The sequence below is a fragment of the Megalopta genalis genome, unplaced genomic scaffold, assembly GCF_051020955.1.
Source record: "Megalopta genalis isolate 19385.01 unplaced genomic scaffold, iyMegGena1_principal scaffold0893, whole genome shotgun sequence".
In the NCBI taxonomy this organism is placed as follows: domain Eukaryota; kingdom Metazoa; phylum Arthropoda; class Insecta; order Hymenoptera; family Halictidae; genus Megalopta; species Megalopta genalis.
The window spans coordinates 15,381-87,469 of record NW_027476962.1 but is presented as its reverse complement, the minus strand read 5'-3'; the positions used below and the strand labels follow the sequence as shown (position 1 = coordinate 87,469).

Below are 72,089 nucleotides of genomic sequence, written 5' to 3'. Positions count from 1 at the left end.
GGCATTAATTTGAAGCAAAATCATGTGTTTCGCATGCATTTTTAGCTAAACCTTCCACTCCGCATTGATTTGAAGCTAAATCATGTGTTTCGCAGGCATTCGAAGGTAAACCTTCCACTCCGCATTGATTTGAAGCAACATCATTTGTTACGCATGCATTTGAAGCTAAACCTTCTATTCGGCATTGATTTGAAGCAAAATCATGTGTTTCGCATGCATTTGAAGCTAAACCTTCTGTTCCGCATTGATTTGAAGCTAAATCAAGTGTTTCGCATGCATTTGAAGCTAAACCTTCTACTCCGCATTGATTTGAAGCTAAATCATGTGTTTCGCATGCATTTGAAGCTAATCCTTCCACTCCGCATTGATTTGAAGCTAAATCATGTGTTTCGCATGCATTTGAAGCTAAACCTTCTACTCCGCGTTGATTTGAAGCTAAATCATGTGTTTCGCATGCATTTGAAGCTAATCCTTCCACTCCGCATTGATTTGAAGCTAAATCAAGTGTTTCGCATGGATTTGATGCGATCTCGTTTGTTTCGCATGCAGTTGGATCTAAATCATTTATATCTCATGTATTTGACGCTAACTCATGTGTTTCGCATGCATTTGAAGTTAAACCTTCTACTCCGCGTTGATTTGAAGCTAAATCATGTGTTTCGCATGCATTTGAAGCTAATCCTTCCACTCCGCATTGATTTGAAGCTAAATCATGTGTTTCGCATGCATTTGAAGCTAAACCTTCTATTCCGCATTGATTTGAAGCTAAATCATGTGTTTTGCATGCATTTGAAGCTAAACCTTCTACTCCGCATTGATTTGAAGCTAAATCAAGTGTTTCGCATGGATTTGATGCGATCTCGTTTGTTTCGCATGCAGTTGAAGCTATATCATTTATATCTCAAGTATTTGAAGATATCTCATGTGTTTCGCATGCATTCGAAGCTAAACCTTACACTCCGCATTGATATGAAGCTAAGTCATGTCTTTCGCATGGATTTGATACGATCTCGTTTGTTTCGCATGCAGTTGAAGCTAAATCATTTATATCTCAAGTATTTGAAGATAACTCAAGTGTTTCGCATGCATTTGAAGGTGAACCTTCTACTCCGCATTGATTTGAAGCTATATCATGTGTTTCGCATGCATTCGAAGCTAAACCATACACTCCGCATTGATTTGAAGCAAAATCATTTGTTACGCACGCATTTGAAGCTAAACCTTCTATTCGGCATTGATTTGAAGCAAAATCATGTGTTTCGCATGCATTTGTAGCTAACCCTTCCACTCCGCATTGATTTCAAGCTAAGTCATGTGTTTCGCATGCATTCGAAGCTAAACCTTCTGTTCCGCATTGATTTGAAGCTAAATCATGTGTTTCGCATGGATTTGAAGCAAAACCTTCTACTTCGCATTGATATGAAGCAAAATCATTTGTTACGCATGCATTTGAAGCTAAACCTTCCATTCGGCATTGAATTGAAGCTAAATCATGTGTCTCGCATTCATTTGAAGCTAAACCTTCTACTCCACATTGATTTCAAGCTAAGTCATGTGTTTCGCATGGATTTGAAGCAAAACCTTCTACTTCGCATTGATTGGAAGCTAACTCATGTGTTTCGCATGCATTTGAAGCTAACCCTTCTGTTTCGCATTGATTTGAAACTAAATCAAGTGTTTCGCATGCATTTGAAGCTAAACCTTCTACTCCGCATTGATTTGAAGCTAAATCATGTGTTTCGCATGCATTTGAAGCTAAACCTTCTACTCCACATTGGTTTCAAGCTACGTCATGTGTTTCGCATGGATTTGAATCAAAATCTTCTACTTCGCATTGATTTGAAACAAAAGTATTTGTTACGCATGCATTTGAAGCTAAACCTTCTATTCGGCATTGATTTGAAGCCAACTCATGTGTTTCGCATGCAATTGGAGCTAAACCTTCTACTCCTCATTGATACGAAGTTAAATCATGTGTTTCGCATGCATTTGAAGCTAAACCTTCTGTTCCGCATTGATTTGAAGCTAAATCAAGTGTTTCGCATGCATTCGAAGCTAAACCTTACACTCCGCATTGATTTGATCAAAATCATTTGTTACGCATGCATTTGAGGCTAAACCTTCCACCCCGCATTGATTTGAAGCTAAATCAAGTGTTTCGCATGCATTTGAAGATAAACATTCTGTTCCGCATTGATTTGAAGCTAAATCATGTGTTTCGCATGGATTTGAAGCAAAACCTTCTATTCGGCATTGATTTGAAGCAAAATCATGTGTTTCGCATGCATTTGTAGCTATCCCTTCCACTCCGCATTGATTTCAAGCTAAGTCATGTGTTTCGCATGCATTCGAAGCTAAACCTTACACTCCGCATTGATTTGAAGCAAAATCATTTGTTACGCATGCATTTGAGGCTAAACCTTCCACCCCGCATTGATTTGAAGCTAAATCAAGTGTTTCGCATGCATTTGAAGATAAACATTCTACTCCGCATTGATTTGAAGCCAAGTCAAGTGTTTCGCATGGATTTGATGCGATCTCGTTTGTTTCGCATGCAGTTGAAGCTAAATCATTTATATCTCAAGTATTTGACGCTAACTCATGTGTTTCGCATGGATTTGAAGTTAAAACTTCTACTCCGTATTGATTTGAAGCTAAATCATGTGTTTCGCATGCATTTGAAGCTAAACCTCCTGTTCCGCATTGATTTGAAGCTAAATCAAGTGTTTCGCATGCATTTGAATCTAAACCTTCTACTCCGCATTGATTTGAAGCTAAATCATGTGTTTCGCATGCATTTGAAGCTAAACCTTCTACTCCGCATCGATATGAAGCTAGGTCATGTGTTTCGCATGGATTTGATGCGATCTCGTTTGTTTCGCATGCAGTTGAAGCTAAATCATTTATATCTTAAGTATTTGAAGATAACTCATGTGTTTCGCATGCATTTGAAGCTAAACCTGCTACTCCGTATTGATTTGAAGCTAAATCATGAGTTTCGCATGCATTTGAAGCTAAGCCTTCTACTCCGCATTGATTTGAAGCTAAATCATGTGTTTCGCATGCATTCGAAGCTAAACATTCTATTCGGCATTGATTTGAAGCTAAATCATGTGTTTCGCATGCATTTGAAGCTAAACCTTCTACTCCACATTGATTTCAAACTAAGTCATGTGTTTCGCATGGATTTGAAGCAAAACCTTCTACTTCGCATTGATTTGAAGCAAAATCATTTGTTACGCATGCATTTGAAGCTAAACCTTCTATTCGGCACTGATTTGAAGCTAAATCATGTGTTTCGCATGCATTTGAAGCTAAACCTTATATTCCGCATTGATTTGAAGCTAACTCATGTGTTTCGCATTCATTTGAAGCTAAACCTTCTACTCCGCATTGATTTGAAGCTAAATCATATGTTTCGCATGCTTTTTGAAGCTAACCCTTCTGTTCCGCATTGATTTGAAGCTAAATCAAGTGTTTCGCATGCATTTGAATCTAAACCTTCCACTCCGCATTGATTTGAAGCTAAATCATGTGTTTCGCATGCATTTGAAGCTAAACCTTCTACTCCACATTGATTTCAAGCTACGCCATGTGTTTCGCATGGATTTGAAGCAAAACCTTCTACTTCGCATTGATTTGAAGCAAAATCATTTGTTACGCATGCATTTGAAGCTAAACTTTTTATTCGGCATTGATTTGAAGCTAAATCATGTGTTTCGCATGCATTCGAAGCTAAGCCTTACACTCCGCATTGATTTGAAGCAACATCATTTGTTACGCATTCATTTGAAGCTAAACCTTCTATTCGGCATTGATTTGAAGCAAAATCATGTGTTTCGCATGCATTTGTAGCTAAACCTTCCACTCCGCATTGATTTCAAGCTAAGTCATGTGTTTCGCATGGATTTGAAGCAAAACCTTCTACTTCGCATTGATATGAAGCAAAATCATTTGTTACGCATGCATTTGAAGCTAAACCTTCCATTCGGCATTGAATTGAAGCTAAATCATGTGTTTCGCATTCATTTGAAGCTAAACCTTCTACTCCACATTGATTTCAAGCTAAGTCATGTGTTTCGCATGGATTTGAAGCAAAACCTTCTACTTCGCATTGATTTGAAGCTAAATCATGTGTTTCGCATGCATTTGAAGCTAAACCTTCTACTCCACATTGATTTCAAGCTAAGTCATGTGTTTCGCATGGATTTGAAGCAAAACCTTCTACTGCGCATTGATTTGAAGCAAAATCATTTGTTACGCATGCATTTGAAGATAAACCTTCTATTCGGCATTGATTTGAAGCTAAATCATGTGTTTCGCATTCATTTGAAGCTAAACCTTCTACTCCACATTGATTTCAAGATAAGTCATGTGTTTCGCATGGATTTGAAGCAAAACCTTCTACTTCGCATTGATTGGAAGCTAACTCATGTGTTTCGCATTCATTTGAAGCTAAACCTTCTACTCCGCATTGATTTGAAGCTAAAACATATGTTTCGCATGCTTTTTGAAGCTGAACCTTCTATTCCGCATTGATTTGAAGCTAACTCATGTGTCTCGCATGCATTTGAAGCTAAACCTTCTACTCGGCATTGATTTGAAGCTAAATCATGTGTTTTGCATGCATTTGAAGCTAAACCTTCTATTCCGCACTGATTTGAAGCTAATTCATGTGTTTCGCATGCATTTGAAGTTAAACCTTCTACTCCGCATTGATTTGAAGCTAAATCATGTGTTTCGCATGCATTTGAAGCTAATCCTTCCACTCCGCATTGATTTGAAGCTAAATCATGTGTTTCGCATGCATTCGAAGCTAAACCTTACACTCCGCATTGATTTGAAGCAAAATCATTTGTTACGCATGCATTTGAGGCTAAACCTTCCACCACGTATTGACTTTAAGCTAAATCAAGTGTTTCGCATGCAATTGAAGCTAAACCTTAAACTCCGCATTGATTTGAAGCTAAAACATGTGTTTCGCATGCATTTGAAGCTAAACATTCTACTCCGCATTGATTTGAAGCCAAGTCAAGTGTTTCACATGAATTTGATGCGATCTCGTTTGTTTCGCATGCAGTTGAAGCTATATCATTTATATCTCAAGTATTTGAATATAACTCATGTGTTTCGCATGCATTTGAAAGTGAACCTTCTACTCCGCATTGATTTGAAGCTAAATCATGTGTTTCGCATGCATTTGAAGCTAAACCTTCAATTCCGCATTGATTTGAAGCTAAATCATGTGTTTCGCATGCATTTGAAGCTAAACCTTCTACTCGGCATTGATTTGAACCTAAATCATGTGTTTCGCATGCATTTGAAGCTAAACCTTCTATTCCGCACTGATTTGAAGGTAACTCATGTGTTTCGCATGCATTTGAAGTTAAACCTTCTACTCCGCATTGATTTGAAGCTAAATCATGTGTTTCGCATGCATTTGAAGCTAATCCTTCCACTCCGCATTGATTTTAAGCTAAATCGTGTGTTTCGCATGCATTCGAACCTAAACCTTACACTCCGCATTGATTTGAAGCAAAATCATTTGTTACGTATGCATTTGAGGCTAAAACTTCCACCCCGCATTGATTTGAAGCTAAATCAAGTGTTTCGCATGCATTTGAAGCTAAACCTTAAACTCCGCATTGATTTGAAGCTAAATCATGTGTTTCGCATGCATTTGAAGCTAAATATTCTACGCCGCATTGATTTGAAGCCAAGTCAAGTGTTTCGCATGGATTTGAGGCGATCTCGTTTGTTTCGCATGCAGTTGAAGCTAAATCATTTATATCTCAAGTATTTGACGCTAACTCATGTGTTTCGCATGCATTTGAAGTTAAACCTTCTACTCCGCGTTGATTTGAAGCTAAATCATGTGTTTCGCATGTATTTGAAGCTAAACCTTCCACTCCGCATTGATTTGAAGCTAAATCATGTGTTTCGCATGCATTCGAAGCTAAACCTTACACTCCGCATTGATTTGAAGCAAAATCATTTGTTACGCATGCATTTGAAGCTAAACCTTCCACTCCGCATTGATTTGAAGCTAAATCATGTGTTCCGCATGCATTCGAAGCTAAACCTTACACTCCGCATTGATTTGAAGCAAAATCATTTGTTACGCATGCATTTGAAGCTAAACCTTCTATTCGGCATTGATTTGAAACAAAATCATGTGTTTCGCATGCATTTGTAGCTAACCCTTCTACTCCGCATTGATTTGAAGCTAAATCATGTGTTTCGCATGCATTTGAAGCTAAACCTTCCACTCCGCATTGATTTGAAGCTAAATCATGTGTTTCGCATGTATTTGAAGCTAAACCTTACACTCCGCATTGATTTGAAGCTAAATCATGTGTTTCGCATGCATTCGAAGCTAAACCTTACACTCCTTATTGATTTGAAGCAAAATCATTTGTTACGCATGCATTTGAAGCTAAACCTTCCACTCCGCATTGATTTGAAGCTAAATCATGTGTTTCGCATGCATTCGATGCTAAACCTTACACTCCGCATTGATTTGAAGCAACATCATTTGTTACGCATGCATTTGAAGCTAAACCTTCTATTCGGCATTGATTTGAAGCAAAATCATGTGTTTCGGATGCATTTGTAGCTAAACCTTCCACTCCGCATTGATTTCAAGCTAAGTCATGTGTTTCGCATGGATTTGAAGCAAAACCTTCTACTTCGCATTGATATGAAGCAAAATCATTTGTTACGCATGCATTTGAAGCTAAACCTTCCATTCGGCATTGAATTGAAGCTAAATCATGTGTTTCGCAATCATTTGAAGCTAAACCTTCTACTCCACATTGATTTCAAGCTAAGTCATGTGTTTCGCATGGATTTGAAGCAAAACCTTGTACTTCGCATTGATTGGAAGCTAACTCATGTGTTTCGCATGCATTTGAAGCTAACCCTTCTGTTCCGCATTGATTTGAAGCTAAATCAAGTGTTTCGCATGCATTTGAATCTAAACCTTCCACACCGCATTGATTTGAAGCTAAATCATGTGTTTCGCATGCATTTGAAGCTAAACCTTCTGTTCCGCATTGATTTGAAGCTAAATCAAGTGTTTCGCATGCATTTGAAGCTAAACCTTCTACTCCGCATTGATTTGAAGCAAAAGCATTTGTTACGCATGCATTTGAAGCTAAACCTTCTATTCGGCATTGATTTGAAGCTAAATCGTGTGTTTCGCATGCATTTGAAACTAAACCTTCTACTCCACATTGATATCAAACTAAGTCATGTGTTTCGCATGGATTTGAAGCAAAACCTTCTACTTCGCATTGATTTGAAGCCAGCTCATGTGTTTCGCATGGATTTGAAGCTAAACCTTCTGCTCCTCATTGATACGAAGTTAAATCATGTGTTTCGAATGCATTTGAAGCTAAACCTTCTACTGCGCGTTGATTTGAAGCAAAACCTTCCACTCCGCATTGATTTGAAGCTAAATCATGTGTTTCGCATGCATTCGAAGCTAAACCTTACACTCCGCATTGATTTGAAGCAAAATCATTTGTTACGCATGCATTTGAAGCTAAACCTTCCACTCCGCATTGATTTGAAGCTAAATCATGTGTTTCGCATGCATTCGAAGCTAAACCTTACACTCCGCATTGATTTGAAGCAACATCATTTGTTACGCACGCATTTGAAGCTAAACCTTCTATTCGGCATTGATTTGAAGCAAAATCATTTGTTACGCATGCATTTGAAGCTAAACCTTCCACTCCGCATTGATTGGAAGCTAACTCATGTGTTTCGAATGCATTTGAAGCTAAACCTTCTACTCCTCATCGATATGTAGCAAAATCATGTGTTTCGCATGCATTTGAAGCTAAACCTTCTGTTCCGCATTGATTTGATGCTAAATCAAGTGTTTCGCATGCATTTGAAGCTAAACCTTCTACTCCGCATTGATTTGAAGCTAAATTAATTGTTTCGCATGCATTTGAATCTAAACCTTCTACTCCGCATTGATTTGAAGCTAAATTAATTGTTTCGCATGCATTTGAAGCTAAACCTTCTACTCCGCATTGATCTGAAGCTAACTCATGTGTTTCGCGTGCATTTAAAGTTAAACCTTCTACTCCGCGTTGATTTGAAGCTAAATCATGTGTTTCGCATGCATTTGAAGCTAAACCTTCTGTTCCGCATTGATTTGAAGCTAAATCAAGTGTTTCGCATGCATTTGAAGCTAAACCTTCTACTCCGCATTGATTTGAAGCTAAATCATGTGTTTCGCATGCATTTGAAGCTAAACCTTCTACTCCGCATTGATATGAAGCTAAGTCATGTGTTTTGCATGGATTTGATGCGATCTCGTTTGTTTCGCATGCAGTTGAAGATAAATCATTTATATCTCAAGTATTTGAAGATAACTCATGGGTTTCGCATGCATTTGAAGCAAAACCTTCTACTTCGCATTGATTTGAAGCCAACTCATGTGTTTCGCATGCATTTGAAGCTAAACCTTCTACTCCTCATTGATACGAAGTTAAATCATGTGTTTCGCATGCATTTGAAGCTAAACCTTCTGTTCCGCATTGATTTGAAGCTAAATCAAGTGTTTCGCATGCATTTGAAGCTAAACCTTCTACTCCGCAATGATTTGAAGCTAAATCATGTGTTTCGCATGCATTTGAAGCAAAACATTCTACTCCGCATTGATTTGAAGCCAAGTCAAGTGTTTCGCACGGATATGATGCGATTTCGTTTGTTTCGCATGCAGTTGAAGCTAAATCATTTACATCTCAAGTATTTAACGCTAACTCATGTGTTTCGCATGCATTTGAAGTTAAACCTTCTACTCCGCGTTGATTTGAAGCTAAATCATGTGTTTCGCATGTATTTGAAGCTAAACCTTACACTCCGCATTGATTTGAAGCAAGATCATTTTTTACGCATGCATTTGAAGCTAAACCTTCTACTCCGCATTGATCTGAAGCTAAATCATGTGTTTCGCATGCATTTGAAGCTAAACCTTCTATGCCGCATTGATTTGAAGCTAAATCATGTGTTTCGCATGCATTTGAAGCTAAACCTTCTACTCCGCATTGATTTGAAGCTAAATCAAGTGTTTCGCATGCATTTGAAGCTAAACCTTCTACTCCGCATTGATCTGAAGCTAACTCATGTGTTTCGCATGCATTTGAAGCTAAACCTTCTACTCCGCATTGATTTGAAGCTAAATCATGTGTTTCGCATGCATTTGAAGCTAAACCTTCTACTCCGCATTGATATGAAGCTAAGTCATGTGTTTCGCATGGATTTGATGCGATCTCATTTGTTTCGCATGCAGTTGAAGATAACTCATTTATATCTCAAGTATTTGAAGAAAACTCATGTGTTTCGCATGCATATGAAGCTAAACCTTCTACTCCACATTGATTTCAAGCTACGTCATGTGTTTCGCATGGATTTGAAGCAAAACCTTCTACTTCGCATTGATTTGAACCAAAAGTATTTGTTACGCATGCATTTGAAGCTAAACCTTCTATTCGGCATTGATTTGAAGCTAAATCGTGTGTTTCGCATGCATTTGAAGCTAAACCTTCTACTCCACATTGATATCAAACTAAGTCATGTGTTTCGCATGGATTTGAAGCAAAACCTTCTACTTCGCATTGATTTGAAGCCAACTCATGTGTTTCGCATGCATTTGAAGCTAAACCTTCTACTCCCCATTGATACGAAGTTAAATCATGTGTTTCGCATGCATTTGAAGCTAAACCTTCTGTTCCGCATTGATTTGAAGCTAAATCAAGTGTTTCGCATGCATTTGAAGCTAAACCTTCTACTCCGCATTGATTTGAAGCTAAATCATGTGTTTCGCATGCATTTGAAGCAAAACATTCTACTCCGCATTGATTTGAAGCCAAGTCAAGTGTTTCGCATGGATATGATGCGATCTCGTTTGTTTCGCATGCAGTTGAAGCTAAATCATTTATATCTCAAGTATTTGACGCTAACTCATGTGTTTCGCATGCATTTGAAGTTAAACCTTCTACTCCGCGTTGATTTGAAGCTAAATCATGTGTTTCGCATGTATTTGAAGCTAAACCTTACACTCCGCATTGATTTGAAGCAAAATCATCTGTTACGCATGCATTTGAAGCTAAACCTTCTACTCCGCATTGATCTGAAGCTAAATCATGTGTTTCGCATGCATTTGAAGCTAAACCTTCTATTCCGCATTGATTTGAAGCTAAATCATGTGTTTCGCATGCATTTGAAGCTAAACCTTCTACTCCGCATTGATTTGAAGCTAAATCAAGTGTTTCGCATGCATTTGAAGCTAAACCTTCTACTCCGCATTGATTTGAAGCTAAATCATGTATTTCGCATGCATTCGAAGATAAACCTTACACTCCGCATTGATTTGAAGCAAAATCATTTGTTACGCATGCATTTGAAGCTAATCCTTCCACTCCGCATTGATTTGAAGCTAAATCATGTGTTTCGCATGCATTCGAAGCTAAACCTTACACTCCGCATTGATTTGAAGCAACATCACTTGTTACGCATGCATTTGAAGCTAAACCTTCTATTCGGCATTGATTTAAGCTAAATCATGTGTTTCGCATGCATTTGAAGCTAAACCTTCTACTCCACATTGATTTCAAGCTAAGTCATGTGTTTCGTATGCAATTGAAGCTAAACCTTCTACTCCTCATTGATATGAAGCTAAATCATGTGTTTCGCATGCATTTGAAGCTAAACCTTCTGTTCCGCATTGATCTGAAGCTAAATAAAGTGTGTCGCATGCATTTGAAGCTAAACCTTCTACTCCGCATTGATTTGAAGCTAAATCATGTTTTTCGCTTGCATTTGAAGCTAAACCTTCCACTCCGCATTGATTTGAAGCTATATCATGTGTTTCGCCTGCATTTGTAGCTAACCCTTCCACTCCGCATTGATTTCAAGCTCAGATATGTTTTTCGCATGCATTCGAAGCTAAACCTTACACTCCGCATTGATTTGAAGCAAAATCATTTGTTACGCATGCATTTGAAGCTAAACCTTCTATTCGGCATTGATTTGAAGCAAAATCATGTGTTTCGCATGCATTTGTAGCTAAACCTTCCACAACGCATTGATTTCAAGCTAAGTCATGTGTTTCGCATGCATTCGAAGCTAAACCTTACACTCCGCATTGATTTGAAGCAACATCACTTGTTACGCATGCATTTGAAGCTAAACCTTCTATTCGGCATTGATTTAAGCTAAATCATGTCTTTCGCATGCATTTGAAGCTAAGCCTTCTACTCCACATTGATTTCAAGCTAAGTCATGTGTTTCGTATGCATTTGAAGCTAAACCTTCTACTCCTCATTGATATGAAGCTAAATCATGTGTGTTAGGGCCAAGTGGCCAGGATTTATGGCAGGGGCCATGTGCTTGGGTACCCGGACGGTATGGGTCTGTCCCGGGCCGTTCCCGGGCACATGTGGCACCGTCATAACGTCTCCTGGTCCTTGATTACGGTCCAGTCAATGACGGTTGGGTCTGGCATTGTTCGGGCACGTAGGCCCATCAGCGCGGGATGTCTCGCAGGAGCAGATTTTGTCACTCTCCCTCCTAACTCCCGGCCCACCGTTTTGGGGCAGTCTCCTGGATTTGGGATTGCAGTGATTGGACCGTAATTCCTTGCCGCCCACCCTAGGTTAAGAGAAGTAGGGAGGACCGAGGTGATATGAGCCATGACTCCGGTCCTCTAGAGCACAGAACATACAGAGAATACAGACAGACAGAACAGTCTTAGAGCGATAGACAGACAACTTCAGATAGACAGAACATTCTCAGAAGACAGACAGGAACATTCTCAACAGATAGACAGAACATTCTCAGAAGACAGACAAGACAGACTTTCAAACAGAACAGAACAGAACACATAGAGAGATACGCGTAACGGTTAGGTTACGCGTTACAAATAGTCCCACTACAGTGGGTGGTCCTTCGAGGTAGTCGGCACCAAGTGCAATATTCAGAGGATCTCCGTCATCCATCTGATGAGTCCTCAACATTTGGTCCTTCGAGCCGGATCTAAGAACGCACAGACGAAGTGACAGATCATCGGAGGCTACAGCCACGCAGCATTTGGTCCTTCGAGCCGGATCTAAGAACGCAGAGACAAAGTGACAGATCATCAGAGGCTACAGCCACGCAGCACAGTGTATCACGAGAGCACCAACACCTGGCTTCAATCAGGAATCTCAGGAGCTCAGTGACGAGAAGTTTCTTCCGGAGGCTACAGCATCCAGAGAAGGCAGTGCATATAGCTTCAGAGCAGTGCAACACCACAGAAGTCCAGCACCACAGCAGGACAATCACGCAGCAGCTCAACATCATTACAGAACAACGCAGCATCCCAGTGCAGCCAACAGGCATCGACAGCAGTACCAAGTATCCCAGCCCAAGTGATAAGTACCTTTATAGTCCCATTTGCGTCAGTAAATCACTATGGCGGAAGATCTCAAACCGTTGATGATCGAGCGCGGAACGGTCAAGGCTGCACTCACGCGGTTTAAGACATTTATTTGCAAATTCGCGACCACGACTTCGGTGGGCTCTCTTAAGAAACGGTTAGATGCAAATGTATGTCTCCTTGACAATTTTAATAGAGTTCAAACGAGAATCGAAATACTCGTAGCTGGAACGGACGCCGAAGCAGCGCACGCGATCGAGCGCGAAGAATTCGAGACTGCGTATTTTGATCTGATAGATCAAGTCGAAATAGTCATTGCCCGTGCCACTCCGGAACAGAGTAGGATAACCACGAACAGCCCGATATCCGCGCAGACTGCAGATACCGCAATAAACATTAGATTACCGACACTGCAACTGCCTTCCTTTGATGGCAATTACAGTGATTGGGTGAAATTTAAAGACACATTTACATCAGTGATTCATGAGAATAATTCATTAACAGACATACAACGGTTCCATTATTTAAATACCTCACTCAAGGGGGTAGCGGCTCGTGTGATTCAAGCGTTAGGCGTGTCCGGAACAAATTACAGACATGCATGGGAATTACTCAAGTCGCGATATGAAGACTCTACAAGTCTCAAGCGGCACCATGTAAATTCATTACTTGATTTAAAATCCATTCAAAGGGAATCAGACATCACATTGCGGGAATTTCTGGACGAAGCTACAAATCATAGAATAGCGTTAATGTCTTTGGGTGAATCGGTTGAAACTTGGGATACCATGTTAGTTCCATTATTGTCCAAAAAGTTAGGTCAAGTGTCCATGAGAGAATGGGAAAGGAGAATAATATCTCAGTCGGAAATGCCTACATTTGGTCAATTCTCTGCGTTTATAGAAGAACGTTCCAAATATTTAGCAAATATCGCGGTCAGTGTTCAGATAGCTGCACCCAGGGTCGACCAGCGACCTCGAGGAACAAACAATACCCCTCATTACAACTACATAGCTTCGCATGTAGTTAACTCAGCCGGGTGCCCCGCATGTAAGGCCAATCACGCGATATATAACTGTGAGAAATTTAAGAACAGCGATTTAAATACAAAAACAAAGATAGTGCAAGAAGCCCGGCTGTGCTTCAATTGTTTGTCATCGGGACATCGGGTACGGGCGTGTACACGGAGTCATTGCAAACAGTGTGGAAGGAAGCATCATTCCTTATTACATAATCCCGAATTCAAACGCGCAGAAGAAGGCTACGCGGATACAGGAGAATCAGATTCGCGAGAACCCCCAGTACTCACAGCTAACGTAGCAAATACAATAGGGCATGCCGTATTATCGACAGCAATAGTTTATGTCAAGGACAAGGGTGGTCAGTCACATAAATGCAGGGTATTATTAGATTCGGGATCTCAAGCAAATTTTATAACCACGGAATTTGCCAACGACTCGGCATCAAACCGACTGCAATAAGTTCAACAGTGACAGGATTAGGAAGGGCAGTAAATTCCATAGAAGGTAGAGCAACATTAACAATTCATTCGCGATATAATAAATCTCAACACACGGTACAATGCCTATCAATAGAAACCATCACGTCAGACATGCCCAATTTTCAGATACATAGAGAAAAAATAGAAATTCCAAGTCACATAGAGCTAGCCGATCCAGAATTCCATTTACAACGGCCAATAGATATGCTCATTGGAGCAGGGCTATTTTGGACATTGCTATGTGTCGGTCAACACAAATCAACTCCCAACCGGCTCTTGCAAAAGACCCAACTCGGTTGGGTTTTGGGAGGCACTCCTACCTGGGCAGATAAGAAATTACCACAAAACAATATGTGTTGTTTAGCCACACTCAATGACCTGCAATCTCAATTAGAGAGGTTTTGGGACATAGAGGAACTAACCCCAAACAATAGAAATCAATGCAGCGAGAACATGTTTGGAATTACTTGCGCAAAAGGAGGCATTTTCGACAGAGATCAGATTAGTACAAACGCAACAAGCACTTCCAAATTCCAGTGCGCTACGGTCCCTAAATGTATTTCTGGACAATGGCGGACTACTCAAGGTGGGCGGAAGACTATCCAACGCACCCATAGACTACGACCAAAAGACAGCAGTATACAGAATTCATGTCAGAATATGAGACGTTAGGGCATATGTCGCGCATTGTAGAAGGTACACACGAGCAATCCGCCTACTAAATACCACCTCACACGCGTTATAGGAGATCAGAGGCTCACGTTCGAAGAGCTATATACGTTACTGACGCAAATAGAATCCTGTTTAAATTCACGTCCACTTTCACCATTATCCTCAGATCCCACAGACCTAAACCCTTTGACTCCTGGGCATTTTTTAATTGGTACTGCCCTTACAACACTGCCATCTCATGACCTACGAGATATCAAGGTCACTCGACTTAACAGATACCAGCTAATCCAGCAAATGGTCCAGCATTTCTGGCAAAGGTGGCAGCGGGAATGTATACAACAGTTGCAGCAACGACACAAATGGCAGCATTCCACCACGTCGAAATTAGCCGTGGATTCCTTGGTCATCATCAAGGAGGACAATCTACCCCCGTTACAGTGGAGCATGGGAAGAATCGTTCAGGTACACTCTGGTACAGATGGAGTGATTCGTGTCGCAACAGTCAGAACGTCAACCGGAACAATTAAACGACCCGTGACAAAATTGTGTATAATACCGTCAGATCACTTAGAAATGTCACACGAGGTGTAGCGCAACTATGTATAGTGTAAATCTCGATCATTGTAAATATTGTAATATTCGCACAGAATACGTAGATTGTAATCATATCATAAGCTTACACTTATATGGGTTATCAAATATAGACATAGTTGAACATGCGATGCATGTTCAAGGTGGGCGGTATGTTAGGGCCAAGTGGCCAGGATTTATGGCAGGGGCCATGTGCTTGGGTACCCGGACGGTATGGGTCTGTCCCGGGCCGTTCCCGGGCACATGTGGCACCGTCATAACGTCTCCTGGTCCTTGATTACGGTCCAGTCAATGACGGTTGGGTCTGGCATTGTTCGGGCACGTAGGCCCATCAGCGCGGGATGTCTCGCAGGAGCAGATTTTGTCACTCTCCCTCCTAACTCCCGGCCCACCGTTTTGGGGCAGTCTCCTGGATTTGGGATTGCAGTGATTGGACCGTAATTCCTTGCCGCCCACCCTAGGTTAAGAGAAGTAGGGAGGACCGAGGTGATATGAGACATGACTCCGGTCCTCTAGAGCACAGAACATACAGAGAGTACAGACAGACAGAACAGTCTTAGAGCGATAGACAGACAACTTCAGATAGACAGAACATTCTCAGAAGACAGACAGGAACATTCTCAACAGATAGACAGAACATTCTCAGAAGACAGACAAGACAGACTTTCAAACAGAACAGAACAGAACACATAGAGAGATACGCGTAACGGTTAGGTTACGCGTTACAAATAGTCCCACTACAGTGGGTGGTCCTTCGAGGTAGTCGGCACCAAGTGCAATATTCAGAGGATCTCCGTCATCCATCTGATGAGTCCTCAACAATGTGTTTCGCATGCATTTGAAGCTGAACCTTCTGTTCCGCATTGATTTGAAGCTAAATAAAGTGTTTCGCATGCGTTTGAAGCTAAACCTTCTACTCCGCATTGATTTGAAGCTAAATCATGTGTTTCGCCTGCATTTGAAGCTAAACCTTCCACTCCGCATTGATTTGAAGCTATATCATGTGTTTCGCCTGCATTTGTAGCTAACCCTTCCACTCCGCATTGATTTCAAGCTAAGATATGTTTTTCGCATGCATTCGAAGCTAAACCTTACACTCCGCATTGATATGAAGCTAAGTCATGTCTTTCGCAAGGATTTGATGCGATCTCGTTTGTTTCGCATGCAGTTGAAGCTAAATCATTTATATCTCAAGTATTTGAAGATAACTCATGTGTTTCGCATGTATTTGAAGCTACAGCTTCTACTCCGCATTGATTTGAAGCTAAATCATGTGTTTCGCATGCATTTGAAGCTAAACCTTCTATTCCGCATTGATTTGAAGCTAAATCATGTGTTTCGCATGCATTTGAAGCTAAACCTTCTACTCCGCATTGATTTGAAGCAAAAGTATTTGTTACGCATGCATTTGAAGCTAAACCTTCTATTCGGCATTGATTTGAAGCTAAATCGTGTGTTTCGCATGCATTTGAAGCTAAACCTTCTACTCCACATTGATATCAAACTAAGTCATGTGTTTCGCATGGATTTGAAGCAAAACCTTCTACTTCGCATTGATTTGAAGCCAACTCATGTGTTTCGCATGCATTTGAAGCTAAACCTTCTACTCCGCATTGATTTGAAGCTAAATCATGTGTTTCGCATGCATTTGAAGCTAAACCTTCTACTCCGCATTGATATGAAGCTAAGTCATGTGTTTCGCATGGATTTGATGCGATCTCATTTGTTTCGCATGCAGTTGAAGATAAATCATTTATATCTCAAGTATTTGAAGATAACTCATGTGTTTCGCATGCATATGAAGCTAAACCTTCTACTCCACATTGATTTCAAGCTACGTCATGTGTTACGCATGGATTTGAAGCAAAACCTTCTACTTCGCATTGATTTGAAACAAAAGTATTTGTTACGCATGCATTTGAAGCTAAACCTTCTATTCGGCATTGATTTGAAGCTAAATCGTGTGTTTCGCATGCATTTGAAGCTAAACCTTCTACTCCACATTGATATCAAACTAAGTCATGTGTTTCGCAAGGATTTGAAGCAAAACCTTCTACTTCGCATTGATTTGAAGCCAACTCATGTGTTTCGCATGCATTTGAAGCTAAACCTTCTACTCCTCATTGATACGGAGTTAAATCATGTGTTTCGCATGCATTTGAAGCTAAACCTTCTGTTCCGCATTGATTTGAAGCTAAATCAAGTGTTTCGCATGCATTTGAAGCTAAACCTTCTACTCCGCATTGATTTGAAGCTAAATCATGTGTTTCGCATGCATTTGAAGCAAAACATTCTACTCCGCATTGATTTGAAGCCAAGTCAAGTGTTTCGCATGGATATGATGCGATCTCGTTTGTTTCGCATGCAGTTGAAGCTAAATCATTTATATCTCAAGTATTAGACGCTAACTCATGTGTTTCGCATGCATTTGAAGTTAAACCTTCTACTCCGCGTTGATTTGAAGCTAAATCATGTGTTTCGCATGTATTTGAAGCTAAACCTTACACTCCGCATTGATTTGAAGCAAAATCATCTGTTACGCATGCATTTGAAGCTAAACCTTCTACTCCGCATTGATCTGAAGCTAAATCATGTGTTTCGCATGCATTTGAAGCTAAACCTTCTATTCCGCATTGATTTGAAGCAAAAGTATTTGTTACGCATGCATTTGAAGTTAAACCTTCTATTCGGCATTGATTTGAAGCTAAATCGTGTGTTTCGCATGCATTTGAAGCTAAACCTTCTACTCCACATTGATATCAAACTAAGTCATGTGTTTCGCATGGATTTGAAGCAAATCCTTCTACTTCGCATTGATTTGAAGCCAACACATGTGTTTCGCATGCATTTGAAGCTAAACCTTCTACACCTAATTGATATGAAGTTAAATCATGTGTTTCGCATGCATTTGAAGCTAAACCTTCTGTTCCGCATTGATTTGAAGCTAAATCAAGTGTTTCGCATGCATTTGAAGCTAAACCTTCTACTCCGCATTGATTTGAAGCTAAATCATGTGTTTCACATGCATTTGAAGCAAAACATTCTACTCCGCATTTATTTGAAGCCAAGTCAAGTGTTTCGCATGGATATGATGCGATCTCGTTTGTTTCGCATGCAGTTGAAGCTAAATCATTTATATCTCAAGTATTTGACGCTAACTCATGTGTTTCGCATGCAATTTGAAGTTAAACCTTCTACTCCGCGTTGATTTGAAGCTAAATCATGTGTTTCGCATGTATTTGAAGCTAAACCTTCCACTCCGCATTGATTTGAAGCTAAATCATGTGTTTCGCATGCATTCGAAGCTAAATCTTACACTCCTTATTGATTTGAAGCAAAATCATTTGTTACGCATGCATTTGAAGCTAAACCTTCCACTCCGCATTGATTTGAAGCTAAATCATGTGTTTCGCATGCATTCGAAGCTAAACCTTACACTCCGCATTGATTTGAAGCAACATCATTTGTTACGCATGCATTTGAAGCTAAACCTTCTATTCGGCATTGATTTGAAGCAAAATCATTTGTTACGCATGCATTTGAATCTAAACCTTGCACTCCGCATTGATTGGAAGCTAACTCATGTGTTTCGTATGCATTTGAAGCTAAACCTTCTACTCCTCATTGTTATGTAGCAAAATCATGTGTTTCGCATGAATTTGAAGCTAAACCTTCTGTTCCGCATTGATTTGAAGCTAAATCAAGTGTTTCGCATGCATTTGAATCTAAACCTTCTACTCCGCATTGATCTGAAGCTAAATCATGTGTCTCGCATGCATTTGAAGCTAAACCTTCTACTCCGCATTGATTTGAAGCTATATCATGTGTTTCGCATGCATTCGAAGCTAAACCTTACACTCCGCATTGATTTGAAGCAAAATCATTTGTTACGCATGCATTTGAAGCTAAACCTTCTACTCCGCATTGATTTGAAGCTAAATCATGTGTTTCGCATGCATTTGAAGCTAAACCTTCTATTCCGCATTGATTTGAAGCTAAATCATGTGTTTCGCATGGATTTGAAGCAAAACCTTCTACTTCGCATTGATTTGAAGCCAACTCATGTGTTTCGCATGCATTTGAAGCTAAACCTTCTACTCCTCATTGATACGAAGCTAAATCATGTGTTTCGAATGCATTTGAAGCTAAATCTTCTACTCCGCATTGATTTCAAGCTAAGTCATGTGTTTCGCATGGATTTATAGCGAAACCTTCTACTTCGCATTGATTGGAAGCTAACTCATGTGTTTCGTATGCATTTGAAGCTAAAACTTCTACTCCTCTATGATATGAAGTTAAATCATGTGTTTCGCATGCATTTGAAGCTAAACCTTCTACTCCGCATTGATTTGAAGCTAAATCAAGTGTTTCGCATGCATTTGAAGCTAAACCTCCTACTCCGCATTGATTTGAAGCTAAATCATGTGTTTCGCATGCATTTGAAGTTAATCGTTCTACTCCGCATTGATTTGAAGCCAAGTCAAGTGTTTCGCATGGATTTGATGCGATCTCGTTTGTTTCGCATGCTGTTGAAGCTAAATCATTTATATCTTAAGTATTTGACGCTAACTCATGTGTTTCGCATGCATTTGATGTTAAACCTTCTACTCCGCGTTGATTTGAAGCTAAATCATGTGTTTCGCATGCATTTGAAGCTAAACCTTCCACTCCGCATTGATTTGAAGCTAAATCATGTGGTTCGCATACATTTGAAGCTAAACCTTCTACTCCTCATTGATATGAAGCTAAATCATGTGTTTCGCATGCATTTGAAGCTAATCCTTCTGTTCCGCATTGATTTGAAGCTAAATCAAGTGTTTCGCATGCATTTGAAGCTAAACCTTCTACTCCGCATTGATTTGAAGCTAAATCATGTGATTCGGTTGCATTTGAAGCTAAACCTTCCACTCCGCATTGATTTGAAGCTAAATCATGTGTTTCGCATGCATTCGAAGCTAAACCTTACACTCCGCATTGATTTCAAGCTACGTCATGTGTTTCGCATGGATATGAAGCAAAACTTTTTACTTCGCATGGATATGAAGCAAAACTTTTTACTTCGCATTCATTTGAAGCAAAATCATTTGTTACGCATGCATTTGAAGCTAAACCTTCTACTCCTCATTGTTATGTAGCAAAATCATGTGTTTCGCATGCATTTGAAGCTAAACCTTCTGTTCCGCATTGATTTGAAGCTAAATCAAGTGTTTCGCATGCATTTGAATCTAAACCTTCTACTCCGCATTGATCTGAAGCTAAATCATGTGTCTCGCATGCATTTGAAGCTAAACCTTCTACTCCGCATTGATTTGAAGCTATATCATGTGTTTCGCATGCATTCGAAGCTAAACCTTACACTCCGCATTGATTTGAAGCAAAATCATTTGTTACGCATGCATTTGAAGCTAAACCTTCTACTCCGCATTGATTTGAAGCTAAATCATGTGTTTCGCATGCATTTGAAGCTAAACCTTCTATTCCGCATTGATTTGAAGCTAAATCATGTGTTTCGCATGGATTTGAAGCAAAACCTTCTACTTCGCATTGATTTGAAGCCAACTCATGTGTTTCGCATGCATTTGAAGCTAAACCTTCTACTCCTCATTGATACGAAGCTAAATCATGTGTTTCGCATGCATTTGAAGCTAAACCTTCTACTCCGCATTGATTTCAAGCTAAGTCATGTGTTTCGCATGGATTTAAAGCGAAACCTTCTACTTCGCATTGATTGGAAGCTAACTCATGTGTTTCGTATGCATTTGAAGCTAAAACTTCTACTCCTCTATGATATGAAGCTAAATCATGTGTTTCGCATGCATTTGAAGCTAAACCTTCTACTCCGCATTGATTTGAAGCTAAATCAAGTGTTTCCCATGCATTTGAAGCTAAACCTCCTACTCCGCATTGATTTGAAGCTAAATCATGTGTTTCGCATGCATTTGAAGTTAATCGTTCTACTCCGCATTGATTTGAAGCCAAGTCAAGTGTTTCGCATGGATTTGATGCGATCTCGTTTGTTTCGCATGCTGTTGAAGCTAAATCATTTATATCTTAAGTATTTGACGCTAACTCATGTGTTTCGCATGCATTTGATGTTAAACCTTCTACTCCGCGTTGATTTGAAGCTAAATCATGTGTTTCGCATGCATTTGAAGCTAAACCTTCCACTCCGCATTGATTTGAAGCTAAATCATGTGGTTCGCATACATTTGAAGCTAAACCATCTATTCAGCATTGATTTAAAGCAAAATCATGTGTTTCGCATGCATTTGTAGCTAAATCTTCCACTCCGCATTGATTTCAAGCTAAGTCATGGGTTTCGCATGGATTTGAAGCAAAACCTTCTACTTCGCATTGATTTGAAGCAAAATCATTTGTTACGCATGCATTTGAAGTTAAACCTTCTATTCGGCATTGATTTGAAACTAAATCATGTGTTTCGCATGCATTTGAAGTTAAACCTTCTATTCGGCATTGATTTGAAACTAAATCATGTGTTTCGCATGCATTTGAAGCTAAACCTTCTACTCCACATTGATTTCAAGCTAAGTCATGTGTTTCGCATGGATTTAAAGCAAAACCTTCTATTCGGCATTGATTTAAGCTAAATCATGTGTTTCGCATGCATTTGAAGCTAAACCTTCTACTCCACATTGATTTCAAGCTAAGTCATGTGTTTCGCATGCATTTGAAGCTAAACCTTCTACTCCGCATTGATTTGAAGCAAAAGTATTTGTTACGCATGCATTTGAAGCTAAATCGTGTGTTTCGCATGCATTTGAAGCTAAACCTTCTACTCCACATTGATATCAAACTATGTCACGTGTTTCGCATGGATTTGAAGCAAAACCTTCTACTTCGCATTGATTTGAAGCCAACTCATGTGTTTCGCATGCATTTGAAGCTAAACCTTCTACTCCTCATTGATACGAAGTTAAATCATGTGTTTCGCATGCATTTGAAGCTAAACCTTCTGTTCCGCATTGATTTGAAGCTAAATCAAGTGTTTCGCATGCATTTGAAGCTAAACCTTCTACTCCGCATTGATTTGAAGCTAAATCATGTGTTTCACATGCATTTGAAGCAAAACATTCTACTCCGCATTGATTTGAAGCCAAGTCAAGTGTTTCGCATGGATATGATGCGATCTCGTTTGTTTCGCATGCAGTTGAAGCTAAATCATTTATATCTCAAGTATTTGACGCTAACTCATGTGTTTCGCATGCAATTTGAAGTTAAACCTTCTACTCCGCGTTGATTTGAAGCTAAATCATGTGTTTCGCATGTATTTGAAGCTAAACCTTCCACTCCGCATTGATTTGAAGCTAAATCATTTGTTTCGCATGCATTCGAAGCTAAATCTTACACTCCTTATTGATTTGAAGCAAAATCATTTGTTACGCATGCATTTGAAGCTAAACCTTCCACTCCGCATTGATTTGAAGCTAAATCATGTGTTTCGCATGCATTCGAAGCTAAACCTTACACTCCGCATTGATTTGAAGCAACATCATTTGTTACGCATGCATTTGAAGCTAAACCTTCTATTCGGCATTGATTTGAAGCAAAATCACGTGCTTCGCATGCATTTGTAGCTAAACCTTCCACTCCGCATTGATTTCAAGCTAAGTCATGTGTTTCGCATGGATTTGAAGCAAAACCTTCTACTTCGCATTGATTTGAAGCAAAATCATTTGTTACGCATGCATTTGAAGCTAAACCTTCCATTCGGCATTGATTTGAAGCTAAATCATGTGTTTCGCATGCATTTGAAGCTAAACCTTCTACTCCACATTGATTTCAAGCTAAGTCATGTGTTTCGCATGGATTTGAAGCAAAACCTTCTACTTCGCATTGATTTGAAGCAAAATCATTTGTTACACATGCATTTGAAGCTAAATCTTCTATTCGGCACTGTTTTGAAGCTAAATCATGTGTTTCGCATGCATTTGAAGCTAAACCTTATATTCCGTATTGATTTGAAGCTAACTCATGTGTTTCGCATGCATTTGAAGCTAAACCTGCTACTCCGCATTGATTTGATGCTAAATCATGTGTTTCGCATGGATTTGAAGCAAAACCTTCTACTTCGCATTGATTTGAAGCAAAATCATTTTTTTCGTATGCATTTGAAGCTAAAGCTTCTATTCGGCATTGATTTGAAGCTAAATCATGTGTTTCGCATGCATTTGAAGCTAAACCTTCTACTCCACATTGATTTCAAACTAAGTCATGTGTTTCGCATGGATTTAAAGCAAAACCTTCTACTTCGCATTGATTTGAAGCAAAATCATTTGTTACACATGCATTTGAAGCTAAACCTTCTATTCGGCACTGATTTGAAGCTAAATCATGTGTTTCGCATGCATTCGAAGCAAAACCTTTCCCTCCGCATTGAATTGTAGCAAAATCATTTGTTACGCATGCATTTGAAGCTATAGATTCCACTCCGCATTGATTTGAAGCTGAATCATGTGTTTCGCAAGCATTTGAAGCTAAACCTTCTACTCCACATTGATTTCAAGCTACGTCATGTGTTTCGCATGGATATGAAGCAAAACTTTCTACTTCGCATTCATTTGAAGCAAAATCATTTGTTACGCATGCATTTGAAGCTAAACCTTCTATTCGGCATTGATTTGAAGCTAAATCATGTGTTTCGCATGCATTTGAAGCTAAACCTTATACTCCACATTGATTTCAAACTAAGTCATGTGTTTCGCATGGATTTGAAGCAAAACCTTCTACTTCGCATTGATTTGAAGCCAACTCATGTGTTTCGCATGCATTTGAAGCTAAACCTTCTACTCCTCATTGATACGAAGCTAAATCATGTGTTTCGCATGCATTTGAAGCTAAACCTTCTATTCGGCATTGATTTAAGCTAAATCATGTGTTTCGCGTGCATTTGAAGCTAAACCTTCTACTCCGCGTTGATTTGAAGGTAAATCATGTGTTTCGCATGCATTCGAAGCTAAACCTTACACTCCGCATTGATTTGAAGCAACATCACTTGTTACGCATGCATTTGAAGCTAAACCTTCTATTCGGCACTGATTTGAAGCTAAATCATGTGTTTCGCATGCATTCGAAGCAAAACCTTTCCCTCCGCATTGAATTGTAGCAAAATCATTTGTTACGCATGCATTTGAAGCTATAGATTCCACTCCGCATTGATTTGAAGCTGAATCATGTGTTTCGCAAGCATTTGAAGCTAAACCTTCTACTCCACATTGATTTCAAGCTACGTCATGTGTTTCGCATGGATATGAAGCAAAACTTTCTACTTCGCATTCATTTGAAGCAAAATCATTTGTTACGCATGCATTTGAAGCTAAACCTTCTATTCGGCATTGATTTGAAGCTAAATCATGTGTTTCGCATGCATTTGAAGCTAAACCTTATACTCCACATTGATTTCAAACTAAGTCATGTGTTTCGCATGGATTTGAAGCAAAACCTTCTACTTCGCATTGATTTGAAGCCAACTCATGTGTTTCGCATGCATTTGAAGCTAAACCTTCTACTCCTCATTGATACGAAGCTAAATCATGTGTTTCGCATGCATTTGAAGCTAAACCTTCTATTCGGCATTGATTTAAGCTAAATCATGTGTTTCGCGTGCATTTGAAGCTAAACCTTCTACTCCGCGTTGATTTGAAGGTAAATCATGTGTTTCGCATGCATTCGAAGCTAAACCTTACACTCCGCATTGATTTGAAGCAACATCACTTGTTACGCATGCATTTGAAGCTAAACCTTCTATTCGGCATTGATTTAAGCTAAGTCATGTGTTTCGTATGCATTTGAAGCTAAACCTTCTACTCCTCATTGATATGAAGCTAAATCATGTGTTTCGCATGCATTTGAAGCTAATCCTTCTGTTCCGCATTGATTTGAAGCTAAATCAAGTGTTTCGCATGCATTTGTAGCTAAACCTTCTACTCCGCATTGATTTGAAGCTAAATCATGTGTTTCGGTTGCATTTGAAGCTAAACCTTCCACTCCGCATTGATTTGAAGCTAAATCATGTGTTTCGCATGCATTCGAAGCTAAACCTTACACTCCGCATTGATTTGACGCAACATCATTTGTTACGCATGCATTTGAAGCTAAAGATTCCACCCCGCATTGATTTGAAGCTAAATCATGTGTTTCGCAAGCATTTGAAGCTAAACCTTCTACTCCACATTGATTTCAAGCTACGTCATGTGTTTCGCATGGATATGAAGCAAAACTTTCTACTTCGCATTCATTTGAAGCAAAATCATTTGTTACGCATGCATTTGAAGCTAAACCTTCTATTCGGCATTGATTTGAAGCTAAATCATGTGTTTCGCATGCATTTGAAGCTAAACCTTATACTCCACATTGATTTCAAACTAAGTCATGTGTTTCGCATGGATTTGAAGCAAAACCTTCTACTTCGCATTGATTTGAAGCCAACTCATGTGTTTCGCATGCATTTGAAGCTAAACCTTCTACTCCGCATTGATTTGAAGCTAAATCATGTGTTTCACATGCATTTGAAGCTAAACATTCTACTCCGCATTGATTTGAAGCCAAGTCAAGTGTTTGGCATGGATTTGATGCGATCTCGTTTGTTTCGCATGCAGTTGAAGCTAAATCATTTATATCTCAAGTATTTGAAGCTAACTCATGTGTTTCGCATGCATTTGAAGTTAAACCTTCTACTCCGCGTTGATTTGAAGCTAAATCATGTGTTTCGCATGCATTTGAAGCTAAACTTTCCACTCCGCATTGATTTGAAGCTAAATCAAGTGTTTCGCATGCATTTGAAGCTAAACCTCCTACTCCGCATTGATTTGAAGCTAAATCATGTGTTTCGCATGCATTTGAAGCTAAACCTTCCACTCCGCATTGATTTGAAGCTAAATCATGTGTTTCGCATACATTTGAAGCTAAACCTTCTATTCGGCATTGATTTGAAGCAAAATCATGTGTTTCGCATGCATTTGTAGCTAAACCTTCCACACCGCATTGATTTCAAACTAAGTCATGTGTTTCGCATGGATTTGAAGCAAAACCTTCTACTTCGCATTGATTTGAAGCAAAATCATTTGTTACGCATGCATTTGAAGTTAAACCTTCTATTCGGCATTGATTTGAAACTAAATCATGTGTTTCGCATGCATTTGAAGTTAAACCTTCTATTCGGCATTGATTTGAAACTAAATCATGTGTTTCGCATGCATTTGAAGCTAAACCTTCTACTCCACATTGATTTCAATCTAAGTCATGTGTTTCGCATGGATTTAAAGCGAAACCTTCTACTTCGCATTGATTGGAAGCTAACTCATGTGTTTCGTATGCATTTGAAGCTAAACCTTCTACTCCTCATTGATATGAAGCTAAATCATGTGTTTCGCATGCATTTGAGGCTAAACCTACCACCCCGCATTGATTTGAAGCTAAATCATGTGTTTCGCATGCATTCGAAGCTAAACCTTACACTCCGCATTGATTTGAAGCATAATCATTTGTTACGCATGCATTTGAAGCTAATCGTTCTACTCCGCATTGATTTGAAGCCAAGTCAACTGTTTCGCATGGATTTGATGCGATCTCGTTTGATTCGCATGCAGTTGAAGCTAAATCATTTATATCTCAAGTATTTGACGCTAACTCATGTGTTTCGCGTGCATTTGATGTTAAACCTTCTACTCCGCGTTGATTTGAAGCTAAATCATGTGTTTCGCATGCATTTGAAGCTAAACCTTCCACTCCGCATTGATTTGAAGCTAAATCATGTGGTTCGCATACATTTGAAGCTAAACCATCTATTCAGCATTGATTTAAAGCAAAATCATGTGTTTCGCGAGCATTTGTAGCTAAACCTTCCACTCCGCATTGATTTCAAGCTAAGTCATGTGTTTCGCATGGATTTGAAGCAAAACCTTCTACTTCGCATTGATTGGAAGCTAACTCATGTGTTTCGTATGCATTTGAAGCTAAACCTTCTACTCCTCATTGATATGAAGCTAAATCATGTGTTTCGCATGCATTTGAAGCTAAACCTTCTGTTCCGCATTGATTTGAAGCTAAATCAAGTGTTTCGCACGCATTTGAAGCTAAACCTTATACTCCGCATTGATTTGAAGCTAAATCATTTGTTTCGCATGGATTTGAAGAAAAACTTTCTACTTCGCATTCATTGGAAGCTAAGTCATGTGTTTCGCATGGATTTGAAGCAAAACCTTCTACTTCGCATTGATTTGAAGCTAAATCATGTGTTTCGCATGGATTTGAAGCGAAACCTTCTATTCCGCATTGATTGGAAGCTAACTCAAGTGTTTCGCATGCATTTGACGTTAAACCTTCTACTTTGCATTGATTTGAAGCTATATCATGTGTTTCGCATGCATTTGAAGCTAAACATTATATTCCGCATTGATTTGAAGCTAACTCATGTGTTTCGCATGCATTTGAATCTTAACCTTCTACTCCACATTGATGTCAAGCTAAGTCATGTGTTTCGCATGGATTTGAAGCAATACCTTCTACTCCGCATTGATTTGAAGCTAAATCATGTGTTTCGCATGCATTTGAAGCTAAACCATCTACTCCACATTGATGTCAAGCTAAGTCATGTGTTTCGCATGGATTTGAAGCAAAACCTTCTACTTCGCATTGATTTGAAGCTAAATCATGTGTTTCGCAAGCATTGGAAGCTAAACCTTCTATTCGGCATTGATTTGAAGCTAAATCATGTGTTTCGCATGCATTCGAAGCTAAACCTTACACTCCGCATTGATTTGAAGCAACATCACTTGTTACGCATGCATTTGAAGCTAAACCTTCTATTCGGCATTGATTTAAGCTAAGTCATGTGTTTCGTATGCATTTGAAGCTAAACCTTCTACTCCTCATTGATATGAAGCTAAATCATGTGTTTCGCATGCATTTGAAGCTAAACCTTCTGTTCCGCATTGATTTGAAGCTAAATCAAATGTTTCGCATGCATTTGAAGCTAATCCTTCTACTCCGCATTGATTTGAAGCTAAATCATGTGTTTCGGTTGCATTTGAAGCTAAACCTTCCACTCCGCATTGATTTGAAGCTAAATCATGTGTTTCGCATGCATTCGAAGCTAAACCTTACACTCCGCATTGATTTGACGCAACATCATTTGTTACGCATGCATTTGAAGCTAAAGATTCCACCCCGCATTGATTTGAAGCTAAATCATGTGTTTCGCAAGCATTTGAAGCTAAACCTTCTACTCCACATTGATTTCAAGCTACGTCATGTGTTTCGCATGGATATGAAGCAAAACTTTTTACTTCGCATGGATATGAAGCAAAACTTTTTACTTCGCATTCATTTGAAGCAAAATCATTTGTTACGCATGCATTTGAAGCTAAACCTTCTATTCGGCATTGATTTGAAGCTAAATCATGTGTTTCGCAAGCATTGGAAGCTAAACCTTCTATTCGGCATTGATTTGAAGCTAAATCATGTGTTTCGCATGCATTTGAAGCTAAACCTCCCACTCCGCATTGATTTGAAGCTAAATCATGTGTTTCGAATGCATTCGAAGCTAAACCTTACACTCCGCATTGATTTGAAGCAACATCATTTGTTACGCATGCATTTGAAGCTAAACCTTCTATTCGGCATTGATTTGAAGCAAAATCATTTGTTACGCATGCATTTGAATCTAAACCTTGCACTCCGCATTGATTGGAAGCTAACTCATGTGTTTCGTATGCATTTGAAGCTAAACCTTCTACTCCTCATTGTTATGTAGCAAAATCATGTGTTTCGCATGCATTTGAAGCTAAACCTTCTGTTCCGCATTGATTTGAAGCTAAATCAAGTGTTTCGCATGCATTTGAATCTAAACCTTCTACTCCGCATTGATCTGAAGCTAAATCATGTGTCTCGCATGCATTTGAAGCTAAACCTTCTACTCCGCATTGATTTGAAGCTATATCATGTGTTTCGCATGCATTCGAAGCTAAACCTTACACTCCGCATTGATTTGAAGCAAAATCATTTGTTACGCATGCATTTGAAGCTAAACCTTCTACTCCGCATTGATTTGAAGCTAAATCATGTGTTTCGCATGCATTTGAAGCTAAACCTTCTATTCCGCATTGATTTGAAGCTAAATCATGTGTTTCGCATGAATTTGAAGCAAAACCTTCTACTTCGCATTGATTTGAAGCCAACTCATGTGTTTCGCATGCATTTGAAGCTAAACCTTCTACTCCTCATTGATACGAAGCTAAATCATGTGTTTCGCATGCATTTGAAGCTAAACCTTCTACTCCGCATTGATTTCAAGCTAAGTCATGTGTTTCGCATGGATTTAAAGCGAAACCTTCTACTTCGCATTGATTGGAAGCTAACTCATGTGTTTCGTATGCATTTGAAGCTAAAACTTCTACTCCTCTATGATATGAAGCTAAATCATGTGTTTCGCATGCATTTGAAGCTAAACCTTCTACTCCGCATTGATTTGAAGCTAAATCAAGTGTTTCGCATGCATTTGAAGCTAAACCTCCTACTCCGCATTGATTTGAAGCTAAATCATGTGTTTCGCATGCATTTGAAGTTAATCGTTCTACTCCGCATTGATTTGAAGCCAAGTCAAGTGTTTCGCATGGATTTGATGCGATCTCGTTTGTTTCGCATGCTGTTGAAGCTAAATCATTTATATCTCAAGTATTTGACGCTAACTCATGTGTTTCGCATGCATTTGATGTTAAACCTTCTACTCCGCGTTGATTTGAAGCTAAATCATGTGTTTCGCATGCATTTGAAGCTAAACCTTCCACTCCGCATTGATTTGAAGCTAAATCATGTGGTTCGCATACATTTGAAGCTAAACCATCTATTCAGCATTGATTTAAAGCAAAATCATGTGTTTCGCATGCATTTGTAGCTAAATCTTCCACTCCGCATTGATTTCAAGCTAAGTCATGCGTTTCGCATGGATTTGAAGCAAAACCTTCTACTTCGCATTGATTTGAAGCAAAATCATTTGTTACGCATGCATTTGAAGTTAAACCTTCTACTCCTCATTGATATGAAGCTAAATCATGTGTTTCGCATGCATTTGAAGCTAAACCTTCTGTTCCGCATTGATTTGAAGCTAAATCAAGTGTTTCGCACGCATTTGAAGCTAAACCTTATACTCCGCATTGATTTGAAGCTAAATCATTTGTTTCGCATGGATTTGAAGAAAAACTTTCTACTTCGCATTCATTGGAAGCTAACTCATGTGTTTCGTATGCATTTGATGCTAAACCTTCTACTCCTCATTGATATGAAGCTAACTCATGTGTTTCGCATGCATTTGAAGCTAAACCTTCTGTTCCGCATTGATTTGAAGCTAAATCAAGTGTTTCGCATGCATTTGAAGCTTAACCTTCTACTCCGCATTGATTTGAAGCTAAATCATGTGTTTCGCATGCATTTGAAGCTAAACCTTATATTCCGCATTGTTTTGATGCTAACTCATGTGTTTCGCATGCATTTGAAGTTAAACCTTCTACTCCGCATTGATTTGAAGCTAAATCATGTGTTTCGCATGCATTTGAAGCTAAACCTTCTACTCCACATTGATGTCAAGCTAAGTCATGTGTTTCGCATGGATTTGAAGCAAAACCTTCTACTTCGCATTGATTTGAAGCTAAATCATGTGTTTCGCATGCATTTGAAGCTAAACCTTCTATTCCGCATTAATTGGAAGCTAACTCAAGTGTTTCGCATGCATTTGACGTTAAACCTTCTACTTTGCATTGATTTGAAGCTAAATCATGTGTTTCGCATGCATTTGAAGCTAAACATTATATTCCGCATTGATTTGAAGCTAACTCATGTGTTTCGCATGCATTTGAAGCTTAACCTTCTACTCCACATTGATGTCAAGCTAAGTCATGTGTTTCGAATGGATTTGAAGCAAAACCTTCTACTCCGCATTGATTTGAAGCTAAATCATGTGTTTCGCATGCATTTGAAGCTAAACCTTCTACTCCACATTGATGTCAAGCTAAGTCATGTGTTTCGCATGGATTTGAAGCAAAACCTTCTACTTCGCATTGATTTGAAGCTAAATCATGTGTTTCGCAAGCATTGGAAGCTAAACCTTCTATTCGGCATTGATTTGAAGCTAAATCATGTGTTTCGCATGCATTCGAAGCTAAAACTTACACTCCGCATTGATTTGAAGCAACATCACTTGTTACGCATGCATTTGAAGCTAAACCTTCTATTCGGCATTGATTTAAGCTAAGTCATGTGTTTCGTATGCATTTGAAGCTAAACCTTCTACTCCTCATTGATATGAAGCTAAATCATGTGTTTCGCGTGCATTTGAAGCTAATCCTTCTGTTCCGCATTGATTTGAAGCTAAATCAAGTGTTTCGCATGCATTTGAAGCTAAACCTTCTACTCCGCATTGATTTGAAGCTAAATCATGTGTTTCGGTTGCATTTGAAGCTAAACCTTCCACTCCGCATTGATTTGAAGCTAAATCATGTGTTTCGCATGCATTCGAAGCTAAACCTTACACTCCGCATTGATTTGACGCAACATCATTTGTTACGCATGCATTTGAAGCTAAAGATTCCACCCCGCATTCATTTGAAGCAAAATCATGTGTTTCGCAAGCATTTGAAGCTAAACCTTCTACTCCACATTGATTTCAAGCTACGTCATGTGTTTCGCATGGATATGAAGCAAAACTTTTTACTTCGCATGGATATGAAGCAAAACTTTTTACTTCGCATTCATTTGAAGCAAAATCATTTGTTACGCATGCATTTGAAGCTAAACCTTCTATTCGGCATTGATTTGAAGCTAAATCATGTGTTTCGCAAGCATTGGAAGCTAAACCTTCTATTCGGCATTGATTTGAAGCTAAATCATGTGTTTCGCATGCATTTGAAGCTAAACCTCCCACTCCGCATTGATTTGAAGCTAAATCATGTGTTTCGAATGCATTCGAAGCTAAACCTTACACTCCGCATTGATTTGAAGCAACATCATTTGTTACGCATGCATTTGAAGCTAAACCTTCTATTCGGCATTGATTTGAAGCAAAATCATTTGTTACGCATGCATTTGAATCTAAACCTTGCACTCCGCATTGATTGGAAGCTAACTCATGTGTTTCGTATGCATTTGAAGCTAAACCTTCTACTCCTCATTGTTATGTAGCAAAATCATGTGTTTCGCATGCATTTGAAGCTAAACCTTCTGTTCCGCATTGATTTGAAGCTAAATCAAGTGTTTCGCATGCATTTGAATCTAAACCTTCTACTCCGCAGTGATTTCAAGCTAAGTCATGTGTTTCGCATGGATTTGAAGCAACACCTTCTACTTCGCATTGATTTGAAGCAAAATCATTTGTTACGCATGCATTTGAATCTAAACCTTCTATTCGGCATTGATTTGAAGCTAAATCATGTGTTTCCAATGCATTTTAAGTTAAACCTTCTACTCCGCATTATTTTGAAGCTAAATCGTGTGTTTCGCATGCATTTGAAGCTAAACCTTCAACTCCGCATTGATTTGAAGCTAAATCATGTGTCTCGCATGCATTTGAAGCTAAACCTTCTACTCCGCATTGATTTGAAGCTATATCATGTGTTTCGCATGCATTCGAAGCTAAACCTTACACTCCGCATTGATTTGAAGCAAAATCATTTGTTACGCATGCATTTGAAGCTAAACCTTCTACTCCGCATTGATTTGAAGCTAAATCATGTGTTTCGCATGCATTTGAAGCTAAACCTTCTATTCCGCATTGATTTGAAGCTAAATCATGTGTTTCGCATGGATTTGAAGCAAAACCTTCTACTTCGCATTGATTTGAAGCCAACTCATGTGTTTCGCATGCATTTGAAGCTAAACCTTCTACTCCTCATTGATACGAAGCTAAATCATGTGTTTCGCATGCATTTGAAGCTAAACCTTCTACTCCGCATTGATTTCAAGCTAAGTCATGTGTTTCGCATGGATTTAAAGCGAAAACCTTCTACTTCGCATTGATTGGAAGCTAACTCATGTGTATCGTATGCATTTGAAGCTAAAACTTCTACTCCTCTATGATATGAAGCTAAATCATGTGTTTCGCATGCATTTGAAGCTAAACCTTCTACTCCGCATTGATTTGAAGCTAAATCAAGTGTTTCGCATGCATTTGAAGCTAAACCTCCTACTCCGCATTGATTTGAAGCTAAATCATGTGTTTCGCATGCATTTGAAGTTAATCGTTCTACTCCGCATTGATTTGAAGCCAAGTCAAGTGTTTCGCATGGATTTGATGCGATCTCGTTTGTTTCGCATGCTGTTGAAGCTAAATCATTTATATCTCAAGTATTTGACGCTAACTCATGTGTTTCGCATGCATTTGAAGTTAAACCTTCTACTCCGCGTTGATTTGAAGCCAAGTCAAGTGTTTGGCATGGATTTGATGCGATCTCGTTTGTTTCGCATGCAGTTGAAGCTAAATCATTTATATCTCAAGTATTTGAAGCTAACTCATGTGTTTCGCATGCATTTGAAGTTAAACCTTCTACTCCGCGTTGATTTGAAGCTAAATCATGTGTTTCGCATGCATTTGAAGCTAAACTTTCCACTCCGCATTGATTTGAAGCTAAATCAAGTGTTTCGCATGCATTTGAAGCTAAACCTCCTACTCCGCATTGATTTGAAGCTAAATCATGTGTTTCGCATGCATTTGAAGCTAATCGTTCTACTCCGCATTGATTTGAAGCCAAGTCAAGTGTATCGCATGGATTTGATGCGATCTCGTTTGTTTCGCATGCAGTTGAAGCTAAATCATATATATCTCAAGTATTTGACGCTAACTCATGTGTTTCGCATGCATTTGATGTTAAACCTTCTACTCCGCGTTGATTTGAAGCTAAATCATGTGTTTCGCATGCATTTGACGTTAAACCTTCTACTCTGCATTGATTTGAAGCTAAATCATGTGTTTCGCATACATTTGAAGCTAAACCTTCTATTCGGCATTGATTTGAAACTAAATCATGTGTTTCGCATGCATTTGAAGTTAAACCTTCTATTCGGCATTGATTTGAAACTAAATCATGTGTTTCGCATGCATTTGAAGCTAAACCTTCTACTCCACATTGATTTCAATCTAAGTCATGTGTTTCGCATGGATTTAAAGCGAAACCTTCTACTTCGCATTGATTGGAAGCTAACTCATGTGTTTCGTATGCATTTGAAGCTAAACCTTCTACTCCTCATTGATATGAAGCTAAATCATGTGTTTCGCATGCATTTGAGGCTAAACCTACCACCCCGCATTGATTTGAAGCTAAATCATGTGTTTCGCATGCATTCGAAGCTAAACCTTACACTCCGCATTGATTTGAAGCATAATCATTTGTTACGCATGCATTTGAAGCTAATCGTTCTACTCCGCATTGATTTGAAGCCAAGTCAAGTGTTTCGCATGGATTTGATGCGATCTCGTTTGATTCGCATGCAGTTGAAGCTAAATCATTTATATCTCAAGTATTTGACGCTAACTCATGTGTTTCGCATGCATTTGATGTTAAACCTTCTACTCCGCGTTGATTTGAAGCTAAATCATGTGTTTCGCATGCATTTGAAGCTAAACCTTCCACTCCGCATTGATTTGAAGCTAAATCATGTGGTTCGCATACATTTGAAGCTAAACCATCTATTCAGCATTGATTTAAAGCAAAATCATGTGTTTCGCGAGCATTTGTAGCTAAACCTTCCACTCCGCATTGATTTCAAGCTAAGTCATGTGTTTCGCATGGATTTGAAGCAAAACCTTCTACTTCGCATTGATTGGAAGCTAACTCATGTGTTTCGTATGCATTTGAAGCTAAACCTTCTACTCTTCATTGATATGAAGCTAAATCATGTGTTTCGCATGCATTTGAAGCTAAACCTTCTGTTCCGCATTGATTTGAAGCTAAATCAAGTGTTTCGCACGCATTTGAAGCTAAACCTTATACTCCGCATTGATTTGAAGCTAAATCATTTGTTTCGCATGGATTTGAAGAAAAACTTTCTACTTCGCATTCATTGGAAGCTAACTCATGTGTTTCGTATGCATTTGATGCTAAACCTTCTACTCCTCATTGATATGAAGCTAACTCATGTGTTTCGCATGCATTTGAAGCTAAACCTTCTGTTCCGCATTGATTTGAAGCTAAATCAAGTGTTTCGCATGCATTTGAAGCTTAACCTTCTACTCCGCATTGATTTGAAGCTAAATCATGTGTTTCGCATGCATTTGAAGCTAAACCTTATATTCCGCATTGTTTTGATGCTAACTCATGTGTTTCGCATGCATTTGAAGTTAAACCTTCTACTCCGCATTGATTTGAAGCTAAATCATGTGTTTCGCATGCATTTGAAGCTAAACCTTCTACTCCACATTGATGTCAAGCTAAGTCAAGTGTTTCGCATGGATTTGAAGCAAAACCTTCTACTTCGCATTGATTTGAAGCTAAATCATGTGTTTCGCATGCATTTGAAGCTAAACCTTCTATTCCGCATTGATTGGAAGCTAACTCAAGTGTTTCGCATGCATTTGACGTTAAACCTTCTACTTTGCATTGATTCGAAGCTAAATCATGTGTTTCGCATGCATTTGAAGCTAAACATTATATTCCGCATTGATTTGAAGCTAACTCATGTGTTTCGCATGCATTTGAAGCTTAACCTTACACTCCGCATTGATTTGAAGCAAAATCATTTGTTACGCATGCATTTAAATCTAAACCTTCCACTCCGCATTGATTTGAAGCTAACTCATGTGTTTCGCATGCATTCGAAGCTAAACCTTACACTCCGCATTGATTTGAAGCAAAATCATTTGTTACGCATGCATTTAAATCTAAACCTTCCACTCCGCATTGATTTGAAGCTAAATCATGTGTTTCGCATGCATTCGAAGCTAAACCTTCCACTTCACATTGATTTCAAGTTAAGTCATGTGTTTCGCATGGATTTGAAGCAAAACCTTCTACTTCGAATTGATTTGAAGCAAAATGATTTGTTACGCATGCATTTGAAGCTAAACATTCTATTCGGCATTGATTTGAAGTTAAATCATGTGTTTCGCATGCATTTGAAGCTAAACCTTCTACTCCACATTGATTTCAAGCTAAGTCGTGTTTCGCATGGATTTGAAGCAAAACCTTCTACTTCGCATTGATTTGAAGCTAAATCATGTGTTTCGCATGCATTTGAAGCTAAACCACATATTCCGCATTGATTTGAAGCTAACTCATGTGTTTCGAATGCATTTGAAGCTAAACCATCTACTCCGCATTGATTTGAAGCTAAATCATGTGTTTCGCATGCATTTGAATCTAAACCTTCTATTCCGCATTGATTTGAAGCTAACTCATGTGTTTCGCATGCATTTGAAGTTAAACAGTCTACTCCGCATTGATTTGAAGCAAAATCATTTGTTTCACATGCATTTGTAGCTAAACCTTCCACTCCGCATTGATTTCAAGCTAAGTCATGTGTTTCGCATGGATTTGAAGCAAACCTTCTACTTCGCATTGATTGGAAGCTAACTCATGTGTTTCGTATGCATTTGATGCTAAACCTTCTACTCCTCATTGATTTGAAGCTAACTCATGTGTTTCGAATGCATTTGAAGCTAAACCTTCTACTCCGCATTGATTAGAAGCTAAATCATGTGTTTCGCATGCATTTGAAGCTAAACCTTCTATTCCGCATTGATTGGAAGCTAACTCATGTGTTTCGCTTGCATTTGAAGTTAAACCTTCTACTCCGCATTGATTTGAAGCTAAATCATGTGTTTCGCATGCATTTGAAGCGAAACCTACTATTCCGCATTGATTTGAAGCTAAATCATGTGTTTCGCATGCATTTGAAGCTAAACCTTCTACTCCGCATTGATTTGAAGCTAAATCATGTGTTTCGCATGCATTTGAAGCTAAACCTTCTATTCCGCATTGATTGGAAGCTAACTCAAGTGTTTCGCATGCATTTGAAGCTAAACCTTCTACTCCACATTGATTTCAAGCTAAGTCATGTGTTTCGCATGGATTTGAAGCAAAACATTCTACTTCGCATTGATTTGAAGCTAAATCATGTGTTTCGCATGCATTTGAAGATTAACCTTACACTCCGCATTGATTTGAAGCAAAATCATTTGTTACGCATGCATTTAAATCTAAACCTTCCACTCCGCATTGATTTGAAGCTAAACCATGTGTTTCGCATGCATTCGAAGCTAAACCTTACACTCCGTATTGATTTGAAGCAAAATCATTTGTTACGCATGCATTTAAATCTAAACCTTCCACTCCGCATTGATTTGAAGCTAAATCATGTGTTTCGCATGCATTCGAAGCTAAACCTTCCACTCCACATTGATTTCAAGTTAAGTCATGTGTTTCGCATGGTTTTGAAGCAAAACCTTCTACTTCGCATTGATTTGAAGCAAAATGATTTGTTACGCATGCATTTGAAGCTAAACATTCTATTCGGCATTGATTTGAAGATAAATCATGTGTTTCGCATGCATTTGAAGCTAAACCTTCTACTCCACATTGATTTCTAGCTAAGTCGTGTTTCGCATGGATTTGAAGCAAAACCTTCTACTTCGCATTGATTTGAAGCTAAATCATGTGTTTCGCATGCATTTGAAGCTAAACCATATATTCCGCATTGATTTGAAGCTAACTCATGTGTTTCGAATGCATTTGAAGCTAAACCTTCTACTCCGCATTGATTTGAAGCTAAATCATGTGTTTCGCATGCATTTGAAGCTAAACATTCTATTCCGCCTTGATTTGAAGCTAACTCATCTGTTTCGCATGCATTTGAAGTTAAACCTTCTACTTCGCATTGATTTGAAGCAAAATCATTTGTTTCACATGCATTTGTAGCTAAACCTTCCACTCCGCATTGATTTCAAGCTAAGTCATGTGTTTCGCATGGATTTGAAGCAAAACCTTCTACTTCGCATTGATTTGAAGCAAAATCATTTGTTACGCATGCATTTGAAGCTAAACCTTCTATTCGGCATTGATTTGAAGCTAAATCATGTGTTTCGTATGCATTTGATGTTAAACCTTCTACTCCTCATTGATATGAAGCTAAATCATGTGTTTCGCATGCATTTGAAGCTAAACCTTCTGTTCCGCATTGATTTGAAGCTAAATCAAGTGTTTCGCATGCATTTGAAGATAAACCTTCTACTCCGCATTGATTTGAAGCTAAATCATGTGTTTCGCATGCATTTGAAGCTAATCCTTATATTCCGCATTGATTTGATGCTAACTCATGTGTTTCGCATGCATTTGAAGTTAAACCTTCTACTCCGCATTGATTTGAAGCTAAATCATGTGTTTCGCATGCATTTGAAGCTAAACCTTACACTCCGCATTGATTTGAAGCAAAATGATCTGTTACGCATGCATTTGAAGCTAAACATTCTATTCGGCATTGATTTGAAGCTAAATCATGTGTTTCGCATGCATTTGAAGCTAAACCATATATTCCGCATTGATTTGAAGCTAACTCATGTGTTTCGAATGCATTTGAAGCTAAACCTTCTACTCCGCATTGATTTGAAGCTAAATCATGTGTTTCGCATGCATTTGAAGCTAAACCTTCTATTCCGCATTGATTTGAAGCTAACTCATGTGTTTCGCATGCATTTGAAGTTAAACCTTCTACTTCGCATTGATTTGAAGCAAAATCATTTGTTTCATATGCATTTGTAGCTAAACCTTCCACTCCGCATTGATTTCAAGCTAAGTCATGTGTTTCGCATGGATTTGAAGCAAAACCTTCTACTTCGCATTGATTTGAAGCAAAATCATTTATTACGCATGCATTTGAAGCTAAACCTTCTATTCGGCATTGATTTGAAGCTAAATCATGTGTTTCGCATGCATTTGAAGCTAAACCTTCCACTCCACATTGATTTCAAGTTAAGTCATGTGTTTCGCATGGTTTTGAAGCAAAACCTTCTACTTCGAATTGATTTGAAGCAAAATGATTTGTTACGCATGCATTTGAAGCTAAACATTCTATTCGGCATTGATTTGAAGATAAATCATGTGTTTCGCATGCATTTGAAGCTAAACCTTCTACTCCACATTGATTTCAAGCTAAGTCGTGTTTCGCATGGATTTGAAGCAAAACCTTCTACTTCGCATTGATTTGAAGCTAAATCATGTGTTTCGCATGCATTTGAAGCTAAACCATATATTCCGCATTGATTTGAAGCTAACTCATGTGTTTCGAATGCATTTGAGCTAACCTTCTACTCCGCATTGATTTGAAGCTAAATCATGTGTTTCGCATGCATTTGAAGCTAAACCTTACACTCCGGCTTGATTTGAAGCTAACTCATCTGTTTCGCATGCATTTGAAGTTAAACCTTCTACTTCGCATTGATTTGAAGCAAAATCATTTGTTTCACATGCATTTGTAGCTAAACCTTCCACTCCGCATTGATTTCAAGCTAAGTCATGTGTTTCGCATGGATTTGAAGCAAAACCTTCTACTTCGCATTGATTTGAAGCAAAATCATTTGTTACGCATGCATTTGAAGCTAAACCTTCTATTCGGCATTGATTTGAAGCTAAATCATGTGTTTCGTATGCATTTGATGTTAAACCTTCTACTCCTCATTGATATGAAGCTAAATCATGTGTTTCGCATGCATTTGAAGCTAAACCTTCTGTTCCGCATTGATTTGAAGCTAAATCAAGTGTTTCGCATGCATTTGAAGATAAACCTTCTACTCCGCATTGATTTGAAGCTAAATCATGTGTTTCGCATGCATTTGAAGCTAATCCTTATATTCCGCATTGATTTGATGCTAACTCATGTGTTTCGCATGCATTTGAAGTTAAACCTTCTACTCCGCATTGATTTGAAGCTAAATCATGTGTTTCGCATGCATTTGAAGCTAAACCTTACACTCCGCATTGATTTGAAGCAAAATGATCTGTTACGCATGCATTTGAAGCTAAACATTCTATTCGGCATTGATTTGAAGCTAAATCATGTGTTTCGCATGCATTTGAAGCTAAACCATATATTCCGCATTGATTTGAAGCTAACTCATGTGTTTCGAATGCATTTGAAGCTAAACCTTCTACTCCGCATTGATTTGAAGCTAAATCATGTGTTTCGCATGCATTTGAAGCTAAACCTTCTATTCCGCATTGATTTGAAGCTAACTCATGTGTTTCGCATGCATTTGAAGTTAAACCTTCTACTTCGCATTGATTTGAAGCAAAATCATTTGTTTCATATGCATTTGTAGCTAAACCTTCCACTCCGCATTGATTTCAAGCTAAGTCATGTGTTTCGCATGGATTTGAAGCAAAACCTTCTACTTCGCATTGATTTGAAGCAAAATCATTTATTACGCATGCATTTGAAGCTAAACCTTCTATTCGGCATTGATTTGAAGCTAAATCATGTGTTTCGCATGCATTTGAAGCTAAACCTTCTACTCCACATTGATTTCAAGCTAAGTCATTTGTTTCGCATGGATTTGAAGCAAAACCTTCTTCTTCGCATTGATTTGAAGCTAAGTCATGTGTGTCGCATGCATTTGAAGCTAAACCATATATTCCGCATTGATTTGAAGCTAACTCATGTTTTTCGAATGCATTGGAAGCTAAACCTTCTACTCCGCATTGATTTGAAGCTAAATCATGTGTTTCGCATGCATTTGAAGATTAACCTTACACTCCGCATTGATTTGAAGCAAAATCATTTGTTACGCATGCATTTAAATCTAAACCTTCCACTCCGCATTGATTTGAAGCTAAACCATGTGTTTCGCATGCATTCGAAGCTAAACCTTACACTCCGTATTGATTTGAAGCAAAATCATTTGTTACGCATGCATTTAAATCTAAACCTTCCACTCCGCATTGATTTGAAGCTAAATCATGTGTTTCGCATGCATTCGAAGCTAAACCTTCCACTCCACATTGATTTCAAGTTAAGTCATGTGTTTCGCATGGATTTGAAGCAAAACCTTCTACTCCGCATTGATTTGAAGCTAAATCATGTGTTTGGCATGCATTTGAAGCTAAACCTTCTATTCCGCATTGATTGGAAGCTAACTCAAGTGTTTCGCATGCATTTGACGTTAAACCTTCTACTCCGCATTGATTTGAAGCTAAATCATGTGTTTCGCATGCGTTTGAAGCTATACATTATATTCCGCATTGATTTGAAGCTAACTCATGTGTTTCGCATGCATTTGAAGCTTAACCTTAGACTCAGCATTGATTTGAAGCAAAATCATTTGTTACGCATGCCTTTAAATCTAAACCTTCCACTCCGCATTGATTTGAAGCTAAATCATGTGTTTCGCATGCATTCGAAGCTAAACCTTACACTTCGCATTGATTTGAAGCAAAATCATTTGTTACGCATGCATTTGAAGCTAAACATTCTATTCGGCATTGATTTGAAGCTAAATCATGTGTTTCGCATGCATTTGGAGCTAAACCTTCTACTCCACATTGATTTCAAGATAAGTATTGTGTTTCGCATGGATTTGAAGCAAAACCTTCTACTTCGCATTGATTTGAAGCTAAATCATGTGTTTCGCATGCATTTGAAGCTAAACCATATATTCCGCATTGATTTGAAGCTAAATCAAGTGTTTCGCATGCATTTGCAGCTAAACCTTCTACTCCGCATTGATTTGAAGCTAAATCATGTGTTTCGCATGCATTTGAAGCTAATCCTTATATTCCGCATTGATTTGATGCTAACTCATGTGTTTCGCATGCATTTGAAGTTAAACCTTCTACTCCGCATTGATTTGAAGCTAAATCATGTGTTTCGCATGCATTTGAAGCTAAACCTTACATTCCGCATTGATTTGAAGCAAAATGATCTGTTACGCATGCATTTGAAGCTAAACATTCTATTCGGCATTGATTTGAAGCTAAATCATGTGTTTCGCATGCATTTGAAGCTAAACCATATATTCCGCATTGATTTGAAGCTAACTCATGTGTTTCGAATGCATTTGAAGCTAAACCTTCTACTCCGCATTGATTTGAAGCTAAATCATGTGTTTCGCATGCATTTGAAGCTAAACCTTCTATTCCGCATTGATTTGAAGCTAACTCATGTGTTTCGCATGCATTTGAAGTTAAACCTTCTACTTCGCATTGATTTGAAGCAAAATCATTTGTTTCATATGCATTTGTAGCTAAACCTTCCACTCCGCATTGATTTCAAGCTAAGTCATGTGTTTCGCATGGATTTGAAGCAAAACCTTCTACTTCGCATTGATTTGAAGCAAAATCATTTATTACGCATGCATTTGAAGCTAAACCTTCTATTCGGCATTGATTTGAAGCTAAATCATGTTTTTCGCATGCATTTGAAGCTAAACCTTCTACTCCACATTGATTTCAAGCTAAGTCATTTGTTTCGCATGGATTTGAAGCAAAACCTTCTTCTTCGCATTGATTTGAAGCTAAGTCATGTGTGTCGCATGCATTTGAAGCTAAACCATATATTCCGCATTGATTTGAAGCTAACTCATGTTTTTCGAATGCATTGGAAGCTAAACCTTCTACTCCGCATTGATTTGAAACTAAATCATGTGTTTCGCATGCATTTGAAACTAAACCTTCTATTCCGCATTGATTTGAAGCTAACTCATGTGTTTCGCATGCATTTGAAGTTAAACCTTCTACTTCGCATTGATTTGAAGCAAAATCATTTGTTTCACATGCATTTGTAGCTAAACCTTCCACTCCGCATTGATTTCAAGCTAAGTCATGTGTTTCGCATGGATTTGAAGCAAAACCTTCTACTTCGCATTGATTTGAAGCACAATCATTTGTTACGCATGCATTTGAAGCTAAACCTCCTATTCGGCATTGATTTGAAGCTAAATCATGTGTTTCGCATGCATTTGAAGCTAAACCTTCTACTCCGCATTGATTTGAAGCTAAATTAATTGTTTCGCATGCATTTGAATCTAAACCTTCTACTCCGCATTGATTTGAAGCTAAATTAATTGTTTCGCATGCATTTGAAGCTAAACCTTCTACTCCGCATTGATCTGAAGCTAACTCATGTGTTTCGCGTGCATTTAAAGTTAAACCTTCTACTCCGCGTTGATTTGAAGCTAAATCATGTGTTTCGCATGCATTTGAAGCTAAACCTTCTGTTCCGCATTGATTTGAAGCTAAATCAAGTGTTTCGCATGCATTTGAAGCTAAACCTTCTACTCCGCATTGATTTGAAGCTAAATCATGTGTTTCGCATGCATTTGAAGCTAAACCTTCTACTCCGCATTGATATGAAGCTAAGTCATGTGTTTCGCATGGATTTGATGCGATCTCGTTTGTTTCGCATGCAGTTGAAGATAAATCATTTATATCTCAAGTATTTGAAGATAACTCATGGGTTTCGCATGCATTTGAAGCAAAACCTTCTACTTCGCATTGATTTGAAGCCAACTCATGTGTTTCGCATGCATTTGAAGCTAAACCTTCTACTCCTCATTGATACGAAGTTAAATCATGTGTTTCGCATGCATTTGAAGCTAAACCTTCTGTTCCGCATTGATTTGAAGCTAAATCAAGTGTTTCGCATGCATTTGAAGCTAAACCTTCTACTCCGCAATGATTTGAAGCTAAATCATGTGTTTCGCATGCATTTGAAGCAAAACATTCTACTCCGCATTGATTTGAAGCCAAGTCAAGTGTTTCGCACGGATATGATGCGATTTCGTTTGTTTCGCATGCAGTTGAAGCTAAATCATTTACATCTCAAGTATTTAACGCTAACTCATGTGTTTCGCATGCATTTGAAGTTAAACCTTCTACTCCGCGTTGATTTGAAGCTAAATCATGTGTTTCGCATGTATTTGAAGCTAAACCTTACACTCCGCATTGATTTGAAGCAAGATCATTTTTTACGCATGCATTTGAAGCTAAACCTTCTACTCCGCATTGATCTGAAGCTAAATCATGTGTTTCGCATGCATTTGAAGCTAAACCTTCTATGCCGCATTGATTTGAAGCTAAATCATGTGTTTCGCATGCATTTGAAGCTAAACCTTCTACTCCGCATTGATTTGAAGCTAAATCATGTGTTTCGCATGCATTTGAAGCAAAACATTCTACTCCGCATTGATTTGAAGCCAAGTCAAGTGTTTCGCATGGATATGATGCGATCTCGTTTGTTTCGCATGCAGTTGAAGCTAAATCATTTATATCTCAAGTATTTGACGCTAACTCATGTGTTTCGCATGCATTTGAAGTTAAACCTTCTACTCCGCGTTGATTTGAAGCTAAATCATGTGTTTCGCATGTATTTGAAGCTAAACCTTACACTCCGCATTGATTTGAAGCAAAATCATCTGTTACGCATGCATTTGAAGCTAAACCTTCTACTCCGCATTGATCTGAAGCTAAATCATGTGTTTCGCATGCATTTGAAGCTAAACCTTCTATTCCGCATTGATTTGAAGCTAAATCATGTGTTTCGCATGCATTTGAAGCTAAACCTTCTACTCCGCATTGATTTGAAGCTAAATCAAGTGTTTCGCATGCATTTGAAGCTAAACCTTCTACTCCGCATTGATTTGAAGCTAAATCATGTATTTCGCATGCATTCGAAGATAAACCTTACACTCCGCATTGATTTGAAGCAAAATCATTTGTTACGCATGCATTTGAAGCTAATCCTTCCACTCCGCATTGATTTGAAGCTAAATCATGTGTTTCGCATGCATTCGAAGCTAAACCTTACACTCCGCATTGATTTGAAGCAACATCACTTGTTACGCATGCATTTGAAGCTAAACCTTCTATTCGGCATTGATTTAAGCTAAATCATGTGTTTCGCATGCATTTGAAGCTAAACCTTCTACTCCACATTGATTTCAAGCTAAGTCATGTGTTTCGTATGCAATTGAAGCTAAACCTTCTACTCCTCATTGATATGAAGCTAAATCATGTGTTTCGCATGCATTTGAAGCTAAACCTTCTGTTCCGCATTGATCTGAAGCTAAATAAAGTGTTTCGCATGCATTTGAAGCTAAACCTTCTACTCCGCATTGATTTGAAGCTAAATCATGTGTTTCGCTTGCATTTGAAGCTAAACCTTCCACTCCGCATTGATTTGAAGCTATATCATGTGTTTCGCCTGCATTTGTAGCTAACCCTTCCACTCCGCATTGATTTCAAGCTCAGATATGTTTTTCGCATGCATTCGAAGCTAAACCTTACACTCCGCATTGATTTGAAGCAAAATCATTTGTTACGCATGCATTTGAAGCTAAACCTTCTATTCGGCATTGATTTGAAGCAAAATCATGTGTTTCGCATGCATTTGTAGCTAAACCTTCCACAACGCATTGATTTCAAGCTAAGTCATGTGTTTCGCATGCATTCGAAGCTAAACCTTACACTCCGCATTGATTTGAAGCAACATCACTTGTTACGCATGCATTTGAAGCTAAACCTTCTATTCGGCATTGATTTAAGCTAAATCATGTCTTTCGCATGCATTTGAAGCTAAGCCTTCTACTCCACATTGATTTCAAGCTAAGTCATGTGTTTCGTATGCATTTGAAGCTAAACCTTCTACTCCTCATTGATATGAAGCTAAATCATGTGTGTTAGGGCCAAGTGGCCAGGATTTATGGCAGGGGCCATGTGCTTGGGTACCCGGACGGTATGGGTCTGTCCCGGGCCGTTCCCGGGCACATGTGGCACCGTCATAACGTCTCCTGGTCCTTGATTACGGTCCAGTCAATGACGGTTGGGTCTGGCATTGTTCGGGCACGTAGGCCCATCAGCGCGGGATGTCTCGCAGGAGCAGATTTTGTCACTCTCCCTCCTAACTCCCGGCCCACCGTTTTGGGGCAGTCTCCTGGATTTGGGATTGCAGTGATTGGACCGTAATTCCTTGCCGCCCACCCTAGGTTAAGAGAAGTAGGGAGGACCGAGGTGATATGAGCCATGACTCCGGTCCTCTAGAGCACAGAACATACAGAGAGTACAGACAGACAGAACAGTCTTAGAGCGATAGACAGACAACTTCAGATAGACAGAACATTCTCAGAAGACAGACAGGAACATTCTCAACAGATAGACAGAACATTCTCAGAAGACAGACAAGACAGACTTTCAAACAGAACAGAACAGAACACATAGAGAGATACGCGTAACGGTTAGGTTACGCGTTACAAATAGTCCCACTACAGTGGGTGGTCCTTCGAGGTAGTCGGCACCAAGTGCAATATTCAGAGGATCTCCGTCATCCATCTGATGAGTCCTCAACATTTGGTCCTTCGAGCCGGATCTAAGAACGCACAGACGAAGTGACAGATCATCGGAGGCTACAGCCACGCAGCATTTGGTCCTTCGAGCCGGATCTAAGAACGCAGAGACAAAGTGACAGATCATCAGAGGCTACAGCCACGCAGCACAGTGTATCACGAGAGCACCAACACCTGGCTTCAATCAGGAATCTCAGGAGCTCAGTGACGAGAAGTTTCTTCCGGAGGCTACAGCATCCAGAGAAGGCAGTGCATATAGCTTCAGAGCAGTGCAACACCACAGAAGTCCAGCACCACAGCAGGACAATCACGCAGCAGCTCAACATCATTACAGAACAACGCAGCATCCCAGTGCAGCCAACAGGCATCGACAGCAGTACCAAGTATCCCAGCCCAAGTGATAAGTACCTTTATAGTCCCATTTGCGTCAGTAAATCACTATGGCGGAAGATCTCAAACCGTTGATGATCGAGCGCGGAACGGTCAAGGCTGCACTCACGCGGTTTAAGACATTTATTTGCAAATTCGCGACCACGACTTCGGTGGGCTCTCTTAAGAAACGGTTAGATGCAAATGTATGTCTCCTTGACAATTTTAATAGAGTTCAAACGAGAATCGAAATACTCGTAGCTGGAACGGACGCCGAAGCAGCGCACGCGATCGAGCGCGAAGAATTCGAGACTGCGTATTTTGATCTGATAGATCAAGTCGAAATAGTCATTGCCCGTGCCACTCCGGAACAGAGTAGGATAACCACGAACAGCCCGATATCCGCGCAGACTGCAGATACCGCAATAAACATTAGATTACCGACACTGCAACTGCCTTCCTTTGATGGCAATTACAGTGATTGGGTGAAATTTAAAGACACATTTACATCAGTGATTCATGAGAATAATTCATTAACAGACATACAACGGTTCCATTATTTAAATACCTCACTCAAGGGGGTAGCGGCTCGTGTGATTCAAGCGTTAGGCGTGTCCGGAACAAATTACAGACATGCATGGGAATTACTCAAGTCGCGATATGAAGACTCTACAAGTCTCAAGCGGCACCATGTAAATTCATTACTTGATTTAAAATCCATTCAAAGGGAATCAGACATCACATTGCGGGAATTTCTGGACGAAGCTACAAATCATAGAATAGCGTTAATGTCTTTGGGTGAATCGGTTGAAACTTGGGATACCATGTTAGTTCCATTATTGTCCAAAAAGTTAGGTCAAGTGTCCATGAGAGAATGGGAAAGGAGAATAATATCTCAGTCGGAAATGCCTACATTTGGTCAATTCTCTGCGTTTATAGAAGAACGTTCCAAATATTTAGCAAATATCGCGGTCAGTGTTCAGATAGCTGCACCCAGGGTCGACCAGCGACCTCGAGGAACAAACAATACCCCTCATTACAACTACATAGCTTCGCATGTAGTTAACTCAGCCGGGTGCCCCGCATGTAAGGCCAATCACGCGATATATAACTGTGAGAAATTTAAGAACAGCGATTTAAATACAAAAACAAAGATAGTGCAAGAAGCCCGGCTGTGCTTCAATTGTTTGTCATCGGGACATCGGGTACGGGCGTGTACACGGAGTCATTGCAAACAGTGTGGAAGGAAGCATCATTCCTTATTACATAATCCCGAATTCAAACGCGCAGAAGAAGGCTACGCGGATACAGGAGAATCAGATTCGCGAGAACCCCCAGTACTCACAGCTAACGTAGCAAATACAATAGGGCATGCCGTATTATCGACAGCAATAGTTTATGTCAAGGACAAGGGTGGTCAGTCACATAAATGCAGGGTATTATTAGATTCGGGATCTCAAGCAAATTTTATAACCACGGAATTTGCCAACGACTCGGCATCAAACCGACTGCAATAAGTTCAACAGTGACAGGATTAGGAAGGGCAGTAAATTCCATAGAAGGTAGAGCAACATTAACAATTCATTCGCGATATAATAAATCTCAACACACGGTACAATGCCTATCAATAGAAACCATCACGTCAGACATGCCCAATTTTCAGATACATAGAGAAAAAATAGAAATTCCAAGTCACATAGAGCTAGCCGATCCAGAATTCCATTTACAACGGCCAATAGATATGCTCATTGGAGCAGGGCTATTTTGGACATTGCTATGTGTCGGTCAACACAAATCAACTCCCAACCGGCTCTTGCAAAAGACCCAACTCGGTTGGGTTTTGGGAGGCACTCCTACCTGGGCAGATAAGAAATTACCACAAAACAATATGTGTTGTTTAGCCACACTCAATGACCTGCAATCTCAATTAGAGAGGTTTTGGGACATAGAGGAACTAACCCCAAACAATAGAAATCAATGCAGCGAGAACATGTTTGGAATTACTTGCGCAAAAGGAGGCATTTTCGACAGAGATCAGATTAGTACAAACGCAACAAGCACTTCCAAATTCCAGTGCGCTACGGTCCCTAAATGTATTTCTGGACAATGGCGGACTACTCAAGGTGGGCGGAAGACTATCCAACGCACCCATAGACTACGACCAAAAGACAGCAGTATACAGAATTCATGTCAGAATATGAGACGTTAGGGCATATGTCGCGCATTGTAGAAGGTACACACGAGCAATCCGCCTACTAAATACCACCTCACACGCGTTATAGGAGATCAGAGGCTCACGTTCGAAGAGCTATATACGTTACTGACGCAAATAGAATCCTGTTTAAATTCACGTCCACTTTCACCATTATCCTCAGATCCCACAGACCTAAACCCTTTGACTCCTGGGCATTTTTTAATTGGTACTGCCCTTACAACACTGCCATCTCATGACCTACGAGATATCAAGGTCACTCGACTTAACAGATACCAGCTAATCCAGCAAATGGTCCAGCATTTCTGGCAAAGGTGGCAGCGGGAATGTATACAACAGTTGCAGCAACGACACAAATGGCAGCATTCCACCACGTCGAAATTAGCCGTGGATTCCTTGGTCATCATCAAGGAGGACAATCTACCCCCGTTACAGTGGAGCATGGGAAGAATCGTTCAGGTACACTCTGGTACAGATGGAGTGATTCGTGTCGCAACAGTCAGAACGTCAACCGGAACAATTAAACGACCCGTGACAAAATTGTGTATAATACCGTCAGATCACTTAGAAATGTCACACGAGGTGTAGCGCAACTATGTATAGTGTAAATCTCGATCATTGTAAATATTGTAATATTCGCACAGAATACGTAGATTGTAATCATATCATAAGCTTACACTTATATGGGTTATCAAATATAGACATAGTTGAACATGCGATGCATGTTCAAGGTGGGCGGTATGTTAGGGCCAAGTGGCCAGGATTTATGGCAGGGGCCATGTGCTTGGGTACCCGGACGGTATGGGTCTGTCCCGGGCCGTTCCCGGGCACATGTGGCACCGTCATAACGTCTCCTGGTCCTTGATTACGGTCCAGTCAATGACGGTTGGGTCTGGCATTGTTCGGGCACGTAGGCCCATCAGCGCGGGATGTCTCGCAGGAGCAGATTTTGTCACTCTCCCTCCTAACTCCCGGCCCACCGTTTTGGGGCAGTCTCCTGGATTTGGGATTGCAGTGATTGGACCGTAATTCCTTGCCGCCCACCCTAGGTTAAGAGAAGTAGGGAGGACCGAGGTGATATGAGACATGACTCCGGTCCTCTAGAGCACAGAACATACAGAGAGTACAGACAGACAGAACAGTCTTAGAGCGATAGACAGACAACTTCAGATAGACAGAACATTCTCAGAAGACAGACAGGAACATTCTCAACAGATAGACAGAACATTCTCAGAAGACAGACAAGACAGACTTTCAAACAGAACAGAACAGAACACATAGAGAGATACGCGTAACGGTTAGGTTACGCGTTACAAATAGTCCCACTACAGTGGGTGGTCCTTCGAGGTAGTCGGCACCAAGTGCAATATTCAGAGGATCTCCGTCATCCATCTGATGAGTCCTCAACAATGTGTTTCGCATGCATTTGAAGCTGAACCTTCTGTTCCGCATTGATTTGAAGCTAAATAAAGTGTTTCGCATGCGTTTGAAGCTAAACCTTCTACTCCGCATTGATTTGAAGCTAAATCATGTGTTTCGCCTGCATTTGAAGCTAAACCTTCCACTCCGCATTGATTTGAAGCTATATCATGTGTTTCGCCTGCATTTGTAGCTAACCCTTCCACTCCGCATTGATTTCAAGCTAAGATATGTTTTTTGCATGCATTCGAAGCTAAACCTTACACTCCGCATTGATATGAAGCTAAGTCATGTCTTTCGCAAGGATTTGATGCGATCTCGTTTGTTTCGCATGCAGTTGAAGCTAAATCATTTATATCTCAAGTATTTGAAGATAACTCATGTGTTTCGCATGTATTTGAAGCTACAGCTTCTACTCCGCATTGATTTGAAGCTAAATCATGTGTTTCGCATGCATTTGAAGCTAAACCTTCTATTCCGCATTGATTTGAAGCTAAATCATGTGTTTCGCATGCATTTGAAGCTAAACCTTCTACTCCGCATTGATTTGAAGCAAAAGTATTTGTTACGCATGCATTTGAAGCTAAACCTTCTATTCGGCATTGATTTGAAGCTAAATCGTGTGTTTCGCATGCATTTGAAGCTAAACCTCCTACTCCACATTGATATCAAACTAAGTCATGTGTTTCGCATGGATTTGAAGCAAAACCTTCTACTTCGCATTGATTTGAAGCCAACTCATGTGTTTCGCATGCATTTGAAGCTAAACCTTCTACTCCGCATTGATTTGAAGCTAAATCATGTGTTTCGCATGCATTTGAAGCTAAACCTTCTACTCCGCATTGATATGAAGCTAAGTCATGTGTTTCGCATGGATTTGATGCGATCTCATTTGTTTCGCATGCAGTTGAAGATAAATCATTTATATCTCAAGTATTTGAAGATAACTCATGTGTTTCGCATGCATATGAAGCTAAACCTTCTACTCCACATTGATTTCAAGCTACGTCATGTGTTACGCATGGATTTGAAGCAAAACCTTCTACTTCGCATTGATTTGAAACAAAAGTATTTGTTACGCATGCATTTGAAGCTAAACCTTCTATTCGGCATTGATTTGAAGCTAAATCGTGTGTTTCGCATGCATTTGAAGCTAAACCTTCTACTCCACATTGATATCAAACTAAGTCATGTGTTTCGCAAGGATTTGAAGCAAAACCTTCTACTTCGCATTGTTTTGAAGCCAACTCATGTGTTTCGCATGCATTTGAAGCTAAACCTTCTACTCCTCATTGATACGGAGTTAAATCATGTGTTTCGCATGCATTTGAAGCTAAACCTTCTGTTCCGCATTGATTTGAAGCTAAATCAAGTGTTTCGCATGCATTTGAAGCTAAACCTTCTACTCCGCATTGATTTGAAGCTAAATCATGTGTTTCGCATGCATTTGAAGCAAAACATTCTACTCCGCATTGATTTGAAGCCAAGTCAAGTGTTTCGCATGGATATGATGCGATCTCGTTTGTTTCGCATGCAGTTGAAGCTAAACCATTTATATCTCAAGTATTAGACGCTAACTCATGTGTTTCGCATGCATTTGAAGTTAAACCTTCTACTCCGCGTTGATTTGAAGCTAAATCATGTGTTTCGCATGTATTTGAAGCTAAACCTTACACTCCGCATTGATTTGAAGCAAAATCATCTGTTACGCATGCATTTGAAGCTAAACCTTCTACTCCGCATTGATCTGAAGCTAAATCATGTGTTTCGCATGCATTTGAAGCTAAACCTTCTATTCCGCATTGATTTGAAGCAAAAGTATTTGTTACGCATGCATTTGAAGCTAAACCTTCTATTCGGCATTGATTTGAAGCTAAATCGTGTGTTTCGCATGCATTTGAAGCTAAACCTTCTACTCCACATTGATATCAAACTAAGTCATGTGTTTCGCATGGATTTGAAGCAAATCCTTCTACTTCGCATTGATTTGAAGCCAACACATGTGTTTCGCATGCATTTGAAGCTAAACGTTCTACTCCTAATTGATATGAAGTTAAATCATGTGTTTCGCATGCATTTGAAGCTAAACCTTCTGTTCCGCATTGATTTGAAGCTAAATCAAGTGTTTCGCATGCATTTGAAGCTAAACCTTCTACTCCGCATTGATTTGAAGCTAAATCATGTGTTTCGCATGCATTTGAAGCTAAACCTTCTACTCCGCATTGATATGAAGCTAAGTCATGTGTTTCGCATGGATTTGATGCGATCTCATTTGTTTCGCATGCAGTTGAAGATAACTCATTTATATCTCAAGTATTTGAAGATAACTCATGTGTTTCGCATGCATATGAAGCTAAACCTTCTACTCCACATTGATTTCAAGCTACGTCATGTGTTTCGCATGGATTTGAAGCAAAACCTTCTACTTCGCATTGATTTGAAGCAAAAGTATTTGTTACGCATGCATTTGAAGCTAAACCTTCTATTCGGCATTGATTTGAAGCTAAATCGTGTGTTTCGCATGCATTTGAAGCTAAACCTTCTACTCCACATTGATATCAAACTAAGTCATGTGTTTCGCATGGATTCGAAGCTAAACCTTACACTCCGCATTGATTTGAAGCAACATCATTTGTTACGCATGCATTTGAAGCTAAACCTTCTATTCGGCATTGATTTGAAGCAAAATCATTTGTTACGCATGCATTTGAATCTAAACCTTGCACTCCGCATTGATTGGAAGCTAACTCATGTGTTTCGTATGCATTTGAAGCTAAACCTTCTACTCCTCATTGTTATGTAGCAAAATCATGTGTTTCGCATGAATTTGAAGCTAAACCTTCTGTTCCGCATTGATCTGAAGCTAAATCAAGTGTTTCGCATGCATTTGAATCTAAACCTTCTACTCCGCATTGATCTGAAGCTAAATCATGTGTCTCGCATGCATTTGAAGCTAAACCTTCTACTCCGCATTGATTTGAAGCTATATCATGTGTTTCGCATGCATTCGAAGCTAAACCTTACACTCCGCATTGATTTGAAGCAAAATCATTTGTTACGCATGCATTTGAAGCTAAACCTTCTACTCCGCATTGATTTGAAGCTAAATCATGTGTTTCGCATGCATTTGAAGCTAAACCTTCTATTCCGCATTGATTTGAAGCTAAATCATGTGTTTCGCATGGATTTGAAGCAAAACCTTCTACTTCGCATTGATTTGAAGCCAACTCATGTGTTTCGCATGCATTTGAAGCTAAACCTTCTACTCCTCATTGATACGAAGCTAAATCATGTGTTTCGAATGCATTTGAAGCTAAACCTTCTACTCCGCATTGATTTCAAGCTAAGTCATGTGTTTCGCATGGATTTATAGCGAAACCTTCTACTTCGCATTGATTGGAAGCTAACTCATGTGTTTCGTATGCATTTGAAGCTAAAACTTCTACTCCTCTATGATATGAAGTTAAATCATGTGTTTCGCATGCATTTGAAGCTAAACCTTCTACTCCGCATTGATTTGAAGCTAAATCAAGTGTTTCGCATGCATTTGAAGCTAAACCTCCTACTCCGCATTGATTTGAAGCTAAATCATGTGTTTCGCATGCATTTGAAGTTAATCGTTCTACTCCGCATTGATTTGAAGCCAAGTCAAGTGTTTCGCATGGATTTGATGCGATCTCGTTTGTTTCGCATGCTGTTGAAGCTAAATCATTTATATCTTAAGTATTTGACGCTAACTCATGTGTTTCGCATGCATTTGATGTTAAACCTTCTACTCCGCGTTGATTTGAAGCTAAATCATGTGTTTCGCATGCATTTGAAGCTAAACCTTCCACTCCGCATTGATTTGAAGCTAAATCATGTGGTTCGCATACATTTGAAGCTAAACCTTCTACTCCTCATTGATATGAAGCTAAATCATGTGTTTCGCATGCATTTGAAGCTAATCCTTCTGTTCCGCATTGATTTGAAGCTAAATCAAGTGTTTCGCATGCATTTGAAGCTAAACCTTCTACTCCGCATTGATTTGAAGCTAAATCATGTGTTTCGGTTGCATTTGAAGCTAAACCTTCCACTCCGCATTGATTTGAAGCTAAATCATGTGTTTCGCATGCATTCGAAGCTAAACCTTACACTCCGCATTGATTTCAAGCTACGTCATGTGTTTCGCATGGATATGAAGCAAAACTTTTTACTTCGCATGGATATGAAGCAAAACTTTTTACTTCGCATTCATTTGAAGCAAAATCATTTGTTACGCATGCATTTGAAGCTAAACCTTCTACTCCTCATTGTTATGTAGCAAAATCATGTGTTTCGCATGCATTTGAAGCTAAACCTTCTGTTCCGCATTGATTTGAAGCTAAATCAAGTGTTTCGCATGCATTTGAATCTAAACCTTCTACTCCGCATTGATCTGAAGCTAAATCATGTGTCTCGCATGCATTTGAAGCTAAACCTTCTACTCCGCATTGATTTGAAGCTATATCATGTGTTTCGCATGCATTCGAAGCTAAACCTTACACTCCGCATTGATTTGAAGCAAAATCATTTGTTACGCATGCATTTGAAGCTAAACCTTCTACTCCGCATTGATTTGAAGCTAAATCATGTGTTTCGCATGCATTTGAAGCTAAACCTTCTATTCCGCATTGATTTGAAGCTAAATCATGTGTTTCGCATGGATTTGAAGCAAAACCTTCTACTTCGCATTGATTTGAAGCCAACTCATGTGTTTCGCATGCATTTGAAGCTAAACCTTCTACTCCTCATTGATACGAAGCTAAATCATGTGTTTCGCATGCATTTGAAGCTAAACCTTCTACTCCGCATTGATTTCAAGCTAAGTCATGTGTTTCGCATGGATTTAAAGCGAAACCTTCTACTTCGCATTGATTGGAAGCTAACTCATGTGTTTCGTATGCATTTGAAGCTAAAACTTCTACTCCTCTATGATATGAAGCTAAATCATGTGTTTCGCATGCATTTGAAGCTAAACCTTCTACTCCGCATTGATTTGAAGCTAAATCAAGTGTTTCGCATGCATTTGAAGCTAAACCTCCTACTCCGCATTGATTTGAAGCTAAATCATGTGTTTCGCATGCATTTGAAGTTAATCGTTCTACTCCGCATTGATTTGAAGCCAAGTCAAGTGTTTCGCATGGATTTGATGCGATCTCGTTTGTTTCGCATGCTGTTGAAGCTAAATCATTTATATCTTAAGTATTTGACGCTAACTCATGTGTTTCGCATGCATTTGATGTTAAACCTTCTACTCCGCGTTGATTTGAAGCTAAATCATGTGTTTCGCATGCATTTGAAGCTAAACCTTCCACTCCGCATTGATTTGAAGCTAAATCATGTGGTTCGCATACATTTGAAGCTAAACCATCTATTCAGCATTGATTTAAAGCAAAATCATGTGTTTCGCATGCATTTGTAGCTAAATCTTCCACTCCGCATTGATTTCAAGCTAAGTCATGGGTTTCGCATGGATTTGAAGCAAAACCTTCTACTTCGCATTGATTTGAAGCAAAATCATTTGTTACGCATGCATTTGAAGTTAAACCTTCTATTCGGCATTGATTTGAAACTAAATCATGTGTTTCGCATGCATTTGAAGTTAAACCTTCTATTCGGCATTGATTTGAAACATAATCATGTGTTTCGCATGCATTTGAAGCTAAACCTTCTACTCCACATTGATTTCAAGCTAAGTCATGTGTTTCGCATGGATTTAAAGCAAAACCTTCTATTCGGCATTGATTTAAGCTAAATCATGTGTTTCGCATGCATTTGAAGCTAAACCTTCTACTCCACATTGATTTCAAGCTAAGTCATGTGTTTCGCATGCATTTGAAGCTAAACCTTCTACTCCGCATTGATTTGAAGCAAAAGTATTTGTTACGCATGCATTTGAAGCTAAATCGTGTGTTTCGCATGCATTTGAAGCTAAACCTTCTACTCCACATTGATATCAAACTATGTCACGTGTTTCGCATGGATTTGAAGCAAAACCTTCTACTTCGCATTGATTTGAAGCCAACTCATGTGTTTCGCATGCATTTGAAGCTAAACCTTCTACTCCTCATTGATACGAAGTTAAATCATGTGTTTCGCATGCATTTGAAGCTAAACCTTCTGTTCCGCATTGATTTGAAGCTAAATCAAGTGTTTCGCATGCATTTGAAGCTAAACCTTCTACTCCGCATTGATTTGAAGCTAAATCATGTGTTTCACATGCATTTGAAGCAAAACATTCTACTCCGCATTGATTTGAAGCCAAGTCAAGTGTTTCGCATGGATATGATGCGATCTCGTTTGTTTCGCATGCAGTTGAAGCTAAATCATTTATATCTCAAGTATTTGACGCTAACTCATGTGTTTCGCATGCATTTGAAGCTAAACATTCTACGCCGCATTGATTTGAAGCCAAGTCAAGTGTTTCACATGGATTTGAGGCGATCTCGTTTGTTTCGTATGCAGTTGAAGCTAAATCATTTATATCTCAAGTATTTGACGCTAACTCATGTGTTTCGCATGCAATTTGAAGTTAAACCTTCTACTCCGCGTTGATTTGAAGCTAAATCATGTGTTTCGCATGTATTTGAAGCTAAACCTTCCACTCCGCATTGATTTGAAGCTAAATCATGTGTTTCGCATGCATTCGAAGCTAAATCTTACACTCCTTATTGATTTGAAGCAAAATCATTTGTTACGCATGCATTTGAAGCTAAACCTTCCACTCCGCATTGATTTGAAGCTAAATCATGTGTTTCGCATGCATTCGAAGCTAAACCTTACACTCCGCATTGATTTGAAGCAACATCATTTGTTACGCATGCATTTGAAGCTAAACCTTCTATTCGGCATTGATTTGAAGCAAAATCACGTGCTTCGCATGCATTTGTAGCTAAACCTTCCACTCCGCATTGATTTCAAGCTAAGTCATGTGTTTCGCATGGATTTGAAGCAAAACCTTCTACTTCGCATTGATTTGAAGCAAAATCATTTGTTACGCATGCATTTGAAGCTAAACCTTCCATTCGGCATTGATTTGAAGCTAAATCATGTGTTTCGCATGCATTTGAAGCTAAACCTTCTACTCCACATTGATTTCAAGCTAAGTCATGTGTTTCGCATGGATTTGAAGCAAAACCTTCTACTTCGCATTGATTTGAAGCAAAATCATTTGTTACACATGCATTTGAAGCTAAATCTTCTATTCGGCACTGATTTGAAGCTAAATCATGTGTTTCGCATGCATTCGAAGCAAAACCTTTCCCTCCGCATTGAATTGTAGCAAAATCATTTGTTACGCATGCATTTGAAGCTATAGATTCCACTCCGCATTGATTTGAAGCTGAATCATGTGTTTCGCAAGCATTTGAAGCTAAACCTTCTACTCCACACTGATTTCAAGCTACGTCATGTGTTTCGCATGGATATGAAGCAAAACTTTCTACTTCGCATTCATTTGAAGCAAAATCATTTGTTACGCATGCATTTGAAGCTAAACCTTCTATTCGGCATTGATTTGAAGCTAAATCATGTGTTTCGCATGCATTTGAAGCTAAACCTTATACTCCACATTGATTTCAAACTAAGTCATGTGTTTCGCATGGATTTGAAGCAAAACCTTCTACTTCGCATTGATTTGAAGCCAACTCATGTGTTTCGCATGCATTTGAAGCTAAACCTTCTACTCCTCATTGATACGAAGCTAAATCATGTGTTTCGCATGCATTTGAAGCTAAACCTTCTATTCGGCATTGATTTAAGCTAAATCATGTGTTTCGCGTGCATTTGAAGCTAAACCTTCTACTCCGCGTTGATTTGAAGGTAAATCATGTGTTTCGCATGCATTCGAAGCTAAACCTTACACTCCGCATTGATTTGAAGCAACATCACTTGTTACGCATGCATTTGAAGCTAAACCTTCTATTCGGCATTGATTTAAGCTAAGTCATGTGTTTCGTATGCATTTGAAGCTAAACCTTCTACTCCTCATTGATATGAAGCTAAATCATGTGTTTCGCATGCATTTGAAGCTAATCCTTCTGTTCCGCATTGATTTGAAGCTAAATCAAGTGTTTCGCATGCATTTGTAGCTAAACCTTCTACTCCGCATTGATTTGAAGCTAAATCATGTGTTTCGGTTGCATTTGAAGCTAAACCTTCCACTCCGCATTGATTTGAAGCTAAATCATGTGTTTCGCATGCATTCGAAGCTAAACCTTACACTCCGCATTGATTTGACGCAACATCATTTGTTACGCATGCATTTGAAGCTAAAGATTCCACCCCGCATTGATTTGAAGCTAAATCATGTGTTTCGCAAGCATTTGAAGCTAAACCTTCTACTCCACATTGATTTCAAGCTACGTCATGTGTTTCGCATGGATATGAAGCAAAACTTTCTACTTCGCATTCATTTGAAGCAAAATCATTTGTTACGCATGCATTTGAAGCTAAACCTTCTATTCGGCATTGATTTGAAGCTAAATCATGTGTTTCGCATGCATTTGAAGCTAAACCTTATACTCCACATTGATTTCAAACTAAGTCATGTGTTTCGCATGGATTTGAAGCAATACCTTCTACTTCGCATTGATTTGAAGCCAACTCATGTGTTTCGCATGCATTTGAAGCTAAACCTTCTACTCCGCATTGATTTGAAGCTAAATCATGTGTTTCACATGCATTTGAAGCTAAACATTCTACTCCGCATTGATTTGAAGCCAAGTCAAGTGTTTGGCATGGATTTGATGCGATCTCGTTTGTTTCGCATGCAGTTGAAGCTAAATCATTTATATCTCAAGTATTTGAAGCTAACTCATGTGTTTCGCATGCATTTGAAGTTAAACCTTCTACTCCGCGTTGATTTGAAGCTAAATCATGTGTTTCGCATGCATTTGAAGCTAAACTTTCCACTCCGCATTGATTTGAAGCTAAATCAAGTGTTTCGCATGCATTTGAAGCTAAACCTCCTACTCCGCATTGATTTGAAGCTAAATCATGTGTTTCGCATGCATTTGAAGCTAAACCTTCCACTCCGCATTGATTTGAAGCTAAATCATGTGTTTCGCATACATTTGAAGCTAAACCTTCTATTCGGCATTGATTTGAAGCGAAATCATGTGTTTCGCATGCATTTGTAGCTAAACCTTCCACACCGCATTGATTTCAAGCTAAGTCATGTGTTTCGCATGGATTTGAAGCAAAACCTTCTACTTCGCATTGATTTGAAGCAAAATCATTTGTTACGCATGCATTTGAAGTTAAACCTTCTATTCGGCATTGATTTGAAACTAAATCATGTGTTTCGCATGCATTTGAAGTTAAACCTTCTATTCGGCATTGATTTGAAACTAAATCATGTGTTTCGCATGCATTTGAAGCTAAACCTTCTACTCCACATTGATTTCAATCTAAGTCATGTGTTTCGCATGGATTTAAAGCGAAACCTTCTACTTCGCATTGATTGGAAGCTAACTCATGTGTTTCGTATGCATTTGAAGCTAAACCTTCTACTCCTCATTGATATGAAGCTAAATCATGTGTTTCGCATGCATTTGAGGCTAAACCTACCACCCCGCATTGATTTGAAGCTAAATCATGTGTTTCGTATGCATTCGAAGCTAAACCTTACACTCCGCATTGATTTGAAGCATAATCATTTGTTACGCATGCATTTGAAGCTAATCGTTCTACTCCGCATTGATTTGAAGCCAAGTCAACTGTTTCGCATGGATTTGATGCGATCTCGTTTGATTCGCATGCAGTTGAAGCTAAATCATTTATATCTCAAGTATTTGACGCTAACTCATGTGTTTCGCATGCATTTGATGTTAAACCTTCTACTCCGCGTTGATTTGAAGCTAAATCATGTGTTTCGCATGCATTTGAAGCTAAACCTTCCACTCCGCATTGATTTGAAGCTAAATCATGTGGTTCGCATACATTTGAAGCTAAACCATCTATTCAGCATTGATTTAAAGCAAAATCATGTGTTTCGCGAGCATTTGTAGCTAAACCTTCCACTCCGCATTGATTTCAAGCTAAGTCATGTGTTTCGCATGGATTTGAAGCAAAACCTTCTACTTCGCATTGATTGGAAGCTAACTCATGTGTTTCGTATGCATTTGAAGCTAAACCTTCTACTCCTCATTGATATGAAGCTAAATCATGTGTTTCGCATGCATTTGAAGCTAAACCTTCTGTTCCGCATTGATTTGAAGCTAAATCAAGTGTTTCGCACGCATTTGAAGCTAAACCTTATACTCCGCATTGATTTGAAGCTAAATCATTTGTTTCGCATGGATTTGAAGAAAAACTTTCTACTTCGCATTCATTGGAAGCTAAGTCATGTGTTTCGCATGGATTTGAAGCAAAACCTTCTACTTCGCATTGATTTGAAGCTAAATCATGTGTTTCGCATGGATTTGAAGCGAAACCTTCTATTCCGCATTGATTGGAAGCTAACTCAAGTGTTTCGCATGCATTTGACGTTAAACCTTCTACTTTGCATTGATTTGAAGCTAAATCATGTGTTTCGCATGCATTTGAAGCTAAACATTATATTCCGCATTGATTTGAAGCTAACTCATGTGTTTCGCATGCATTTGAATCTTAACCTTCTACTCCACATTGATGTCAAGCTAAGTCATGTGTTTCGCATGGATTTGAAGCAAAACCTTCTACTCCGCATTGATTTGAAGCTAAATCATGTGTTTCGCATGCATTTGAAGCTAAACCATCTACTCCACATTGATGTCAAGCTAAGTCATGTGTTTCGCATGGATTTGAAGCAAAACCTTCTACTTCGCATTGATTTGAAGCTAAATCATGTGTTTCGCAAGCATTGGAAGCTAAACCTTCTATTCGGCATTGATTTGAAGCTAAATCATGTGTTTCGCATGCATTCGAAGCTAAACCTTACACTCCGCATTGATTTGAAGCAACATCACTTGTTACGCATGCATTTGAAGCTAAACCTTCTATTCGGCATTGATTTAAGCTAAGTCATGTGTTTCGTATGCATTTGAAGCTAAACCTTCTACTCCTCATTGATATGAAGCTAAATCATGTGTTTCGCATGCATTTGAAGCTAAACCTTCTGTTCCGCATTGATTTGAAGCTAAATCAAATGTTTCGCATGCATTTGAAGCTAAACCTTCTACTCCGCATTGATTTGAAGCTAAATCATGTGTTTCGGTTGCATTTGAAGCTAAACCTTCCACTCCGCATTGATTTGAAGCTAAATCATGTGTTTCGCATGCATTCGAAGCTAAACCTTACACTCCGCATTGATTTGACGCAACATCATTTGTTACGCATGCATTTGAAGCTAAAGATTCCACCCCGCATTGATTTGAAGCTAAATCATGTGTTTCGCATGCATTTGAATCTTAACCTTCTACTCCACATTGATGTCAAGCTAAGTCATGTGTTTCGCATGGATTTGAAGCAAAACCTTCTACTCCGCATTGATTTGAAGCTAAATCATGTGTTTCGCATGCATTTGAAGCTAAACCATCTACTCCACATTGATGTCAAGCTAAGTCATGTGTTTCGCATGGATTTGAAGCAAAACCTTCTACTTCGCATTGATTTGAAGCTAAATCATGTGTTTCGCAAGCATTGGAAGCTAAACCTTCTATTCGGCATTGATTTGAAGCTAAATCATGTGTTTCGCATGCATTCGAAGCTAAACCTTACACTCCGCATTGATTTGAAGCAACATCACTTGTTACGCATGCATTTGAAGCTAAACCTTCTATTCGGCATTGATTTAAGCTAAGTCATGTGTTTCGTATGCATTTGAAGCTAAACCTTCTACTCCTCATTGATATGAAGCTAAATCATGTGTTTCGCATGCATTTGAAGCTAAACCTTCTGTTCCGCATTGATTTGAAGCTAAATCAAATGTTTCGCATGCATTTGAAGCTAAACCTTCTACTCCGCATTGATTTGAAGCTAAATCATGTGTTTCGGTTGCATTTGAAGCTAAACCTTCCACTCCGCATTGATTTGAAGCTAAATCATGTGTTTCGCATGCATTCGAAGCTAAACCTTACACTCCGCATTGATTTGACGCAACATCATTTGTTACGCATGCATTTGAAGCTAAAGATTCCACCCCGCATTGATTTGAAGCTAAATCATGTGTTTCGCAAGCATTTGAAGCTAAACCTTCTACTCCACATTGATTTCAAGCTACGTCATGTGTTTCGCATGGATATGAAGCAAAACTTTTTACTTCGCATGGATATGAAGCAAAACTTTTTACTTCGCATTCATTTGAAGCAAAATCATTTGTTACGCATGCATTTGAAGCTAAACCTTCTATTCGGCATTGATTTGAAGCTAAATCATGTGTTTCGCAAGCATTGGAAGCTAAACCTTCTATTCGGCATTGATTTGAAGCTAAATCATGTGTTTCGCATGCATTTGAAGCTAAACCTCCCACTCCGCATTGATTTGAAGCTAAATCATGTGTTTCGAATGCATTCGAAGCTAAACCTTACACTCCGCATTGATTTGAAGCAACATCATTTGTTACGCATGCATTTGAAGCTAAACCTTCTATTCGGCATTGATTTGAAGCAAAATCATTTGTTACGCATGCATTTGAATCTAAACCTTGCACTCCGCATTGATTGGAAGCTAACTCATGTGTTTCGTATGCATTTGAAGCTAAACCTTCTACTCCTCATTGTTATGTAGCAAAATCATGTGTTTCGCATGCATTTGAAGCTAAACCTTCTGTTCCGCATTGATTTGAAGCTAAATCAAGTGTTTCGCATGCATTTGAATCTAAACCTTCTACTCCGCATTGATCTGAAGCTAAATCATGTGTCTCGCATGCATTTGAAGCTAAACCTTCTACTCCGCATTGATTTGAAGCTATATCATGTGTTTCGCATGCATTCGAAGCTAAACCTTACACTCCGCATTGATTTGAAGCAAAATCATTTGTTACGCATGCATTTGAAGCTAAACCTTCTACTCCGCATTGATTTGAAGCTAAATCATGTGTTTCGCATGCATTTGAAGCTAAACCTTCTATTCCGCATTGATTTGAAGCTAAATCATGTATTTCGCATGAATTTGAAGCAAAACCTTCTACTTCGCATTGATTTGAAGCCAACTCATGTGTTTCGCATGCATTTGAAGCTAAACCTTCTACTCCTCATTGATACGAAGCTAAATCATGTGTTTCGCATGCATTTGAAGCTAAACCTTCTACTCCGCATTGATTTGAAGCTAAGTCATGTGTTTCGCATGGATTTAAAGCGAAACCTTCTACTTCGCATTGATTGGAAGCTAACTCATGTGTTTCGTATGCATTTGAAGCTAAAACTTCTACTCCTCTATGATATGAAGCTAAATCATGTGTTTCGCATGCATTTGAAGCTAAACCTTCTACTCCGCATTGATTTGAAGCTAAATCAAGTGTTTCGCATGCATTTGAAGCTAAACCTCCTACTCCGCATTGATTTGAAGCTAAATCATGTGTTTCGCATGCATTTGAAGTTAATCGTTCTACTCCGCATTGATTTGAAGCCAAGTCAAGTGTTTCGCATGGATTTGATGCGATCTCGTTTGTTTCGCATGCTGTTGAAGCTAAATCATTTATATCTCAAGTATTTGACGCTAACTCATGTGTTTCGCATGCATTTGATGTTAAACCTTCTACTCCGCGTTGATTTGAAGCTAAATCATGTGTTTCGCATGCATTTGAAGCTAAACCTTCCACTCCGCATTGATTTGAAGCTAAATCATGTGGTTCGCATACATTTGAAGCTAAACCATCTATTCAGCATTGATTTTAAGCAAAATCATGTGTTTCGCATGCATTTGTAGCTAAATCTTCCACTCCGCATTGATTTCAAGCTAAGTCATGCGTTTCGCATGGATTTGAAGCAAAACCTTCTACTTCGCATTGATTTGAAGCAAAATCATTTGTTACGCATGCATTTGAAGTTAAACCTTCTACTCCTCATTGATATGAAGCTAAATCATGTGTTTCGCATGCATTTGAAGCTAAACCTTCTGTTCCGCATTGATTTGAAGCTAAATCAAGTGTTTCGCACGCATTTGAAGCTAAACCTTATACTCCGCATTGATTTGAAGCTAAATCATTTGTTTCGCATGGATTTGAAGAAAAACTTTCTACTTCGCATTCATTGGAAGCTAACTCATGTGTTTCGTATGCATTTGATGCTAAACCTTCTACTCCTCATTGATATGAAGCTAACTCATGTGTTTCGCATGCATTTGAAGCTAAACCTTCTGTTCCGCATTGATTTGAAGCTAAATCAAGTGTTTCGCATGCATTTGAAGCTTAACCTTCTACTCCGCATTGATTTGAAGCTAAATCATGTGTTTCGCATGCATTTGAAGCTAAACCTTATATTCCGCATTGTTTTGATGCTAACTCATGTGTTTCGCATGCATTTGAAGTTAAACCTTCTACTCCGCATTGATTTGAAGCTAAATCATGTGTTTCGCATGCATTTGAAGCTAAACCTTCTACTCCACATTGATGTCAAGCTAAGTCATGTGTTTCGCATGGATTTGAAGCAAAACCTTCTACTTCGCATTGATTTGAAGCTAAATCATGTGTTTCGCATGCATTTGAAGCTAAACCTTCTATTCCGCATTGATTGGAAGCTAACTCAAGTGTTTCGCATGCATTTGACGTTAAACCTTCTACTTTGCATTGATTTGAAGCTAAATCATGTGTTTCGCATGCATTTGAAGCTAAACATTATATTCCGCATTGATTTGAAGCTAACTCATGTGTTTCGCATGCATTTGAAGCTTAACCTTCTACTCCACATTGATGTCAAGCTAAGTCATGTGTTTCGAATGGATTTGAAGCAAAACCTTCTACTCCGCATTGATTTGAAGCTAAATCATGTGTTTCGCATGCATTTGAAGCTAAACCTTCTACTCCACATTGATGTCAAGCTAAGTCATGTGTTTCGCATGGATTTGAAGCAAAACCTTCTACTTCGCATTGATTTGAAGCTAAATCATGTGTTTCGCAAGCATTGGAAGCTAAACCTTCTATTCGGCATTGATTTGAAGCTAAATCATGTGTTTCGCATGCATTCGAAGCTAAAACTTACACTCCGCATTGATTTGAAGCAACATCACTTGTTACGCATGCATTTGAAGCTAAACCTTCTATTCGGCATTGATTTAAGCTAAGTCATGTGTTTCGTATGCATTTGAAGCTAAACCTTCTACTCCTCATTGATATGAAGCTAAATCATGTGTTTCGCGTGCATTTGAAGCTAATCCTTCTGTTCCGCATTGATTTGAAGCTAAATCAAGTGTTTCGCATGCATTTGAAGCTAAACCTGCTACTCCGCATTGATTTGAAGCTAAATCATGTGTTTCGGTTGCATTTGAAGCTAAACCTTCCACTCCGCATTGATTTGAAGCTAAATCATGTGTTTCGCATGCATTCGAAGCTAAACCTTACACTCCGCATTGATTTGACGCAACATCATTTGTTACGCATGCATTTGAAGCTAAAGATTCCACCCCGCATTGATTTGAAGCAAAATCATGTGTTTCGCAAGCATTTGAAGCTAAACCTTCTACTCCACATTGATTTCAAGCTACGTCATGTGTTTCGCATGGATATGAAGCAAAACTTTTTACTTCGCATGGATATGAAGCAAAACTTTTTACTTCGCATTCATTTGAAGCAAAATCATTTGTTACGCATGCATTTGAAGCTAAACCTTCTATTCGGCATTGATTTGAAGCTAAATCATGTGTTTCGCAAGCATTGGAAGCTAAACCTTCTATTCGGCATTGATTTGAAGCTAAATCATGTGTTTCGCATGCATTTGAAGCTAAACCTCCCACTCCGCATTGATTTGAAGCTAAATCATGTGTTTCGAATGCATTCGAAGCTAAACCTTACACTCCGCATTGATTTGAAGCAACATCATTTGTTACGCATGCATTTGAAGCTAAACCTTCTATTCGGCATTGATTTGAAGCAAAATCATTTGTTACGCATGCATTTGAATCTAAACCTTGCACTCCGCATTGATTGGAAGCTAACTCATGTGTTTCGTATGCATTTGAAGCTAAACCTTCTACTCCTCATTGTTATGTAGCAAAATCATGTGTTTCGCATGCATTTGAAGCTAAACCTTCTGTTCCGCATTGATTTGAAGCTAAATCAAGTGTTTCGCATGCATTTGAATCTAAACCTTCTACTCCGCATTGATCTGAAGCTAAATCATGTGTCTCGCATGCATTTGAAGCTAAACCTTCTACTCCGCATTGATTTGAAGCTATATCATGTGTTTCGCATGCATTCGAAGCTAAACCTTACACTCCGCATTGATTTGAAGCAAAATCATTTGTTACGCATGCATTTGAAGCTAAACCTTCTACTCCGCATTGATTTGAAGCTAAATCATATGTTTCGCATGCATTTGAAGCTAAACCTTCTATTCCGCATTGATTTGAAGCTAAATCATGTGTTTCGCATGGATTTGAAGCAAAACCTTCTACTTCGCATTGATTTGAAGCCAACTCATGTGTTTCGCATGCATTTGAAGCTAAACCTTCTACTCCTCATTGATACGAAGCTAAATCATGTGTTTCGCATGCATTTGAAGCTAAACCTTCTACTCCGCATTGATTTCAAGCTAAGTCATGTGTTTCGCATGGATTTAAAGCGAAAACCTTCTACTTCGCATTGATTGGAAGCTAACTCATGTGTTTCGTATGCATTTGAAGCTAAAACTTCTACTCCTCTATGATATGAAGCTAAATCATGTGTTTCGCATGCATTTGAAGCTAAACCTTCTACTCCGCATTGATTTGAAGCTAAATCAAGTGTTTCGCATGCATTTGAAGCTAAACCTCCTACTCCGCATTGATTTGAAGCTAAATCATGTGTTTCGCATGCATTTGAAGTTAATCGTTCTACTCCGCATTGATTTGAAGCCAAGTCAAGTGTTTCGCATGGATTTGATGCGATCTCGTTTGTTTCGCATGCTGTTGAAGCTTAACCTTACACTCCGCATTGATTTGAAGCAAAATCATTTGTTACGCATGCATTTAAATCTAAACCTTCCACTCCGCATTGATTTGAAGCTAACTCATGTGTTTCGCATGCATTCGAAGCTAAACCTTACACTCCGCATTGATTTGAAGCAAAATCATTTGTTACGCATGCATTTAAATCTAAACCTTCCACTCCGCATTGATTTGAAGCTAAATCATGTGTTTCGCATGCATTCGAAGCTAAACCTTCCACTTCACATTGATTTCAAGCTAAGTCATGTGTTTCGCATGGATTTGAAGCAAAACCTTCTACTTCGAATTGATTTGAAGCAAAATGATTTGTTACGCATGCATTTGAAGCTAAACATTCTATTCGGCATTGATTTGAAGATAAATCATGTGTTTCGCATGCATTTGAAGCTAAACCTTCTACTCCACATTGATTTCAAGCTAAGTCGTGTTTCGCATGGATTTGAAGCAAAACCTTCTACTTCGCATTGATTTGAAGCTAAATCATGTGTTTCGCATGCATTTGAAGCTAAACCACATATTCCGCATTGATTTGAAGCTAACTCATGTGTTTCGAATGCATTTGAAGCTAAACCATCTACTCCGCATTGATTTGAAGCTAAATCATGTGTTTCGCATGCATTTGAATCTAAACCTTCTATTCCGCATTGATTTGAAGCTAACTCATGTGTTTCGCATGCATTTGAAGTTAAACAGTCTACTCCGCATTGATTTGAAGCAAAATCATTTGTTTCACATGCATTTGTAGCTAAACCTTCCACTCCGCATTGATTTCAAGCTAAGTCATGTGTTTCGCATGGATTTGAAGCAAAACCTTCTACTTCGCATTGATTGGAAGCTAACTCATGTGTTTCGTATGCATTTGATGCTAAACCTTCTACTCCTCATTGATTTGAAGCTAACTCATGTGTTTCGAATGCATTTGAAGCTAAACCTTCTACTCCGCATTGATTAGAAGCTAAATCATGTGTTTCGCATGCATTTGAAGCTAAACCTTCTATTCCGCATTGATTGGAAGCTAACTCATGTGTTTCGCTTGCATTTGAAGTTAAACCTTCTACTCCGCATTGATTTGAAGCTAAATCATGTGTTTCGCATGCATTTGAAGCTAAACCTTCTACTCCGCATTGATTTGAAGCTAAATCAAGTGTTTCGCATGCATTTGAAGCTAAACCTCCTACTCCGCATTGATTTGAAGCTAAATCATGTGTTTCGCATGCATTTGAAGTTAATCGTTCTACTCCGCATTGATTTGAAGCCAAGTCAAGTGTTTCGCATGGATTTGATGCGATCTCGTTTGTTTCGCATGCTGTTGAAGCTTAACCTTACACTCCGCATTGATTTGAAGCAAAATCATTTGTTACGCATGCATTTAAATCTAAACCTTCCACTCCGCATTGATTTGAAGCTAACTCATGTGTTTCGCATGCATTCGAAGCTAAACCTTACACTCCGCATTGATTTGAAGCAAAATCATTTGTTACGCATGCATTTAAATCTAAACCTTCCACTCCGCATTGATTTGAAGCTAAATCATGTGTTTCGCATGCATTCGAAGCTAAACCTTCCACTTCACATTGATTTCAAGCTAAGTCATGTGTTTCGCATGGATTTGAAGCAAAACCTTCTACTTCGAATTGATTTGAAGCAAAATGATTTGTTACGCATGCATTTGAAGCTAAACATTCTATTCGGCATTGATTTGAAGATAAATCATGTGTTTCGCATGCATTTGAAGCTAAACCTTCTACTCCACATTGATTTCAAGCTAAGTCGTGTTTCGCATGGATTTGAAGCAAAACCTTCTACTTCGCATTGATTTGAAGCTAAATCATGTGTTTCGCATGCATTTGAAGCTAAACCACATATTCCGCATTGATTTGAAGCTAACTCATGTGTTTCGAATGCATTTGAAGCTAAACCATCTACTCCGCATTGATTTGAAGCTAAATCATGTGTTTCGCATGCATTTGAATCTAAACCTTCTATTCCGCATTGATTTGAAGCTAACTCATGTGTTTCGCATGCATTTGAAGTTAAACAGTCTACTCCGCATTGATTTGAAGCAAAATCATTTGTTTCACATGCATTTGTAGCTAAACCTTCCACTCCGCATTGATTTCAAGCTAAGTCATGTGTTTCGCATGGATTTGAAGCAAAACCTTCTACTTCGCATTGATTGGAAGCTAACTCATGTGTTTCGTATGCATTTGATGCTAAACCTTCTACTCCTCATTGATTTGAAGCTAACTCATGTGTTTCGAATGCATTTGAAGCTAAACCTTCTACTCCGCATTGATTAGAAGCTAAATCATGTGTTTCGCATGCATTTGAAGCTAAACCTTCTATTCCGCATTGATTGGAAGCTAACTCATGTGTTTCGCTTGCATTTGAAGTTAAACCTTCTACTCCGCATTGATTTGAAGCTAAATCATGTGTTTCGCATGCATTTGAAGCGAAACCTACTATTCCGCATTGATTTGAAGCTAAATCATGTGTTTCGCATGCATTTGAAGCTAAACCTTCTACTCCGCATTGATTTGAAGCTAAATCATGTGTTTCGCATGCATTTGAAGCTAAACCTTCTATTCCGCATTGATTGGAAGCTAACTCAAGTGTTTCGCATGCATTTGAAGCTAAACCTTCTACTCCACATTGATTTCAAGCTAAGTCATGTGTTTCGCATGGATTTGAAGCAAAACATTCTACTTCGCATTGATTTGAAGCTAAATCATGTGTTTCGCATGCATTTGAAGATTAACCTTACACTCCGCATTGATTTGAAGCAAAATCATTTGTTACGCATGCATTTAAATCTAAACCTTCCACTCCGCATTGATTTGAAGCTAAACCATGTGTTTCGCATGCATTCGAAGCTAAACCTTACACTCCGCATTGATTTGAAGCAAAATCATTTGTTACGCATGCATTTAAATCTAAACCTTCCACTCCGCATTGATTTGAAGCTAAATCATGTGTTTCGCATGCATTCGAAGCTAAACCTTCCACTCCACATTGATTTCAAGTTAAGTCATGTGTTTCGCATGGTTTTGAAGCAAAACCTTCTACTTCGCATTGATTTGAAGCAAAATGATTTGTTACGCATGCATTTGAAGCTAAACATTCTATTCGGCATTGATTTGAAGATAAATCATGTGTTTCGCATGCATTTGAAGCTAAACCTTCTACTCCACATTGATTTCTAGCTAAGTCGTGTTTCGCATGGATTTGAAGCAAAACCTTCTACTTCGCATTGATTTGAAGCTAAATCATGTGTTTCGCATGCATTTGAAGCTAAACCATATATTCCGCATTGATTTGAAGCTAACTCATGTGTTTCGAATGCATTTGAAGCTAAACCTTCTACTCCGCATTGATTTGAAGCTAAATCATGTGTTTCGCATGCATTTGAAGCTAAACATTCTATTCCGCCTTGATTTGAAGCTAACTCATCTGTTTCGCATGCATTTGAAGTTAAACCTTCTACTTCGCATTGATTTGAAGCAAAATCATTTGTTTCACATGCATTTGTAGCTAAACCTTCCACTCCGCATTGATTTCAAGCTAAGTCATGTGTTTCGCATGGATTTGAAGCAAAACCTTCTACTTCGCATTGATTTGAAGCAAAATCATTTGTTACGCATGCATTTGAAGCTAAACCTTCTATTCGGCATTGATTTGAAGCTAAATCATGTGTTTCGTATGCATTTGATGTTAAACCTTCTACTCCTCATTGATATGAAGCTAAATCATGTGTTTCGCATGCATTTGAAGCTAAACCTTCTGTTCCGCATTGATTTGAAGCTAAATCAAGTGTTTCGCATGCATTTGAAGATAAACCTTCTACTCCGCATTGATTTGAAGCTAAATCATGTGTTTCGCATGCATTTGAAGCTAATCCTTATATTCCGCATTGATTTGATGCTATCTCATGTGTTTCGCATGCATTTGAAGTTAAACCTTCTACTCCGCATTGATTTGAAGCTAAATCATGTGTTTCGCATGCATTTGAAGCTAAACCTTACACTCCGCATTGATTTGAAGCAAAATGATCTGTTACGCATGCATTTGAAGCTAAACATTCTATTCGGCATTGATTTGAAGCTAAATCATGTGTTTCGCATGCATTTGAAGCTAAACCATATATTCCGCATTGATTTGAAGCTAACTCATGTGTTTCGAATGCATTTGAAGCTAAACCTTCTACTCCGCATTGATTTGAAGCTAAATCATGTGTTTCGCATGCATTTGAAGCTAAACCTTCTATTCCGCATTGATTTGAAGCTAACTCATGTGTTTCGCATGCATTTGAAGTTAAACCTTCTACTTCGCATTGATTTGAAGCAAAATCATTTGTTTCATATGCATTTGTAGCTAAACCTTCCACTCCGCATTGATTTCAAGCTAAGTCATGTGTTTCGCATGGATTTGAAGCAAAACCTTCTACTTCGCATTGATTTGAAGCAAAATCAATTATTACGCA

General features: G+C 38.9%; 2 protein-coding genes across 2 annotated transcripts; both read left to right on the top strand.

The window, feature by feature from the left end:
* The first annotated feature begins 12,471 nt into the window (after positions 1–12,471).
* LOC143263623 (uncharacterized) lies at positions 12,472–46,928 on the top strand. The gene is made up of 5 exons (XM_076528453.1): positions 12,472–13,836; positions 14,064–14,604; positions 14,683–15,081; positions 15,257–15,350; positions 46,658–46,928. Exons 1-5 carry the CDS (start codon positions 12,472–12,474, stop codon positions 46,926–46,928), a joined length of 2,670 nt encoding a protein of 889 aa, XP_076384568.1.
* A 39-nt stretch (positions 46,929–46,967) lies between these two features.
* LOC143263624 (uncharacterized) lies at positions 46,968–49,567 on the top strand (the record flags this gene model as incomplete). Its single annotated transcript, XM_076528454.1, has 3 exons — positions 46,968–48,332; positions 48,560–49,100; positions 49,179–49,567. Coding segments are annotated over exons 1-3 (2,295 nt in total), but the record flags the coding sequence as incomplete, so codon positions are not given.
* Positions 49,568–72,089: the final 22,522 nt, after the last annotated feature.

Excerpts from the sequence above, each read along its gene's own strand:
- LOC143263623 (XM_076528453.1), top strand. The coding sequence starts at position 12,472 with ATGGCGGAAGATCTCAAACCGTTGATGATCGAGCGCGGAACGGTCAAG. Across the intron at positions 15,082-15,256 it reads AATCGTTCAGGTACACTCTG|AATACGTAGATTGTAATCAT; the intron begins GTACAGATGGAG and ends ATATTCGCACAG. Across the intron at positions 15,351-46,657 it reads ATGCATGTTCAAGGTGGGCG|AGGCTACAGCCACGCAGCAC; the intron begins GTATGTTAGGGC and ends ACAGATCATCAG.